This window comes from Staurois parvus, unplaced genomic scaffold (assembly GCF_062004578.1).
Source record: "Staurois parvus isolate SC_StPar_1 unplaced genomic scaffold, SC_StPar_1.0 ptg000272l, whole genome shotgun sequence".
Taxonomy (NCBI): domain Eukaryota; kingdom Metazoa; phylum Chordata; class Amphibia; order Anura; family Ranidae; genus Staurois; species Staurois parvus.
In genome coordinates, this window is record NW_028318068.1 from 1,083,250 (window position 1) to 1,155,338 (window position 72,089).

General features: G+C 45.8%; 2 protein-coding genes and 1 pseudogene across 4 annotated transcripts in view; all 3 read left to right on the forward strand.

Annotated features, from left to right (window-relative positions):
* Positions 1 to 13,879, forward strand: part of SKOR2 (SKI family transcriptional corepressor 2) — an 80,827-nt gene extending 66,948 nt beyond the window's left edge. For all 3 annotated transcript variants that reach the window (XM_089681589.1, XM_089681591.1, XM_089681590.1), the window contains exons 8-9: positions 7,629 to 7,694; positions 13,248 to 13,879. In XM_089681589.1, the coding sequence (XP_089537715.1) occupies positions 7,629 to 7,691 (63 nt within the window). In that variant the 3' untranslated portion in view covers positions 7,692 to 7,694; positions 13,248 to 13,879. The remainder of the gene's footprint in view (positions 1 to 7,628; positions 7,695 to 13,247) is intronic.
* Positions 13,880 to 20,766: 6,887 nt separating this feature from the next.
* Positions 20,767 to 20,928, forward strand: LOC149459120 (U2 spliceosomal RNA; annotated as a pseudogene).
* A 4,005-nt stretch (positions 20,929 to 24,933) lies between these two features.
* LOC149459121 (uncharacterized) lies at positions 24,934 to 54,467 on the forward strand. Its single transcript, XM_089681581.1, has 4 exons — positions 24,934 to 25,039; positions 33,312 to 33,355; positions 46,899 to 46,995; positions 53,386 to 54,467. The coding sequence occupies exons 2-4, from the start codon at positions 33,313 to 33,315 to the stop codon at positions 53,651 to 53,653; spliced, it is 408 nt and encodes a 135-aa protein (XP_089537707.1). The 5' UTR covers positions 24,934 to 25,039; position 33,312; the 3' UTR covers positions 53,654 to 54,467.
* The last annotated feature ends 17,622 nt before the right edge of the window (positions 54,468 to 72,089 follow it).

Genomic DNA, 72,089 nt, shown 5'->3' on the forward strand with positions numbered 1-72,089 from the left:
TGACAACTGTAAGATTTTGGATTTCCTATCACTTTTTGTTGTTTGAAATGCTCACAAGGTATATCTCCCCGGTGGGGACACGGACAGTAAGAGTCTCTATAAAGGCCACTCCTCTTGAGGCCTCCATTGGAGGCACAGCAAAATAGTATTTGGGTAAAATGTTGGAGCATGTGACCTGCTCCCATGATTTCTGAGCCTATTGCCAGGCCAGACCACTCTTATGTATGGGATGGGAGCAGGGGCGGACTGACAACTCATGGGGCCCCCGGGCAATAGGGGATCATGGGGCCCCTGTGTCCTTGCCCAAACTCAAAAAAGCCTATGAAAAAGGTACCAGGGGCATCTCATGGGGCCCCCTACTGACCCCGGGCCCTTGGGCAGTGCCAGAGTTTCCAAATGGTCAGTCCACCCCTGGATGGGAGGATGTCATAACCCTGTGTAAGCTCCATATTGCAGCTTACCAATTCCTAGACGTGATGGCTGCATTCGTTTTTCTTTTTTTTTAGGCTCTCTTTCTTCTATTTTCATCTGGTGATCCAGCCAATAAGTCTGTTGTTTTTCCAAAGCACACAAGCAGGGCTGCTTACGATGATCAGTTGTATTTATTTATGGAAACCTTTATCCCTAAAGGAAACAAAAACTGCTTGCTGTAAAAACGTGTAAAGTATTGACTGGAGTATGGCAAAGATTTGTTAGTGTGTTTAAATCTGCTAGTACTTCTAGCACTTCCCTCTGACAGACTGACAGTGCTGCTGCCCAAAGGAGCCCCCTATGCTGCTTCATCCAGAGTGGGGGCACTCTAACCCCAGATTCACACCTAAGCGTTTTCTGCAGCATTTTGCAGAAACGCAGTACAGTCCATTTAACATGATTTCCTACGGGACACGTTCACATCTCCGCATTTTCACTCAGCGCGTTTTTTGGAAAGGGTCAGGGACTTTTTTGAAAACTCAAAAAGTTGTGTTTTTGGTTCTATAGACTTCAATGGAAACACTGGAGAAAAGCATGACGTTTTTCAGTGTTTTTGATACGTTTTGTATTTTAAATTCTTCCTAGCAACAAAAAAAATGAAAAAAAATGGGAAACCCCCGCAAAATGCATCAAAAACATGGCAAAAACGCACCAAAAATGCAGGTGCAAAAATGCAAAACGCAGTGCAGAAACGGGTCAAACACCTATGGGACAGGTTCACATGTCTGCGTTTTCACCCAGTGCATTTTTTGGAAAGGGTCAGGGACTTTTTTGAACGCAAAAGGTTGCGTTTTTGGTTCTATAGACTTCAATGGAAATGCTGGAGAAAAGCATGTAGTTTTTCCGTGTTTCTTACGTGTTTTGCATTTTAAATCTGCCTAGCAACAAGAAAAATGGAGAAAAAAAAAAAACACCTCGCAAAATGCATCAAAAACACGGCAAAAAACATGTAAAAAATGCAGGTGCAAAAAATGCAAAACGTAATGCAGAAACGGGTCAAACGCCTATGAGACAGGTTCACAACTCTGCGTTTTCACCCGGTAAATTTTTTGGAAAGGGTCAGGGACTTATTTGAACACAAAAGGTTGCGTTTTTGGTTCTATAGGCTTCAATGGAAACGCTGCAGGAAAGCATGAATTGCGTTTTGCTGCATTTTGTTATGCATTTTTGCCACATTGGTGATGCGTTTTGCATTTTAAATCTGCCTAGCAACAAGAAAAATTTTAAAAATGAAAAAAAAAAATGCAAAACGCATCAAAAATGCAAGTGCAAAAATGCAAAACACAATGCAGAAACGGCTCAAATGCAACCTGCATAGGTGTGAACCTAGGGCAATACAGGAGGTCAGATCACCAGGTGAAAACAGAGGGGAAGGACCTAAGAAAAGCCGTTTTTTTTTTAAAAAAGACCAAAAATCGGTCGTTCAATAGGCCGACGTTACCACCAACGGTAAAGAAAATCGGCTGATTTTCGTCCCGTCTACAGCCGGCATTTAATTACTTCTGTCCCTGCAGAGAGCCCCGCTATTATATTTGACATGCAAAAGTATTGCGGTTGCAACAATGTATCCATTTGTATCCATTTTGGATTGTATCGGATTATTCGGATACAAATAGATACATTGTTGCGACCGCAAGACTTTTCATATAAAATATAATAGCGGACTGGAATTCTTTTTCTTCTTCTTTTTCTTCTTCGTTTTCTGCTTTATCTTCTTTTCTTTTTCTCCTTCTTTTTCTGCTTCTTTTTCTTCTTTTTTTCTTCCTCTTCTTTTTCTTTTTCTTGCAGGTCACGGCTCATGCGCAGATTTTTTATTGGTAAAACAATCGGCCGATTTGCCCATCATTGCCGGGAAAATCGGCCAATTTTGCCGATTGGCCGATTTTCCCGGCAATGATGGGCAAATCGGCTGATCGTTTTTCCAACTTTACCGATAAAACAAATGTGGCAAAACCTCGAAAAACGGCCGACCAATTAACCCACTAACGGTGTGAAAATTGGCCGATTTTTTTTTTGGCCGAATAATCGGCTGATTTTTGACCCGTCTATGGCCTGCATAAGTCTGGCTGATGACATTGGATAAATAGTGAATATTTCATGCTGAGAACACTTTGATACATAACAGATACATGCCTATAGACACGATTGTAAGCCTGCAGCGCCCTCTAGTGTCATGTGATTTCTGCAAGTAGCTATGAAGACAGCTGGGAGGATTTGGCACCTGAGTAGCACCTAGTAGTGAATGTTAGTAAATAAGGAGAATCTGTGTTCACTTTAACCTCTTCCCCCTCCAGAGGATTTCCCCCCTTCCTGACCAGGCCATTTTTTGCGATATGGCGTTGCCTTACTTTAACTGACAATTGCGCGGTCATGCAACGCTGCACCCAAATTAAATTTATGTCCTTTTTTTCCCACAAATTGAGCTTTCTTTCGGTGGTATTAAATCGCCTGTGCTTTATTTTTTTTGCGCTATAAACAGAAAAAGACTGAAAATTTTGAAAAAAAAATCAAAACAATATTTTGTACATTTTGCTATTAAACATGTCCAGTAAAAAACATTTAAAAATCAAATTTTGTCATTTTTGCTAAAAAAAAAAATCCCAATACATGGAAATTTATTGGTTTACGTGAAAGTTATAACGTTACAAATGGCGGTAGATACTGGGATTTTTTTTTACTACTAATGGCGGCAATCAGCGACTTATATTGCATTCTGACACTGGAGGGGAACTGACTTGGTGTCACTGATATCCCCAGTGACACCAATACAGCGATCAGTGCTAATAAAAAGCACTCACACTGTACTAATGGCACTGGGCAGGAAGGGGTTAACATCTGGGGCAATCAAAGGGTTAACTGTGTGCTATTTTACTATGTCTGCTGTGTGTGTTGTACTGTGTAAGCACACTGTTTTGTATTGATCTGCTATGCTGAGCCATACAAAGCAGTGTGCAGGAGCTGAGGGGGGAGAGATCTGTATTGTCCCATCAGTGTTCCTCGATGATCACTGGGTGCCGGCGGGGAATCTCCAGCCGGGACCCAGTGATCAAAAGCTGTAGCCACCAATGGTGGCACTGGCAGAGAGGCTCGCGCACCCCCTACTCGGAAATACAAAATCACATCACTTCTGCTATAGGGCAGTCGGGAACTAAATCCTCAGTCATGTGCTAGAAAACAGGTATTTTTCTCTGCATGCGATTGGGTATTCAAAGAAGTGGCTTGAGTGACACTGCCAAGATCGATTTGAAGAAATCGAAAAAAAACAAATGATTTTATTTTTTTCTTTTGATGGATTTTTAAGTGTTACTAAACCCCGGACCCTGCATTCACTATATCTGGTCTCCCCGGACCCTGCATTCACTATATTTGGTCTCCCCGGACCCTGCATTCACTATATCCGCTCTCCGTGGACCCTGCATTCACTATATCTGGTCTCCCCGGACCCTGCATTCACTATATCCGGTCTCCCCGGACCCTGCATTCACTATATCCACTCTCCCCGGACCCTGCATTCACTATATCCGGTCTCCCCGGACCCTGCATTCACTATATCCGCTCTCCCCGGACCCTGCATTCACTATATCCGGTCTCCCTGGACCCTGCATTCACTATATCCGCTCTCCCCGGACCCTGCATTCACTATATCCGCTCTCCCCGGACCCTCAATTCACTATATCTGGTCTCCCCGGACCCTGCATTCACTATATCTGCTCTCCCCGGACCCTGCATTCATTATATCTGCTCTCCCCGGACCCTGCATTCACTATATCTGGTCTCCCCGGACCCTGCATTCACTATATCTGGTCTCCCCGGACCCTGCATTCACTATATCTGGTCTCCCTGGACCCTGCACTCACTATATCCGGTCTCCCCGGACCCTGCATTCACTATATCTGGTCTCCCCGGACCCTGCATTCACTATATCTGGTCTCCCCGGACCCTGCATTCACTATATCTGGTCTCCCCGGAACCTGCATTCACTATATCCGCTCTCCCCGGACCCTGCATTCACTATATCTGGTCTCCCCGGACCCTGCATTCACTATATCTGGTCTCCCCGGACCCTGCATTCACTATATCTGGTCTCCCCGGACCCTGCATTCACTATATCCGGTCTCCCCGGACCCTGCATTCACTATATCCACTCTCCCCGGACCCTGCATTCACTATATCCGGTCTCCCCGGACCCTGCATTCACTATATCCGCTCTCCTCGGACCCTGCATTCACTATATCCGGTCTCCCCGGACCCTCAATTCACTATATCCGCTCTCCCTGGACCCTGCATTCACTATATCCGGTCTCCCTGGACCCTGAATTCACTATATCTGGTCTCCCTGGACCCTGCATTCACTATATCTGGTCTCCCCGGACCCTGCATTCACTATATCTGCTCTCCCCGGACCCTGCATTCACTGTATTCGGTCTCCCTGGACCCTGAATTCACTATATCTGGTCTCCCCGGACCCTGCATTCACTATATCTGGTCTCACTGGACCCTGCATTCACTATATCCGGTCTCCCCGGACCCTGCATTCACTATATCTGGTCTCCCCGGACCCTGCATTCACTATATCCGGTCTCCCCGGACCCTGCATTCACTATATCCGCTCTCCCCGGACCCTGCATTCACTTTATCCGCTCTCCCCGGACCCTGCATTCACTATATCCGGTCTCCCCGGACCCTGCATTCACTATATCTGGTCTCCCCAGACCCTGCATTCACTATATCTGATCTCCCCGGACCCTGCATTCACTATATCTGGTCTCCCCGGACCCTGCATTCACTATATCTGGTCTCCCCGGACTCTGCATTCACTGTATCCGATCTCCCTGGACCCTGCATTCACTATATCCGCTCTCCCTGGACCCTGCATTCACTATATCTGGTCTCCCCGGACCCTGCATTTACTATATCCGGTCTCCCCGGACCCTGCATTCACTATATCTGGTCTCCCAGGACCCTGCATTCACTATATCTGGTCTCCCAGGACCCTGCATTCACTATATCTGGTCTCCCTGGACCCTGCATTCACTATATCTGGTCTCCCCGGACCCTGCATTCACTATATCTGCTCTCCCCGGACCCTGCATTCACTATATCTGCTCTCCCCGGACCCTGTATTCACTGTATCCGGTCTCCCTGGACCCTGCATTCACTATATCTGGTCTCCCCGGACCCTGCATTCACTATATCTGGTCTCCCTGGACCCTGCATTCACTATATCTGGTCTCCCTGGACCCTGCATTCACTATATCCGCTCTCCCCGGACCCTGCATTCACTATATCTGGTCTCCCAGGACCCTGCATTCCCTATATCTGCTCTCCCCGGACCCTGCATTCACTATATCCGCTCTCCCCGGACCCTGCATTCACTATATCTGGTCTCCCCGGACCCTGCATTCACTATATCCGCTCTCCCCGGACCCTGCATTCACTATATCTGCTCTCCCCGGACCCTGCATTCACTATATCTGGTCTCCCCGGACCCTGCATTCACTATATCTGGTCTCCCCGGAACCTGCATTCACTATATCCGCTCTCCCCGGACCCTGCATTCACTATATCTGGTCTCCCCGGACCCTGCATTCACTATATCTGCTCTCCCCGGACCCTGCATTCACTATATCTGCTCTCCCCGGACCCTGTATTCACTGTATCCGGTCTCCCCGGACCCTGCATTCACTATATCTGATCTCCCCGGACCCTGCATTCACTATATCCGCTCTCCCCGGACCCTGCATTCACTTTATCCGCTCTCCCCGGACCCTGCATTCACTATATCCGGTCTCCCCGGACCCTGCATTCACTATATCTGGTCTCCCCAGACCCTGCATTCACTATATCTGATCTCCCCGGACCCTGCATTCACTATATCTGGTCTCCCCGGACCCTGCATTCACTATATCTGGTCTCCCCGGACTCTGCATTCACTGTATCCGATCTCCCTGGACCCTGCATTCACTATATCCGCTCTCCCTGGACCCTGCATTTACTATATCTGCTCTCCCTGGACCCTGCATTCACTATATCTGGTCTCCCCGGACCCTGCATTTACTATATCCGGTCTCCCCGGACCCTGCATTCACTATATCTGGTCTCCCAGGACCCTGCATTCACTATATCTGGTCTCCCAGGACCCTGCATTCACTATATCTGGTCTCCCTGGACCCTGCATTCACTATATCTGGTCTCCCCGGACCCTGCATTCACTATATCTGCTCTCCCCGGACCCTGCATTCACTATATCTGGTCTCCCAGGACCCTGCATTCACTATATCTGGTCTCCCCGGACCCTGTATTCACTGTATCCGGTCTCCCCGGACCCTGCATTCACTATATCTGGTCTCCCCGGACCCTGCATTCACTATATCTGGTCTCCCTGGACCCTGCATTCACTATATCTGGTCTCCCTGGACCCTGCATTCACTATATCCGCTCTCCCCGGACCCTGCATTCACTATATCCGCTCTCCCCGGACCCTGCATTCACTATATCCGGTCTCCCCAGACCCTGCATTCACTATATCTGGTCTCCCCGGACCCTGCATTCACTATATCCGCTCTCCCCGGACCCCGCATTCACTACATCTGGTCTCCCACAGAACATGGAAATGCAATTATTTTAGTAAATATAAACTGCTAAATACCTTTTCTCATCAGCAGTATATAGCAGTCTTGTGACTTCTATCAGTGTCCAGCAGAGCACTCGTTAAAGCTTGTAGGAGGACTTTTCTTTCTGCTCTAGGAGGATGCAGAACCCCTGACCTCTGTCTGAACAGTGCTGATTGGCCCTGTGCTGATCACATGCACTCTCCCAAGAAAAAAAAAACCTCTCTAGCAATACACATCAAACTGAGCATGTGCAGACTGACTTCACATGATCAGGAGATAAGAGGGGGACACTGGAAGAAGGGGAGGATCAGAGAAGACAGGATCAAACATCCATTTTACAAAATGCAGAGGATTAACCCCTTAGGTTCCACAGTGAGTATAACAAGCATGCTTTACTGCATCTACAGACTGATTGTACTGCTGTGGGTTTAGTAACACTTTAATGAGTTCTTGGATTTTCTATTGCCCAGACTACTGATGTCAGTGATGTTGAGCATTGCTATTAGGATCAATCATAGTAAGTGTTTGTCTTCCTCCCCACAGATCCCTTATGCAGCCAGCTTAATAAGGAAAGAAAAACTCGGCAGTCACCTGAGCAAAAGTTAAAAGGTACGTACACAGAGCCTGCAGCTCGGGTCTTGTTTACTAGAGGATATCTACAGACAAAACGGTGTTCTTTTCTAGTTGTAGCCGGGAGAGACTGGAAATCCTGTAAGGTTGTACAGCCATCCATGGCTCCGTTAGACAAACTTCCCCTCACTTCCTGTCCCGGTGACACCCTTTTTTACCAGACAGGAAGTACGGGGGAATCAGGAAACCCTGTCAGGTTTTGCTGATATTCAAAGCTCTGATCCTTCCCCATACCATCCAAAACTTGAAATACAAACATTGGCAATAAATTCATTTAAGGGAGGGACCTACAAATGTCCTAAACAAATGGCTGGTTTCCTTCAGACTTTAGAGGGGCTGGACTGCGGCCAGTGGGCGTAAACAATTCCCCATCATTGGTGTCAGTGGGAGAAATAGTGTCCCATTGTTGGTGTCAGTGGGAGAAATAGTGCCCCATTGTTGGTGTCAGTGGGAAGAATAGTGCCCAATCATTGGTATCAGTGGGAGGAATAGTGCTCCATTGTTGGTGTCAGTGGGAGGAATAGTGCCCCATTGTTGGTGTCAGTGGGAGAAATAGTGCCCCATTGTTGGTGTCAGTGGAAGGAATAGTGGCCCATTGTTGTTGTCAGTGGGAGAAATAGTGCCCCATTGTTGGTGTCAGTGGGAGGAATAGTGCCCCATTGTTGGTGTCAGTGGAAGGAATAGTGGCCCATTGTTGTTGTCAGTGGGAGGAATAGTGCCACATTGTTGGTGTCAGTGGGAGGAATAGTGCCCCATTGTTGGTGTCAGTGGGAGGAATAGTGCCCCGTTGTTGGTGTCAGTGGGAGGAATAGTGCCCCATTGTTGGTGTCAGTGGGAGGAATAATGCTCTATTGTTGGTGGCAGTGGGAGAAATAGTGTTTTGTATTTGTGGGAGGAATAGTGCCCCATTGTTGGCATCAGTGGGAGGAATAGTGCCCCATTGTTGGTGTCAGTGGGAGAAATAGTGCCCCATTGTTGGTGTCAGTGGGAGAAATAGTGCCCCATTGTTGGCGTCAGTGGGAGGAATAGTGCCCCATTGTTGGCGTCAGTGGAAGGAATAGTGCCCCATTGTTGGTGTCAGTGGGAAGAATAGTGCCCAATCATTGGTATCAGTGGGAGGAATAGTGCTCCATTGTTGGTGTCAGTGGGAGGAATAGTGCCCCATTGTTGGTGTCAGTGGGAGAAATAGTGCCCCATTGTTGGTGTCAGTGGGAGGAATAGTGCCCCATTGTTGGTGTCAGTGGGAGGAATAGTGCCCCATTGTTGGTGTCAGTGGGAGGAATAGTGCCCCGTTGTTGGTGTCAGTGGGAGGAATAGTGCCCCATTGTTGGTGTCAGTGGGAGGAATAATGCCCCATTGTTGGTGTCAGTGGGAAGAATAGTGTTTTGTATTTGTGGGAGGAATAGTGCCCCATTGTTGGCATCAGTGGGAGGAATAGTGCCCCATTGTTGGTGTCAGTGGGAGAAATAGTGCCCCATTGTTGGTGTCAGTGGGAGAAATAGTGCCCCATTGTTGGCGTCAGTGGGAGGAATAGTGCCCCATTGTTGGCGTCAGTGGAAGGAATAGTGCCCCATTGTTGGTGTCAGTGGGAAGAATAGTGCCCCATCGTTGGTGTCAGTGGGAGGAATAATGCCCCATTGTAGCGTCAGTGGGAGGAATAGTGCCCCATTGTTGGTGTCAGTGGGAGGAATAATGCCCCATTGTTGGCGTCAGTGGGAGGAATAGTGCCCCATTGTTGGTGTCAGTGGGAGGAATAATGCCCCATCATTGGTATCAGTGGGAGGAATAGTGCCCCATTGTTGGTGTCAGTGGGAGGAATAATGCCCCATCATTGGTATCAGTGGGAGGAATAGTGCCCCATTGTTGGCGTCAGTGGGAGGAATAGTGCCCCATCATTGGTGTCAGTGGGAGGAATAGTGCCCCATTGTTGGTGTCAGTGGGAGAAATAGAGCCCCATCATTGGTATCAGTGGGAGGAATAATGCCCCATCATTGGTATTAGTGGGAGGAATAGTGCCCCATTGTTGGCGTCAGTGGGAGGAATAGTGCTCCATTGTTAGTGTCAGTGGGAGGAAAAGTGCCCCATCATTGGTGTCAGTGGCAGGAATAGTGTCTTGTATCAGTGAGAGGAATAGTGCCCCCAGAGCCGGATAAAGGGAAGCAAAGGGCAGCATTCCTTAATCTCCCCTAACACCTCTACTCTACACATAAATCCCAACTCCAGCCAAGACATTTGTTCTGGACAGAATAGGAAAGATATAGATCCTCTCAGATTTGTATTATAGTCTGAATCCCCATTGGACAGATTTCCCCCTATTTCCTGTCTTCATAGTAGTAATGTAAATTTCCTCTAGAGGGCGACACACATTGACACAAAAGCTGAGGTTGGGCTTTACAAGCACAGTGTATTGCAGATTTCTCCAGCTGAATGGTCACTCTGTAATCGGCCATAAATGACTGAGAAATGCGCCGTCTATTTCATGGTGTTAATCTATTCCATCCTTGTACATACTGAACAGTAAAAGCAAACAAATCTTTATTTTAAAACTTAGCCAGTCAACCAGCCAAATTAATCCACTTTAAAGAGAAGCTCCACCCACAAGGGGAAGTTCAGCTTTGATGCAATGTCCCCCACTCCCTGGTAAGGATTGGCACCTTTTGGTACCCGAATTTGAAAGGAACCCGCTCCCACTTTCGGTGTGGTCGCCTAAAGCCTCCCTCCTCCCTCCCCATAGTCCTCTGGGACACGTGACAGGTCCCAGAAGACCTTCTCGCACATGTGCAGTGGGCACCCTGCTATGAAGCTGTCACATCCGGGTGCCCACACTAAAGATGCCGGCGCCGGGGAGAGAAGATGGCCAGAAAAGCCAGCCGTGGTGAGGACACCGCGGGACCGAGGGACAGGTGAGTGTCTGTATTTTAAAAGTCAGCAGCTACAGTTTTTGTAGCTGCTGACTTTTATTTTTTTTTTAAATCAACTGGAACTCCGCTTTAAATGTCAGGGGAGTGCCGTGTATTAAATGCTTCTGCTGTTGGCCGTCTTCAGAAAATGCTAGCTGACTGTTTAAAGCCGAGGTCCAGTTGATTTAAAAAAAAAATAATAGTCAGCAGCTACAAAAAACTTTTAAAATATAGCCACTTACCTGTCCTATGATCCAGCGGTGTCCTCACCAGGGGCGGACTGACAACTCATGGGGCCCCCGGGCAATAGGGGATCATGGGGCCCCTGTGTCCTTGCCCAAACTCAAAAATGCCTATGAAAAAGGTACCAGGGGCATCTCACGGGGCCCCCTACTGACCCCGGGCCCTCGGGCAGTGCCCGAGTTTCCAAATGGTCAGTCCGCCCCTGGTCCTCACCACCACTGGTTTCACCCGCCGTCTTCTCTCCCCGGCATCTTTATTGTGGGCACCCGGCTGTGACAGCTTGTGGATTCATTCGACTGATATATTTTCCCTTCTCATCTTTTCTGACGGTTTTGTATTTGGCTAGGGTCAGTGTCACTACTGGTAGTATGAGGCCATACCTGGACCCTACAGAGGTTGCACAGGCAGTCCAACTCCTCCAGGAAGGCACATCAATACGTGCCATTGCCAGAAGGTTTGCTGTGTCTCCCAGCACAGTCTCAAGAGCATGGAGGAGATTCCAAGAGACAGGCAGTTACTCTAGTAGAGCTGGACAGGGCCGTAGAAGGTCCTTAACCCATCAGTAGGACCGGTATCTGCTCCTTTGTACAAGGAGGAACAGGATGAGCACTGCCAGAGCCCTACAAAATGACCTCCAGCAGGCCACTGGTGTGAATGTCTCTGACCAAACAATCAGAAACAGACTTCATGAAGGTGTCCTGAGGGCCTGACATCCTCTAGTAGGCCCTGTGCTCACTGCCTGGCACCATAGACTATATCTGGTCTCCCCAGACCCTGCATTCACTATATCTGATCTCACACAGTACACAGAACGTAAAAATGCAATTATTTTAGTAAATATAAACTGCTAAATACCTTTTCTCATCAGCAGTTAGAGCAGTCTTGTAACTTCTATCAGTGTCCAGCCTAGCACACGTTAAAGCTTGTAGGAGGTGTTTTCATTCTGCTCTAGGAGGATGCAGAACCCCTGACCTCTGTCTGGACAGTGCTGATTGGCCCTGTGCTGATCACACGCACTCTCCCAAGAAAAAAAAACTCTCTAGCAATACACACCAAACTGAGCATGTGCAGAGTGACTCCACATGATATGTCTTATCAGGAGATAAGAAGGAGACACTGGAAGAAGGGGAGGATCAGAGAAGTCAGGATCAAACAGCGTTTTTACACAATGCAGAGGATTAAAGTGGTTGTAAAGGCTGAAGGGTTTTTACCTTCATGCATTCTATGTATGACGGTAAAAACCCTTCTGTGTGCAGCAGCTCCCCCAGCCCCCTCAATACGTACTTGAGCCTCATCACGATCCAGCGATGCCAATGAGAGCCTCAGCTGTCCCGGGTCTTTCCACATTATTGGCTGAGACAGCAAGCGGGAGCCATTGGCTCCCGCTGCTGTCAATCACAGGCAGTCAGCCAATGAGGAGAGAGAGATGGGGCATAGCCAAGCCACGGCTTCGTGTGTGACTGGACACACGGAGCAGCAGGTGCCCCCATAGCAAGCTGCTTGCAGTGGGGGCACCTGACAGGTCGGAGGGACCAGGAAAGCCTGTGGGGGACCCAAGAAGAGGAGGATCCAGACTGCTCTGTGCAAAACCACTACACAGAGCAGGTAAGTATAGACATGTTTATAAAAAAAAAACAGAACCTTTAGAATCACTTTAACCCCTTAGGTTCCACAGTGAGTATAACAAGCATGCTGTACTCCATATACAGACTGATTGTACTGTTGTAGATTTAGTAACACTTAGTAAGTTGTCCTGTGAGTCCGGTTTAGTAGATGAATCCATTTATGCTTAGGCAGCCCTTCCATTTTAGAAGAAGATTCAACATTTTTCAGAATATATTTATTCTTTCTTTTGGATAGAGTAAGGGAGGGCTGTGTCCCAAAGGGGGGAGTGGGGGTTCCATTCGCTTCCTGTCACATAGCCAAAACAGAAAGTGAGAGAAAATCCCTGCAAAGTTAGGAACTCCCAGCTTATTATCAGAACTAGTGTCCCCATGGGAAGATTTCCCCTCTATTCCTGTTCTGGTGATAACCCAGAGGGCCCAGGATCAGTAGGGGGCCCCATGAGATACCCCGGTACCTTTTTCATAGGCTTTTTTGAGTTTGGGCAAGGACACGGGGGACCCTATTGCCCAGGGGCCCCATGAGTTGTCAGTCCGCCCCTGGATGTCCCTTTACTGATGATGGTAAACAGGATAAATAAAGACGGCGAATCTCCATAATGGGGCACAGACAGCAATCAAAAGCTGAGGGGTGTTCTAATCCCTCGCCACTCCAACCAAAACTAAACAAAAAAAAGTTTTGGCTTTGGTTACATTTTAATGGTTTAAGTAGCCCAGCCATTGTAAGCTGTGGAAGAGTCTAAAATGATACTTTCTTTCCTCAACAGGTATGCCTTCTTCAAGGTCAGCGTCAACAACTTCGTTTTTGTAATATTTCCCAATCCTCCATGCTATATATAGACTGAACACCGGATGTTCCGGTGGAACAACTGGCTTATCAAGAACCTCGGACCTCAAACAATCTTACGATGTATAGCAGCTAACTATGATTTGACGTCAGAAAACTACGTTGGTGTGGAACTACCAAAGTACAAGAGACCACAGAACATGCACTAAACCTTTGAAGGACATGGACATTGACCATGACTATAAGGTACAGCTCATGTGGCACTACAAGGGACAATGGACACAGGTTTCTAAATACGAGACTCAGAGCTTGGACAAGAACTCAACAAAACAAACCCTGAAATGGATTCAGCATTCAATGCCAGACAAGCTGCAGTAGGACAAAGCCAAGGATGAGCTCCTCCAACACTGGACATTTTCCGACATTGGTCTCCTCTGTTTGTTTTCTTCTGCCTGCTGTATGGGTTAGACTGTACCCTTCTGGACATATTTTACAGTTTAATATTAAGTGTAATTAAGAATATAATCTCTGTTCTCAAAGTATTTATCTCCGTTCTTGTAGTTTCTTTAATATTATGTGGATAAGAATCTATAATAAAAGCTATCAAGTGCTTTTTGAGTTTCCACCAGTTTGTGTTTGTCACCACATAGTTGTTTGAATCCAGCCATAGGTGTAAATACTACAAGAGTGGTCTGATATGGGGGACTGGGTCACAGGTGGACTAATACCACCTGACCCCTCCATCCAGAAACAAATCAAGGGCAAAAAAGTGGAGCAGTGTGCAATTAGTTAAGACAATTGGATACCCTATCATTTTTAAAAGTACCCTAGGCTAATAACAGCAGAGGTACTTATGTTTAAAACCAGAAGTCAAGGCTCCAGAATACAGACATAGTTCAGTAGAGACCTCCTTGATGAAAAGTCAGCACCACGGTGAAGATCCAAAAATCTTAATTTTTTGGAACATGTTGCTAAAATCCAGCCCAACAGAGACTAAGGGCTGAACGGCGGAAACGCGTCAGTGTTCTATGTTGAGACCATATATTCAAATACACAGATATTTTTGGATCTTTATTGTGGTGCCCACTTTTCATTATGGAGATTTGGAAGATTTGCAGAGGCTTAGGTTGTGTGCCGATGTCCCTCTTTCGTTAGATCTTCTAAAATCAGGTCAAATGCAGATAGAAGAACTTCTAACAGCCAACTCTGAGACTTGGGACAGATTTATTGCCCAATGGCCAATTTGGTTTCATGCCTCTTCCTCTGAATTACTGGACAACAGGGTCCAGGGGCGGACTGACCAATTGGAAACTCAGGCACTGCCCGAGGGCCGGGGGTCAGTAGGGGGCCCCATGAGATGCCCCTGGTACCTTTTTCATAGGTTTTTGTGAGTTTGGGCAAGGACACAGGGGCCCCATGATCCCCTATTGCCCAGGGGCCCCATGAGTTGTCAGTCCGCCCCTGACAGGGTCTATTCTCTTCCGTCTTAATCCCCCTCCCCTTTATAATTGTAATAAACAGCATAATTAATAAAATCCATACCGCTACCTCAGACAACCTAGTTGCCCCCCCCCCCGGAGACATTTTTACAATTGGAAACAAGTAGAAAGGTGCTGCAACCTCTGGTGCAATCTTGAGATGGCTCTACAACCAAGCCATGATTAAGACCTGAATACCCGAAACACATTGGAATCTTTTATAGCTGTATTTCACCATGCTCTATAAAGGATAACCACTTTGCTGATACTTGCCATTGTACTTGCCTCTCTTCTTGGAAATTTACAATTGCACCCCAGATCAGGACCTTTTCCTATCCCCTGGCTCTATAAACCCACTCTTTCTTTCAATGATCTCCCTGTCTTTCTACCCCCCCCCCCCCCGCCATACTCCCCAAATATTATGAACAGGGCTTTTTTTCTTGGAGATTGGTTACAGGTATTCCCTCCCCCTCCTCTAAATCACCCTTTGCCCCCTACCCACCTCCAAGCACCATCCCTTGTCTCTGCCCCCTACCTACCTCTCAATCCTGCCCCTTTTAGAGAATGAAAATACAAGTATCGATTTGTGGTGCTCACAAACAAAAAAGTAAGATAAATAGATCCCCTGCAACTAGCAACAATAGACCCCCCTAGAAATAATAGATCCTCCCCAGCAAAATTAGAGATCCGCCCCAGAAACAATAGTTTCCCCCCAGCAACAATAGTCCCCAAGGAAAAAAAACATCCTCTTCCCCCAGAAAAACATATCCCCTACCAGCAACAATAGATCCACCGCAGCAACAATAGACAACGTTCAGCATCAATAGACCAAGAGCAGCCAGCAACAGTAGACCCCCCAACAGTTAGTCCCCCAGCAACAATAGATCCTCCCCAGCAACTATAGAACCTTCCCATCAAGACAATTATACCCTTAGCAATAATAGATTCCCTCCCTGATAATGATAGTCCCCCCAGCAAGAATAGTTCCCCCCAGGAACAAAATACCCCCTTCCCCTAGCAACAATAGATCTCCTACCAGCAACAATAGATCCCCCAGCAACAATAGACCCCCAGAAACACTACACCCCCAGCCTCAAAAGATCTTCTAGTAGCCAGCATATGTAGACCCTCCAAAACACTCCAGCATCCATTGCAAGTGCATACATTCAGTCCCTAATCCAGGAGGTGCAAGAACTGCATACAACTGCGTTCCAATCAAAAAAAGCCCTGTTTATGAGTAGTATAGTCTCTCTTACATCCAAAATTTCCGGAACTATTGTGACACCAGTTTATGTTACCATGCGATTGTCGAGATCTCAGTAATATATTATGATGCTTACAGTACCACCCATCCCCGATTCAAAATACCTGGATGGAAAACATTCTGTATATTCTTTACTTGAAAATGATAAATATACTGTATACACTATAACTCTAAAATCAGGCCAGATAATCCAACTAGTCTATCTGCTATTACAAAATACGTAACTAAGAAGGAGTGGGGGCTGCAGAGGTCCATGTTGGTAATACAATGTAGTCACATGACACTTAAAGAAGATCTGCTCTTTGATACACTTAATATACAATGGCATTAGGGGGTAATATACTGCCAATCAGCTGCCATGGGTGCTGATGTTACTGGAGGTTTCTGCTACCTTTGCACACTATGTGCTGTGGTGTCACCAGAAGTGGAAGCATCCCAGCCATTGTACAAGGTGTCCCTAAAGTCTGGACACAGCAAATGTAGCACCCAGTCGTGTGCTACTAGAATAGTATAGGCAAATCTATTGTGTATTACTCATGGTAACTGTATGAGTCTGTGATTAAGGTAGGGTTACTGCAGGTCAAGCTGGGTGGCTTAACAGGTTGGGATCCTATGGCCTCCACCTGGTTCTGGAGGACCATTGGAACCTTTCAGAAGCCAGCGGGCAGAAGAGGTGGAGACCTAATCTGCATGTTTGTGGGAGTCTAACCAATCCCAGGTTTGGAGGCCCTGGTAGAGTTGTGAACCAGCCCATAAATATGGGAGAGTCACGCTGGCAGGGGAGACAGGTAGAAAATGAAGTGCTGAGGAACCTGAAAGGGGTCCCCTGGGTCTAGGGGCGTGGCCTCCAGGCTGGGCTCGGGCTGGCTCAGGAAGGTCTGCTACAGAAATATTGCTAACTACATGTTTTTTTCTCAATATGCATTTTGCTTATCTGTCCAGACTTTAGTGACACCCTGTATTGTGGTGCCACCACTTTAGTCCATAGAAACTATCATCAAGATCAGGGCTGAGATTTAGTATTTGATGTGTCAACAATGCTGGCTACAGACAAATAATATATTAATGATAGCTACAAATAAAAATGTATTTGCTATAAGTTAAGGGGCATGTATGCTCTAACAGTAAACTCTTTTTCTGCTCCGTTCTGAGAATTTTTACATCTCATCTCATCAGGTATTTTTATCCATTGTTATAGTTACAAATTCTAAGCCCATTTGTGTGCTGCCCTTCTGCAACAGTGTTCTGTCACAGCATGGGTCAATGATATCACCAGCTTCTTGAATGACACCATTGGAAATTCCCTCTCAAAGGGAATATATTGCTATGCTTCAGACTTGGATGGACTTTTGGTCTCCTGGACATAGCAGGAAGCGGATCTGGTATTCATTAAAACGTAGGAGTATTTATTTTCTGCTATATATTTGTATCATTAATTGTACCTTTGAATTGCTTAAAGTGTCTGTAGTGCTCTAGGTCAGTGGTGGGCAACCTTTTTTTTCAACTGAGCCAAATCTCGCCAAAACCATGATTGAAATTTATTTTGAGAGCCACATTTTTAAAACTGAAAATACATCTCCCATATAGTAATTCATCCCCCATAGTAATTCATCCCCCATATAGTAATTCATCCCCCATATAGTAATTCATCCCCCATAGTAACTCATCCCCCATATAGTAATTCATCCCCCATAGTAATTCATCCCCCATATAGTAATTCATCCCCCATAGTAATTCATCCCCCGTATAGTATTTCATCCCTCGTATAGTATTTCATCCCCCATATAGTAATTCATCCCTCATATAGTATTTCATCCCCCCATATAGTATTTCATCCCTCATATAGTATTTCATCCCCCCATATAGTATTTCATCCCTCATATAGTATTTCATCCCTCATATAGTATTTCATCCCCCACAGTACTATTCCCCCCCCCCCTTCTAGTAAGCCAAGTCCCCTGTGTCAATTCACTTACCTTTGCTCCGCGCGTTCCTCTCGCTGTGTTCCCGCGCCGTTCGGGTCTTCAGGGCGGACTGTGAGAGGAGCCTAGCTCCCCTCCCCTCACGTTCGGCACGCTGCCCCGCCTACACACATCCTGACAGCCACATCCGCGGGCCGGATTAAAAGGTCCGCGCGGACTTTTGGGGCGGCCAACCGAGAGGAGGCAGGGGAGCGGCCGACCGAGAGGAGGGAGGGGAGCAGGCGCCCGGGACACAGAAGAGCCGCATTAGAGTGGGTAAAGAGCCGCATGTGGCTCGCGAGCCGCGGCTTGCCGACCACTGCTCTAGGGTTTTATCCACTCTTTAAATTATTGTATAATTGCTACCATGAGGCAAATAGTTATGAAAGAGGTTCCTGTGTTTTCAAAAATTTGATTTTGTAGGTTTTTATTATGTAGAGTATTGCATGTATCTGTTAATGCAAAACAATGTGTTTTTGCCGCATGAACTGATGGTCTGCATTACTGTGGTGCCTTTTGCTTCAAAGGGCGTCCTTCTTTAGCATCTCATGAGTTGCAACCAGGGCTGCTGTTAGAAACCACGGGGCCCCATACAGCCAACCTGAAAAGGCCCCCCTCCAAAAAAAACAAGAAAACAAAACAGTTTACTATGCTTAAGTTATGAATGAACACAGTGAGTGGTCAGTACTGATCACTCATTATGTTCAGTCAGGAAAGAAAGGAGCTGGTTAATGTGACATATTTACTGGACTCTCCCCCCACTCTCCATCCTGAGGAATCCTTTTGTGTACTTGCCGGTGGGAAGGAGAGGAGGGAACACGGCAGCACTGCAGGGGAGGGAGGTTGGGGGGGGCACACAGAAGTGCTTGAGCAGCAGGGAGAAATGTATGGTGCACAAGGAGTGTGATGGGTGCAGTGTGGGGGCAATTCTTGGAACTGATTCCCTGTATGGCTTTCTCTGCAACAGCTGAAAGCTGGTGGGAGGGAGAGGAGAAGCAGCCAACATCTGATTCACCCAGCTGCCTGGGCCCCCCCGCTGGCCAGAGCCCCGTACAGGAGGACTGGTGGTACCCCCTTATCCACTTCCCTGGTTGCAACTGTTGAACCTTGTTGAATTCCTGCATAGGTTTGACTTTCCGAAAGCTTGGCCAGCTATGGTAGGTCATGCATATGCCAACACCCACAAGTTTCATGTTTTTTATGTAGTATTATATAGAAGTGAGAAGTGCTGTAAAGGTAAGAACAGGTAGGTACTTTATGGCACCTGCTACCGCCTAAAAACAGTGGCCAAAAAACAAGGAATAACCAGGCAACTTGCTTCATTGCCATCATGCAGCATTTGCCTGGCTAACATGGAGGCATTTAGGGGTGTCAGTGAAGTATGTGTATTGGGGCTTGAGTAAGATGCTTTAGGTGACCCTAACATTCATCTAGAGCAGTGTTTCTCAACCAGGGTGCCAGAACACCCTGGGGTGCCGTTTGTTTCCCCACCCCCAGGGTGCCACAAGCACAGGACACAGATTGACCCCAATCCATTGGCATGGTCGAAGGCCAGGACACATGCTGTCATTTGTTGCTTTAGTAATGGCCAGCTGACTTGCCCCATGGCAATTCATGACTCTAAACCAGGGCAGGCAGCTTGCATGGTCACCTCCAGAATTCAGGAGAAGATGGAACTTGGCCTCCTTCAGACCTCCTCCTCCTTCCACCCTCTACCACTCTGCTGGAGCCAAAAGGTAGGGCTTTGATGTGAAGAAAGGACTGTGTGATTGGGGGCAATGTGATGGGGAGGCCTGTGTAAACAGAAGTCTCCATGATGGGGGGCTTTTTGATTGGGGGGGCTCTGTAATGGAGGACCCTGATGTGATGAGGGGACTCTGTGGTGGCTGAGGAACTTTGATGATGGGAGGGGGGTGATGGGGAGGCTCTGCTTTGATGGGAGACTCTGATGTGAAGGGGGGACTAATTTATAGGGAGACGATGTATAGAGGGGGCTCTGTTGTGATAGAGGGGCCTCTGACATGAAGGGGTGATTCTTACATGAATGGGGGACTCCGATGTGATGGGGAATTCTGATGTGATGAGGGCCAATGATGTGAAGAGGGACTCTGATGTGATGGGAGGACCTCTGATGTGATGGGGGCTTCTGAATAAATGGCTCCCATTTTAGACTGTATCACTACAATATACATAAGTGGTTCTTGAAGTTCATTTGGATATTGGGGCAAAAAGGAATGATTTATATGGCGTTGCCCAATATCCTAATATGAGGAATAATTCCATCAGTTTTGGATTTGTGATGGAATGTAATATGTGAATACCTTCTGTCATACAAAGACTCTACTATGCTATGCACTGGTTCAGTGGGGGACTTTTTGGTGGCTTTTATCTCTTCTCACCATAACCTTTGAGGTTATACCTTCACAGCAATCTTATTTATTTAGTCTCAAGTCTATATGTAAGGCAATCTAGGAGTATCTAACCTGCCTTGCCTCTCACCGAATTATGGAAATCTCTAGGAGACCCAGGGTGCACCTCTCATCCCAAAAGCTCAATGCCTGTTTATCTACAGGTACTAAATGTCTCTCCCTTCAGATCCCAGTCACAATGCTACAGATAACCATCTTAGGTCTCTACTCAGATTATCAATATTCCATACCCAATGTCTGCACACTGACTTCTCCCCAGCAGCCAAACCCAATCCACCAAGAATGGTTCAATGCACCTAGGCATACACCTCTAGTACCCACAGGACACGTTCTTATAAAGTGGACCGGTCAACTCTTCAGAAGTGGTATCGCTTTTCGGCCTTTTGGCTAAGATCAAGTGTAGTATCTGTTCTTATCAGTGTCCAGTGAGGGTGCTCCACGGCCATTCTAGCTTTGTGGGGATGGCTGGTTGTATAGTACCCCTGCTGGTATGATGGGGGTCCTGATGGCTATAATGGGGGGAACAGAAACCGTGGTGCCCACGAATAGAAGCTGGGGCCCGGGAGTAATTCCCCTTTGGAACGTCAGAGGGACTCAGTACCTCCTGATTTGGACGGATCTACCTTGTCTGGCCAGGGGTCGGGAAGGCAGAGAGTCCGCAAACCAGTGCCCCCTGAGTAGTCGCCTCAGGGGTGCCACCAGTAGCACCTGGGTGTGGGACCCCACAGTGTGAAGATGGCACATGGTCACTGATTACCACTTTTTCTGCACAGCGCCCTTAGGACCAGGCCTTATGGCTAGGATCAGGGCAATTTTTGCTACAGGCCTCAGGGCCTGGTCTGTGCACTATTTGGCACAACCACTTTTTTATTTTTTATTTATTTAATTTATTGCACCTCCCACATTTTGTCACTTTTTCTTTACTTATGTGTGTGTTTTCTCACAGGATGGAGGGTGTGGGTCCTCGGGCCTACCCTGAAGTCTAGGGGGAGGATGTGTGGCCTTTTGGTTCCTTCCTCCCCTGTCCCTAGAGGGTTTTCTCTTCGGGAGAGCCCCCTGACCAAGTACTGGGTGGCTGGCTTTGGCTGGACACAAGGAACGATGGTCCACCAGGCCTTTTGGCCAGGAGGACCAAATGGGAACCTTGTCCCTGTCAGGAGCTTCGTGCCCCGGGGGATCAGGGTAGTGGTCCAACTCCTTCGGGGGTAGGACAAAGCACACCCCTAAGTGCACTTTTTCGTGTGGTGTTTTGCACTTGCACATTTTTTGTGAACACTTACAGGTTTTTTCGTTATCTGCACGTTTGCGGACTTAAAAAAAAAAAAAACTCTTGAGAAGTGTTTGTGGAAGGTGCGCCTGACATTGTATAGTGTATGTGGTCTTCAGACCACCTGTAATAGTTGTCATGCGCTACATGAATGACCAATATTTGGGGAACACTTCATAACTAACATAATGCTGTAGAACTATTATTAGCCAGGCAAACATAATTTGAAGGAATATGGCTCGGCTACCCCTTGGCTACATTACAAATGTCCGGGTACCAATCATTTTCCAATAAATGTCCTGGACACATTTGTCTCAGGGAGTAGTTCTTTTCTCTGGATTTGCAGAATGATGAGCATCAGTCACTTTGATTAAGATTGTGTGTATATGCATAGAGAAATAGGAAGGAGGGTGGAGGAAGCGTGGGATACTTGTAGATTCTACTCAAACACAGTCCTTAGTCTTCTGCACGTCTTTCTAACCTTCTGGCTCTATTACTCATTGGTCTCTACTGGCTAAACTTGTAAACTTGACAACTAAGGCTCTAGTGGTATCTCAGTCTTAGAATTCAAGGCAGTTAAGCAAGGTTCCTCTGTTACTTTCCTACTTGTGTCTCTCCACTTCCATGTGGAGGACAACCATAGTCTGCTTCCTCTAGGGCAGAGTTTCTCAACCAGGGTTCCTCCAGAGGTTACCAAGGGTTCCATCAGCGATAAGCAATTTCTGCCTCTCAGATAAGTACCACTGACACCAATGATCTTTTTAGGTATCTGTAAAAGGGAGATTCTTCCCAATGACCACAAATGTAAGGATCAAGCTTCTCAGTGACCATCACACTAAAATACTGTGAGCTGTAAATATAATAATTATTAGCAGGGGTGTTAAAAAGATTGAAAAAAGCTGCTCCAGGCCCTACATAGTAATCCATAGCAGCCAGTATCTTCAAGAGTTTCTTCAAGGAAGGTAGATCCCTGCAGTTTCACAGTGCAGGCCCTACAGACTAGAATCAGACATCATGTTACAGCAACATTTTCTCAGCACAAAAGTCCAGAAGATACATTTTATGCTTCCCTTTAGATCCACGTCACATGACTGCACCAATCTATTTTGAGCCTGTCGGTAGGGCAGAGGGTAGCTGATGACAGGGCTTTCTCCATGTTTTCCATTGACTCGCTGGGCGCCAAGTGTGGGTTACATGCAAGGACTACCCTTGGCACAAGTGTATTTACCACAAGGCAAACAAGGCATTTGCCTAGGGCGGCATTTTTCAGGAGGCAGCACTGCCCCTTCGGAAGAAGGGACGGAAGAAGGGATACATGCGGCATGGGGACCTGGTGGGTTCCGAGAGAGACTGCGGGTTTCATGATGGTGTATGCACAGCCCGACTCTCGTTCCCGGGGATGTCCGGAGCTGCGAAGGTGAGTGACTTTCTCTCTCTTGCCGTGGGCGATGGTGGCTGGTGTATGGGGGGCAGTGGTAGTAGAAGGCTCTTTCAAGTGGGGGGCAGGGGTGTTGTTGGTCAATGTCAGGCTCTCTCTGCGGGGGAGGGGCGCTGATTTTTGTGTTGCCTAAGACAGCACAAAACCTAAATACACCACTGACCCCTGGGGTGGGTTCTTCTGGGATACACTTGGCAACTGTAACAGGATCACTCTACTTCACACATATTGGGCACCTTTACTCTTGCGCCATTTCACCAATGCCCTGGGACAAGGCTGATGCTGTCATGAGGGAATACTCAACCTTAAGGCAAGCCTCTACTTTTAGAGATGATTGTACACCATACACATTTGCACCATAACTGTTCTCCAGTTAAGTTTCGGTTCCCTGTGTAAATGGACATCTTCCCACTGATATATGCAATTTGGAGGGGCACGTTGAGCCTCTTCCGCAACCACCTGTCCAGCATTTTCCACTACCGTTCTTCAGGGCAAACCCCAAGTTCTAGTAGCCTCCTACATCATGCCAGTTTTCCAGATGGTGTTAGCAGTGAAGCGGGGAGCTACGGTACTCCAGGACCAAAGGTTCTCTCACTCCGGACCACTACCCCGTTTTTTTAGGCACAGCAGCAGTGGGGTTGAACCCAAGGAAGTCCGCACAGTAAAAGACCCAGGAAAAACATTAACCCCCAGATCTCAGGTCTGGGGCAGCACTTATCTAGCTAATTTACAACAAGCTTACAAGGCAAACAGTCCAGGCGGTGGGCCGGACCCGTCTGCCCTGCTGTGCAAGGAGCTGCTACCAATCACTCTTATTGTCCTAATAGGCTCCTAGCTGCCTATGTCACCGATAGCACTCACCTGGGAGCAGGGGCGGACTGACCATTTTGGAGGGCCCGGGGTCAGTAGGGGGCCCCATGAGATGCCCCTGGTACCTTTTGCATAGGCTTTTTTGAGTTTTGGCAAGGACACAGGGGCCCCATGATCCCCTATTGCCCGGGGGCCCCATGAGTTGTCAGTCCGCCCCTGCCTGGGAGTGAGTAAGAGCGTTTGATTGACAGTAACTCCTGCTATCATTGCTTTTCAGGGCAGAATGGTCACGCCTGCCGCCTCAGCTGCTCAGATCTGAATAGAACTAGGCAGAGTAAGCCAGCTTTTGGAGATTGCAAGCAAGCAAGTAGAGGGCACTGGCAGGATCAACAGGGATTTTTATCCAAAATCATTGTATTAAAAAAAAAAAAAAGCACAAAATGATATAGAAATGTATTGCAGAGACAATAATGACTTTTTTTTTTAGGTATACTGACACTTTAATAACACCCCCCGGCATGCAAAATCAGCCCCCAACTATACATCCATAACACACAATGTTATCTCTAGCACACCCTGCTGGAGAAAGCTCAACACAGCACGTGACTGAGATAATCCACTCCATGCTTACAGAACACTCATGCTCACCACACACTTTACAATCTGATTCACAATCTGCTTTAGAGCTACCATTAACCATGTAGTAAAAAAAAGAAAACCCTGTCTGAATAGATCCAAATGGATTGGATAAATTAGATAGGTCCATCTAAGGTAAATCTAAAGTTAATTGGACAAAGAATGTGGTGTCAGATCATAACATGCAATGTGACCCTATGAGACACGCAGCTACGCTTTCTACAAGATCACAAAAAAATGAATCTTGGAAAGTCCTACATGCCTACTCTACCATGAAATTGAGAGCCTGATTTTTGCAGTGCCACATGTAGGGGGAGCTCTAACACCCTACACATTGTAACATAAATCCTCATTGGCTCAGTGAGGTGCAGATTAAAATGCAACTTTACTGCCCCATAAATGTTCTAGATAAGGAGGCTTGCTGAGAGCTCAAGCGGCAGAACGCTCATGTCTGAATAGGTGAAGCATCTCTCCGTGTTTTGTTCTCAGGTAAGACAGACTTATTTACTTTCAGAATTATCATCTTAATATTGCAATATTTGTCCTGTGATGGCGTAGCTGCGACACATTGTTGCAGCATTTAGTAGTAATTACAGCTTTTAATTCTGTCCCCAAAATGATTTTGGCCATATGCATAGACACGGACTGTCCCTGAATTCCAAATGTGCCGTGAGTTTGCCACTGAACCACTGTATGTCCCCATATAAGGACCATAAATTATGTAATATGTCTCTGGTCTATGACTGTCTCTGGAAACACACCCCAGTCTCCGACTCCTATAGCATGTTCACAGTCTCTGACAGTCCTCTGTATCATGTCTGCAGTCTGTGACCACCTGTTGTATCATTTCTGCCATCTTTGACCTTCTCCTTTATTATGTCCACAGTCTCTGACCATCTCCTGTATCATGTCCACAATATAGGATCATCTCTTGTATCATGTCCGCAGTCTCTGACCATCTCTTGTATCACCTCTGCAGTCTCTGACCATCTCTTTTATCACCTCTGCAGTCTCTGACCATCTCTTTTATCATGTCCACAGTCTCTAACCATCTCTTATATCATGTCTGCAGTCTCTGACCATCTCTTGTATCACATCTGCAGTCTCTGACCATCTCTTGTATCATGTCTGCAGTCTCTGACCATCTCTTGTATCATGTCCGCAGTCTCTGACCATGTCTTGTATTATGTCCGCATTCTCTGACCATCTCTTGTATCATGTCCGCAATCTCTGACAATCTCTTGTATCATGTCTGCAGTCTCTGACCACCTGTTGTATCATGTCTGCAATCTTTGACCTTCTCCTTTATTATGTCCACAGTCTTTGACCATCTCTTGTATCATGTTCACAATATAGGATCATCTCTTGTATTATGTCCACAGTCTCTGACCATCTCTTGTATCACGTCCACAATATTTGATCATCTCTTGAATCATGTCTGCAGTCTTTGGCCTTCTCCTTTATTATGTCTGCAGGCTCTGACCATCTCTTGTATCATGTCTTCAGTTTCTGAACATCTCTTGTATCATGTTTGCAGTCTCTGACTATCTCTTGTATCATGTCTGCAATCTCTGACCATCTCTTGTATCATGTCTGCAACCTCTGTCCATCTCCTATAATATGTCCACAGTCTCTGACCATCTCTTGTATTATGTCTGCAGTCTCTGACCATCTCTTGTATAATGTTTGCACTCTCTGACTATCACTTGTATCATGGCTGCAGTCTCTGACCTTCTCTTGTATCAGGTCTGCAGTCTTTGACCTTCTCTTGTATCATGTCCACAATATCTAACCATCTTTTGTATCATGGCTGCAGTCTCTGACTATCTCTTGTATCATGTCTGCAACCTCTGTCCATCTCCTATAATATGTCCACAGTCTCTGACTATCTCTTGTATCATGACTGCAACCTCTGACCATCTCCTATAATATGTCTACAATATCTGACCATCTCTTGTATCAGGTCTGCAGTCTCTGACCATCTCTTGTATCATGTCTGTAGTTTTTGACCATCTCTTGTATCATGTCTGCAGTCTCTGACCATCTCTTGTATCATGTCTGTAGTCTCTGACCATCTCTTGTATCATGTCTGTAGTCTCTGACCATCTCTTATATCAAGTCTTCAGTATCTGGCCTACTCTTGTATCATGTCCACAATATCTGACCATCTCTTGTATCATGTCAGCAACCTCTGACCATCTCCTATAATATGTCCACAGTCTCTGACCATTTCTTGTATCACAGATATACCCCTAGCATTCTCTATTACCTGCTACAAGTCGCAGTGTTATCTATTACCTGCTACCAGTCGCAGTATTCTCTATTACCAACTACCAGTTGCAGCATTCTCTATATATTGCCAGCTCTCAATCTCAGCATTCTCTATTACCAGCTCTCAGTCTCAGCATTCTCTATTACCTGCTACCAGTCGCAGTATTCTCTATATATTACCAGCTACTAGTCTTAGCATTGTCTATAGGTTACCAGCTACATGTCCCAGCTTTTTCTGTATATCACCAACTCTCAGTCTCAGCATGCTCTATATATTACCAGCTACCTGTCCCTGCATTCTCTAAATATTACCAGTTCTCAGTCTCAGCATTCTCTATGTATTTCCCGGCTACCGTTCTAAGCATGCTCTATATTTTACCAGCTCTCAGTCTCAGCATGCTCTATATATTACCAGCTACTGGTGTGAGATGGGGAAACAGCTCTCATTGTTTGAATACTGCTTGTGTGGAGTAAATTAAATGTTTTGACTGACATTCTGCAGTTAAGCAACAAGATGTCACTGTTTTTCTAACACAGCCTCAGACTGCATAGCTATTTCTATATTCATGAAGAGGTGGGGTTTTCACACAGAGTTGAGAACAGGAAGAAGAGAGAGCAGCCATGTTTTGGAGAATGGTGAATGAGGGGGGCCGTGTGAGCTGAGAATCTGATGACATCCAGGTGTGAGAGCATCCCTCTGTAACCAGAGCTGCAGCTAAGTGAAGCTGATGAAATGCTGCCAGGAAGCTGATGAGATTGCTGCCAGGAATGCTGATGAGATTACTGTCAGGAATGCTGATGAGATTACTGTCAGGAATGCTGATGAGATTGCTGCCAGGAATGCTGATTAGAGCAGAGGAACTAAGCAACATGTACGGCGAGACCGCATGCTTGTTGGAGAGACATTCAGAGTCACCAGTGGATGCAAAGCAGACCCAGGTCGGTAAGATCGTGCACGCACCTCATTTCAGTGTTGGCACCTTGAGACTGAGTCCAGGCCTTTAGTTAGTTAGTTAGGGTCTCTGTGTCAGGCCACAAGTGTTGTTACTGATTATTGGAAGGACTCCATAACTTAAAGTGACATTTCACATTGGAGGGCTGATAAAATCCTACAAACTCAAGCCAGACTGGCGTTTTGCTCAGAAGGAATACTCAGACATGTGCTACAGGACCAGTTATGGGAGGAGGAATACTGTAGATTTGTGTAAGATTGTAAGCTGTTGTGCTGCACCGCAGGCTAATCCATACCGTACACCCATACGCTGATTCCTGCTCTTTTAGGGTAATAACAGGTAAGGTGTGGCAGCTTAGTTGTGCCCCCAGTAGGTAAATTACTTCACTTTCTACCTTCATCCATCAGGTGGCGCCGTGCTGTGCAGCACAAGGGTCTCAGCCTTTGGGCTGGGTGTATGTAAATTTATTGTATGTTTCCAGCATTTATGGTTGTGTTTATTTGCCACATCTAAGTAAAATTCTGTTGTGGCAAAAGCTGGTGTTGGGGTTGCTTTCCTCGTTCGTGACTTCACTGTATCCTGGGGAGCCCACCCCGGTACACGGCTTACACTGGTCTCAGCATTCTCTATATATTACCATCTCCCAGTCTCAGCATTCTCTACATATTAACAGCTCTCGGTCTCAACATTCTCTATATATTACCATCTACCAGTATCATTATATATTTCCATCTACCAGTATCATTATATATTTCCATCTACCAGTATCATTCTCTATATATTACCAGGTCTCGGTCTCAGCATTCTCTATATATTAACAGCTATCGGTCTCAGAATTTTCTATACAGTGTTAGACACCAGTTTCAGCTTTCTCTGTATATGTTACCAGCTCCCAGTCTCAGCATTCTGTATATGTTACCAGCTCCCAGTCTCAGCATTCTGTATATGTTACCAGCTCCCAGTCTCAGCATTCTGTATATGTTACCAGCTCCCAGTCTCAGCATTCTGTATATGTTACCAGCTCCCAGTCTCAGCATTCTGTATATGTTACCAGCTCCCGGTCTCAACATTCTGTATATGTTACCATCTCCCAGTCTCAGCATTCTGTATATGTTACCAGCTCCCGGTCTCAGCATTCTGTATATGTTACCAGCTCCCGGTCTCAGCATTCTGTATATGATACCAGCTCCCGGTCTCAGCATTCTGTATATGTTACCAGCTCCCGGTCTCAGCATTCTGTATATGTTACCAGCTCCCAGTCTCAGCATTCTGTATATGTTACCAGCTCCCAGTCTCAGCATTCTGTATATGTTACCAGCTCCCGGTCTCAGCATTCTGTATATGTTACCAGCTCCCGGTCTCAGCATTCTGTATATGTTACCAGCTCCCGGTCTCAGCATTCTGTATATGTTACCAGCTCCCAGTCTCAGCATTCTGTATATGTTACCAGCTCCCAGTCTCAACATTCTGTATATGTTACCAGCTCCCGGTCTCAGCATTCTGTATATGTTACCATCTCCCAGTCTCAGCATTCTGTATATGTTACCAGCTCCCAGTCTCAGCATTCTGTATATGTTACCAGCTCCCGGTCTCAGCATTCTGTATATATTACTAGCTACTGGTCTCTGCATTCTCTTAATACCTGCTTCAATCTCAACATTTTCTATGTATATGCCCATCCACCAGTCTGCCAATCTTTCTGCATCATTTTAGTCCCTCTCACCATTATACATTATAGTATTATCATTTTCTAAAGAAGTCTGTCTGCCTTGCTACCAGCACTAATTGAGAGGTTTCCACATGCACAATATAATCTTTAACCATATTTATTGGCTCTCTTTACTTCAGCCAATCTGATAATTAGCAGCCTTTATAGGAAATGCTTGAACCTAAGCCAAGCCGAAACTTGTATTGTCACACAACACAACTGAAACGAGATTTTTATTTGCTTTTTCTCTTCTTCTAAGCAGACTATCTTTTATTATCTATGAAAAATGATTGCAGAGATATCCTCCCAGCCAAACCACATGTACATTTGTTCTGTGTAAATTAACCAGAATTTGCTCATTAGTTTTAGGGATTTCTTGCACAATATATAAAGGTGTGGCTGTTGTGTGAATGGGGCAAAATTGAATGTCCTGAGAGTATCTTTTCTTAGGATCAAATGCTCTTGGGGTATTTTCTCTGCTGATCAAACGTTTTTAGAATATTATTTCTTAGGATCAAATGTTCCTGGAGTATTTTCTATTAAGATCAAATGTTCTTAGGTTATTTTCTCTTCGGATTGATAGTTCTTAGGGAATTCCCTCCTAAGACTTAATATCCTAAGGGTATCTTCCCTTAGGATCAAAGGTTCCCAGGGTACCTTCTCCTAAGATTAAATGTCCTCATTAGGATTGAATGTTCTTAGGATATTTTCTCCTATGATCAAATGTTCTTCCTTAATATAAGAAATTAATTGGTCTGGATCAGTCTTTCTCAACCTCTCAAGCTGTCACAGCTCAAGGAACCCCTGGCAACTTCTTTGAGAAAGCCTGGCTAGACATACACTATATTGCCAAAAGTATTGGTCGGCCGGCCTTTACACACACATGAACTGTAATGGCCCCCAGTCTTAGTCCGTAGGGTTCAATATTGAGTTGGCCCTGCCCTTTGCAGCTATAACAGCTTCAACTCTTCTGGGAAGGCCGTCCACAAGGTTTAGGAGGGTGTCTATGGGAAGGTTGGACCATTCTTCCAGAAGCACATTTGTCAGGTCAGGCACTGATGTCGGAGGAGAAGGCCTGGCTCGCAGTCTCCGCTCTAATTCATCCCAAAGGTGTTCTATGGGGTTGAGGTCAGGACTCTGTGCAGGCCAGTCAAGTTCCTCCACCCCAAAATCGCTCCTCCATGTCTTTATGGACCTTGCTTTGTGCACTGGTGCGCAGTCATGTTGGAACAGGAAGGGGCCATCCCCAAACTCTTCCCACAAAGTTGGGAGCATGAAATTGTCCAAAATGTCTTGGTATACTGACGCCTTAAGAGTTCCTTTCACTGGAACTAGGGGGCCAAGCCCAACCCCTGAAAAACAACCCCACACCATAATCCCCCTCCACCAAACTTTACACTTGCACAATGCAGTCAGCCAAGTACGGTTCTCCTGGAAACCGCAAAACCCAGGCACGTCCATCAGATTGCCAGAGAAGCGTGATTGGTCACTCCAGAGAACAAGTCTCCACTGCTCTAGAGTCCAGTGGCGGCGTGCTTTACACCACTGCATCTGATGCTTTGCATTGCACTTGGTGATGTAAGGCTTGGATGCAGATGCTCGGCCATGGAAACCCATTCCATGAAGATCTCTAAGCAATGTTGTGCTAATCTGAAGGCCACACCAAGTTTGGAGGTCTTTAGCTATTGACTCTACAGACAGTTGGCAACTTCTGTGCACTGTGCGCTTCAGCATGCACTGCCCCCGCTCTGTCATGTGACGTGGCCTACCACTTGGTGGCTGAGTTGCTGGTGTTCCCAGTTGCTTCCACTTTGTTATAATCCCACTAACAATTGGCCATGAAATCTTTAGTAGCCAGGAAATGTCATAGATGGACTTATTGCACAGGTCGCAACCTATCACGGTACCACGCTTGAATTCCTGAGAGCGACCCATTCTTTCACAAATGTTTGTAGAAGCAGTCTGCATGCCTAGGGGCTTGATTGTATACACCTGTGGCCATGGAGGTGATTGGAACACCTGAATGATCTAGATCAGGGGTGTCAAACTCCATTTTATCGTGGGCCGTATTAGCATTATGATTGCCCTCAAAGGGCCAGTTGTATCTGTAAGATTAGATGTCCAGAGCACCTCATCATCAGATGTCAAGAATCCTACACCCTCCATAACATCACTGTGCACCGCCTTTGGGGGGCAGAGCTGGAAAGCAGAAAGTGCAGGGCCTGGAGGAGGACCAGAGGAGGAGTGGAGTCAGTTACCAGAGTCTGCTGAATGCTGAGACCAGGGGAGGCAGAGGTGAGGGGGTGCTGCAGCTGCACTGAGAGGTGCAGAATTTGGCAGAGGAGTTCTATTCTACTCTCTGCTGCTGAGACAAGGTGGGGGCCGAGACAAGGAGGTACCTGCAGGAGAGGTGCAAGGGCCACATGAAATGGCCTGGAGGGCGGGATTCAGCCCTCAGGCCTTTTGTTTGACACCTGTGATTTGGAGGGCTGGCCCAATACTTTTGGCAATATAGTGTATAAGGGCCTGTATTGAAAGGCTTTGGGTTTGAGCTGATGGGTAAATGCAGCATTATTCTGTCATCAGTTTTTGTCTTCTGACCGAGCATGATCAAATGTTCCTATGGCATTTTCTTTTCATGAATGAAATTAATGTGGTAAGGGTATTTTTTCTTAGGATCAAAGTTCTTAGGGTATGTTCAAAAGCTGAGGCTACACTGTGGTAATGCACATGTCAGTGCATTGAGTGAAAACGCATGCTGTGCTGCGGTGCCATTCATTCCTAATGAAAATGTGAACTGGCCCTAAAGTTGGGCCTGCTGTGTGTTTACATTAGTTGATGCGCAGTCTGCCAAGATTCTGCATCCAGAGAAAGCAATATGAAGAGAGAGAAAATCTGAGTACTTCTTTGTGAACTTTGAAGATGAATTCCTCCACAATAGCTACAGCTACAGAGGTCTGTGATGGCTTGTTTTAAACTGATTTTACTGGTCATTCAGAATATGTAAATAGATTAATGTGCATAGTTTGAGCACAGGTTCACTTCAAAGAAAACTGAAAGAGTTTAGTTTTTGCTATACAAGTACCCCAAACAAGTTAAAATAAGCACACATTTAGCTTGTAAAAATTTTTGATCCAGAATGCGAACCCTGTATTTACCAATACCCCCCCCCCCCAAAGGCCCCCCAAGATTATGAAAAACAATAATTTTGCTAAATAACATGGGAAGGCACAGATACAGAAGATACAGTATAGACCTTCCCATTGAGCACTCGGGCACTGCTCGAGGGCCCGGAATCAGTAGGGGGTCCTATGAGAAGCCCCTGGTACCTTTCATTGGCTTTTTCATAGGCTTTTTCGGGAGTGGGTGAGGACACAGGGGCCCCATGATCCCCTATTGCCCGGGGGCCCATGAGTTGTCAGTCCGCCCCTGGACCTTCCACCTATTGTCTACTTACCAGCATGACAGTTGAGGCAATTCAGGACAGTTATGGTAGCGACTTTCTTCTCTGCCAAGTTGTGCCAAAAGCAGCAACCAACAATCTTTTAATTCAGTGTTCTGTGAACATAAACTGTAGATACCGAGAGGCATTTTTGACATGGCTTGCATTCAGGGGCGGACTGACAACTCATGGGGGCCCCGGGCAATAGGGGATCATGGGGCCCGTGTCCTTGCCCAAACTAAAAAAAGCCTATGAAAAAGGTACCAGGGGCATCTCATGGGGCCCACTACTGACCCCTGGCCCTCGGGCAGTGCCCGAGTTTCCAAATGGTCAGTCCGCCCCTGCTTGCATTACTTATGTTTATAATTCTCCTTTATTCCTTTGCAGGATGTCTCTGGCTATGAATAAAAATGCAGCAGACTCCGAAAATGGTATGTAAAGACTCCAATGGTCTTCTCCTTTATATTTGTTATGTCGATTAGTGTGGAGTTTCTGGGAAAAGAAAATATCAAAAACCCAACTGTAATATTAGAACCTTAAAACCCAACTGCATCTAAAACTTTCTTGGTTGGATAGAGAAGAGTAGAGAGGGTGTTATGATCCGCCAGGTGGTGCCTCAGGCTGCCAACTGACAGACCTACTCAGAGCGTGGGGTCTAAGCCCGGGCTGTGCTTTCACCAGAGCCCCTGATGGTGGGGATGGACTTGAAACAGTCCCGGGCCAGGTCACGACCTCCGAGCAGGCCCGCCAGTGGCTGAGGAGACCCTTGGGGACAGGTACCGGGAGAGCCAGATATGAAGAGGATGGCGGCCCCAGCAGGGTAGTAACGGATTGTGGGCCCGTGGGGGTAAGCGGGGTACAGAATCGGTAGGCGAGAGTAGTCGGGTCACACGCAGGGTCAGCAGGGAAGTCAATCCGTAGAATGGTCAGGGCAATCCGGGTCAAACGCAGGAGCAGGCAGAATAGTCAGGACAATCCGGGTCAAAACGCAGGAGCAGGCAGAGTAGTCAGGACAATCCGGGTCAAATGCAGGAGCAGGCAGAATAATCAGGGTCAATCAGGGTCACAGGATAGGTGCAGGAACTCAGGATCACAGAAGACCTTGCGGCAATCTGTGACAGTGCAGGGCATCTTTAAATAGTGCGCCCTGCACTGTCATTGGCCGGCTAGGACGCGCCCCCGGCTGTCATTGGACGCCTGAGGCGCGCCCGCGGCTCCTACTGCGCATGCGCGGCGTCCTGTCATCTGCGGCTCGCCGGGACCTAGTGCCCGTGTCCCGGCGCGAGCCGCCGCCACCGCGCATGCGCGAGGGACGGAGCCGCGATCGCGGACCCTGGAGCCGTGGTCCCTGACATTGCCCCCCCCCAATGGGCACCCTCCGGGAGCCCCACTGATCTCTCCACCGCGGGTGAGCACGAAAAAACTCCCGGATGAGCCTGGGTGCGTGGACGTTCCGGGCGGGTTCCCATGAGTTCTCCTCAGGGCCATACCCCTTCCATTTTATCAGGAACTGTGTCTGGCCCCCCCTCCTTCGGCAACTGAGGATAGTCTCCACTTCAAATTCCTCCTGGTCACCTATAGTGACTGCCTCGGGAGGTCTGGATTCACGGTCCGGGAAGGGATCTGGTCTGGAAGGTTTCAGGAGAGATACATGGAAGACAGGATGTATTTTGAAGGTCTGCGGAAGCTCGAGCTCGTAGGCCACCTCGTTAACCACTCGTTTTACCGAAAAGAGGCCGATGAACTTGGGTCCCAGCTTCCTTGAAGGACATAGCATCTTCAAGTTGGTCGTTGCCAGCCAAACCTGATCCCCTGGTTGAAGCAGTAATTCTCCTCTTCTCTTTCTGTCGAATGCCCTCTTACTGTCCTCTTGGGCTTTAGCGATGGCTTCCTGAATTGTCTTGTTATTGACAGAAAAGAAGTTCAAGATGTCTTGAGAAGCTGGTACCGGATTCTCAGGCATCAGATCAGGGAGGAATGTGGGATGATACCCATAATTGGAAAAGAACGGGGATTGACCCGTGGCTGAGTGACTCGAGTTGTTGTACGCGAATTCCGCGGAAGGCAGCAACGACAGCCAGTCGTCCTGAAGGTAGGATGTGTAGCACCGTAAGTACTGTTCCAGCGTCTGGTTTGTTCTTTCAGTTTGGCCGTTGGTCTGTGGGTGGTAGGCGGATGAAAGCGACAGCTTGATTCCCAGCGATTTACACAAGGCGTTCCAGAACCTGGAGGTGAATTCGACCCCCCGATCTGATACTATATCTTCGGGAACACCATGAAGCCTAACCACTTCCTTGATGAAGATCCGTGCCGTTTCCGGTGCTGATGGGTCTTCTCCAGGGGCACGAAATGTGCCATCTTTGAGAAGCGGTCAACGATCACCATTATTGCAGTGTAGCCCTGGGATGGTGGAAGTTCGACCACGAAATCCATGGCTATCATTTGCCAAGCCCGCTTGGGTATGGGTAAAGGACGTAACAATCCCCATGCCCTGCTCCTGGAGGGTTTGTTCCTTTGACAGGTGGAACACGTTCGGACGTACTGCTCACAGTCCTTGATCATGTCTGGCCACCAGAACGAGCGCCGTAGCAGATCCAGCGTCTTCGTTACCCCGAAGTGGCCCGCCATAGGATGGTCGTGGCAGTGCCCTAGGACCAGGGTTCGCACTTCTTCTGGGACCATGATCCGGTCTTCCTTCCAAATTAGCCCACCGTGGCTCTGGAGGGGTGATTCTGACGGAACTGGTAGTCCTACAGAAGCATCAAGAAGTCGAGAGCGAAGTTCCGTTTGTAGAGCGAGGAAACTCCCAGAAGGTAAGATGGTGTCGGGTGGCACAGCATCGTCGGGGTCCTCAAACATGCGGGACAGAGCGTCTGGCTTAGTGTTCTTAGTACCGGGTCGGTACGTTATATGGAATGAGAATCGAGAGAAGAAAAGCGCCCATCTCGCTTGGCGAGGTCTCAGTCGTTTTGCCGTTCTCAAATATTCAAGGTTTTTGTGATCTGTGAATATTAGGATTGGGTGTGTGGCTCCTTCCAGTAAATACCTCCATTCTTCTAGAGCAGTTTTAATGGCCAGGAGCTCCCGATCTCCAATGTCGTAGTTGCGTTCCGCTGGAGTCAACTTCCTGGAGAAGAACGCCACGGGGTGCAGAAGTTCCTTGGTACCATTCCTTTGGGACAAAACCGCCCCTACAGCATTTTTGGAGGCGTCCACTTCCAACACATATGGGAGAGAAGCATCTGGATGGCAGAGAATGGGAGCAGAGGTGAACAATTCTTTGAGCTTTTCGAAGGCTGCCTGCGCTTCGGGAGTCCACTTAAAGCGGACCCCTTGTTTCGTCAGTTGCGTGATCGGGGAGACCAGACCGGAGAAGTTCCTAATAAACTTCCTGTAAAAATTGGAAAAACCGATGAAACGCTGTACCCCCTTTTTGTCGGCGGGTATTGGCCAATCTAAGATCGCCGTGACTTTCTGGGGATCCATCGCGACCCCCGCGGAAGAGAGAACCAGTCCCAAGAATGTGGTTTCGTGCTGTTCGAAACAGCATTTCTCTGCCTTTGCGTATAGCCCGTGTTGACGCAACCGTTCTAATACCCGTATCACATGACCCCGATGAACCTCCAGTGAAGGGGAAAAAATTAAGATGTCATCCAAATAAACCACCACAAAAATATCTAGAAGGTCACGAAAAACATCATTGATAAAGTGCTGAAAGGTCGCCGGTGCATTACAGAGCCCGAACGGCATCACCAAGTACTCGTAGTGACCGAATCTCGTACGGAACGCCGTCTTCCACTCATCCCCCTCCCTGATACGGACAAGGTTATAGGCCCCCCGCAGGTCTAATTTAGTGAATATCGTTGCCGATCTCAATCTCTGGAGGAGCTCGGGGACTAGGGGTAAAGGATAACGATTCTTTACCGTTATTTTGTTCAGGTCACGGTAGTCTATGCAGGGCCGTAACGACTTGTCCTTCTTCTCTACGAAGAATAACCCGGCCCCGGCTGGGGATGTGGATGGACGAATAAATCCCTTCCGAAGGTTCTCATCAATGTATTCCCTCAGTACTCCTGATTCTGCTTCGGACAAGGGAAAGATACGGCCGAAAGAGATTTCAGATCCGGGTAGGAGGTCTATGGGGCAGTCGTAGGAACGGTGCGGAGGGAGAACGTCAGCTCCTCGCTTACTAAAGACGTCTAAGAAGTCATGGTAGGCCGGGGGAATAACCTGGGAAAGATCGGTGTCACCATCCAAGCACAGAAGGAACCGGGGGACCACGGATCCTGTGACGTGGCAGTGGCTTAAACAGTAGGGTGAGCAAAATTGAACTGTTCCCTTTTCCCAGTCAATCTGGGGGTTATGGGCCCTAAGCCAAGGGAGGCCCAGAATGACTGGAAAAAGGGGGGATGCGATGGCATCCAAACGGAGGAACTCCTGGTGATGGTCTGCCATTGTGGTGAAAATGGGTGGTGTCTCCTGGTCCACCACCCCTGATTTTATACGAGACCCATCTGCCAAGAAGATGTTGAACCCCCTTTCTTTGGTCTGGAGAGGGATTTTTTGCCGGTGGGCAAAAGTCAGATCGATGAAGCAACTACAGGCTCCTGAGTCAACGATTGCGGTCACCGACAATGTTCCTCCGGGGAGCTGTAAAGACACAGGAATGGCCAGGTAACTCGACAGATCATCCCTTCCTGCGGGTAGAGAAAAAGAAACGGGCGTGGACTTACTCATTTTAGCAGGACAGGAGCGCACCTGATGACCAGCTTCCCCGCAGTACAGACATAGGTTCTGTGACAGTCTCCTTTGACGTTCCTCGACCGATAAGTGAGAACGGGCCAATCCCAGCTGCATGGGTTCCGGGTTGTCCCCTGTTTCCGTGCTTCGCGGATGGTTCCCTGGGGTTGGAGCTGTATCCCTGGAAGGAATCCATGCCACCCTTTGACCCTGACTGCTCCTTTCCAGCCGACGTTCCCTTAGTCTACGGTCGATTTGAATGGCCAACTCAATCAGTTTTTCCAGGGAGTCAGGTAGGCCTACTCGCGCTAGTTCGTCCTTGAGAGGCTCAGACAGCCCGATGCGGAACTGGTGGCATAAGGCCGCATCGTTCCATCTGGTGTCGCCCATGCAACGCCTAAAATTGGACGCGTATTCTTCGGCTGTCCGGCGGCCCTGCCGCAGGGAGTATAGAGTCGCTTCAGCAGAAGCAGCTCGCTGAGGGTCGTCATACAAGACGGCCATGGCCCGAAAGAATTCGGTCACGGATTCAAGATGGGGGTCGTGCTTCTCCATCAGACGGTGAGCCCAATCCTGGGGCTCATCCTGAAGGAGGGAGACTATAAACCCCACCTTGACGGTCTCAGTGGTGAACGTGCGGGGTTGTAAGTCAAAGTATAGGGTGCAGGCGTTCCGGAAGGCCCGGAAGCGGCTCCGATCACCACGGAATCGTTCCGGCAGAGGAACGCGGGGTTCAGGAGCTGGGGATGTGGCAACCGCTCCGGATACCGGGTTAGCGGGAGGTCCTGCAGGTGGAGGACTCTGAGCAGGGGGAGTCAGGGGGGCTATTGACTCCATGCGGTCCTCCAGTCGGGCGCAGCGACTGTGGAAGTTCTGAAAAGCCTGGGTCAAGGTGGCCAGGTGCTGACAAATATCCTCTAGGGACGCCGGTCCACTTCCTGGCTCTGTCATGGCCGCAAGGTACTGTTATGATCCGCCAGGTGGTGCCTCAGGCTGCCAACTGACAGACCTACTCAGAGCGTGGGGTCTAAGCCCGGGCTGTGCTTTCACCAGAGCCCCTGATGGTGGGGATGGACTTGAAACAGTCCCGGGCCAGGTCACGACCTCCGAGCAGGCCCGCCAGTGGCTGAGGAGACCCTTGGGGACAGGTACCGGGAGAGCCAGATATGAAGAGGATGGCGGCCCCAGCAGGGTAGTAACGGATTGTGGGCCCGTGGGGGTAAGCGGGGTACAGAATCGGTAGGCGAGAGTAGTCGGGTCACACGCAGGGTCAGCAGGAAAGTCAATCCGTAGAATGGTCAGGGCAATCCGGGTCAAACGCAGGAGCAGGCAGAATAGTCAGGACAATCCGGGTCAAAACGCAGGAGCAGGCAGAGTAGTCAGGACAATCCGGGTCAAACGCAGGAGCAGGCAGAATAATCAGGGTCAATCAGGGTCACAGGATAGGTGCAGGAACTCAGGATCACAGAAGACCTTGCGGCAATCTGTGACAGTGCAGGGCATCTTTAAATAGTGCGCCCTGCACTGTCATTGGCCGGCTAGGACGCGCCCCCGGCTGTCATTGGACGCCTGAGGCGCGCCCGCGGCTCCTACTGCGCATGCGCGGCGTCCTGTCATCTGCGGCTCGCCGGGACCTAGTGCCCGTGTCCCGGCACGAGCCGCCGCCACCGCGCATGCGCGAGGGACGGAGCCGCGATCGCGGACCCTGGAGCCGTGGTCCCTGACAGAGGGTTAGTACAACTGTAGGAATTTTATTGCTCTATGCGAGTGTAGACAGATGCAGTTAGCGTCCTTGCCACTAGGTGGCTCTGTGCCAGAGTAGTGTCTGGTTACAGCAGGTAGTATCATCAGGTGTTAGGCCCCTCTTAGGTAGAGCCCTCCTGTAGTGATGTCAGGGAGTGAGCTGGCACCCACATAAAAATCAGGTAGGAAGAAGACTTGGGAGCTAACAAGCACATGTAGGCCCTGGACAGGGCAGGAGGCCAAGAGGAGTAAGTCTGTATCGGGTGGACTGACCATTCAAGCACTCGGGCACTACTCGAGGGCCGGGGGTCAGTAGGGGGCCCCATGAAATGGCCCTGGTACCTTTTTTATAGGCTTTTTTGGGTGTGCTTTGAGTGTGGGCAAGGACACAGGGTCCTCATGATCACCTATTGCCCGGGAGCCCCATGAGTTGTCAGTCTGCCCCTGGTCTGTATTCAAGAGGAGCAGACTGCAGTCTTTCTTGCCCATTATGGAGGTGGAGGCTAGGACGGATTGCAAAAGGCCTTTTGGGACAGGCTGAGAGATTCCTGGGTCAGGCTGGTTCCCTGGAGGGCTCCCAGGAGAGATGTACCTAGCAAGGAGGTGACACAGAGACCAAAGTCCTATGAGTACTAATAACTCTGGGCAGAGGGGAGACTGTAACGGAGATGCTTTCACTTATGACTGATGCAGACTGTCCACTAAATGTGTTTGACTGTGTAATGTCAAGCGACCCCGGAATGTATGCCCTTGTGATGTGACTGTTATGCCATTTCTTGAATACCACCATTAAAGTGGAGCGAAACTACTTTTACCTGTGGACATTCCTTACTCTGGGGATGTAAAGGTCAAAGGCCAGGAATGTCATGTTGTGGCTTCTGTCAAGGAGTTTGGTTGGCCTCAGCAGGAGGAACAGTGTTTTAGCAGGACAGGAGTGGGGGTAGTGAGTGGGGGTAGTGACTTGTGCTTTGATACCAAATTCAACCAACCAGGAAGCCCCTCTTACACACCCACATGTGGTAGACTGCTCCTCACTTCTTGTCCAGGTGATGGGTTTGAAATAGAGGAGGAGGAGATCAATCTCCTCTTTGGGGATACAGACGTCTTTTAAAACCTAACCCTTCAACACTATAAACAAAAATGTGGTTTGAGGTGGACCTTCAGATATAGACAAATATAATTCCTTAATATAAGAAATTTAAAGGGCTCCATCTGGAAGATAATGGATTAGACCACCCTTTCTCAACCTCTGAATCTGCCACTGCTCAATGAACACCTGGCAACTTCTTGAGGAACCCTGGATGAGAAAGCCTGGCTGGACATACTATAATGCCCCATGTACACGGGACACTTCTGAACGATGGAAACTGACTGCTGGAAAACGTAGGTTAAAAAACATCTGTTGCATAACACGTTTATGTGCGTTTGCATTTAGAAGCGTTTTTTAAAGATAAGGACAGGAGAACCTCCCAAATGCCCAGAATGCACTGAAAAGTGGTAAATTATTAACTATTTCAGACTGTTTCAGAGAAATACAGAGAGTAGAAGCAGAGACAGCAGTATGTGTTGAGATTAGCTTAGGTGTGAATTGCTCATTAACATTTCTTTTGTTTCCAAGGGTGGGAAAGGTGTCTGGTGGAGTCATTAAGGTCACCTGGTAGGGGGTCTTCATGAGGAATTTGAGGTGTGAATGGTCATTAATATATCTTTTGTTTCCAAGGGTGGCAGAGGTCTGAGGTGTGAATTGTTCATTACAATGTGTGACAAGCTTGGTAGGAACATCCTGTGTTCAGTGTTTTTTCCATCTGAGTACCTTAAAAACACTTTGCATGCATTTTTCATGATGAAAAAGGCTCTGGACAGCATCGGGAACTGGAAGAGTTAAAAAACATTTTCAAACGCTTATAAATGTGATTTGCCACTGCCCCAGTCTATAACTGGCCTTCACAGCAAGGAGCACATAGAAGGTGACGCATGTCAAACAAAAAATAAACAAAATTCCCAGTTCTAACTTGCCAACCAGTCTGCAAACAAACCAATAAATAGGGAAAAATATACAGCAGTGTTAGGAAGCAGACACCCTAAAGTGGTTGTAAACCTCAGATATGAAATATGAGTAAAGCATATCCCTCTATAGTGTGTAGTTGTCTTAATCCAGAGCATTAAGTGTCATTTCTGTCTGCTGCTTTGTTCCACTGCTATCAGCATGAATCACTTCTGACAAGTTCTGCTGCCAAGAAAAAAATGGTGACGGGAGGGATTTCCAGCAGATTGACAGCCTCAGTTCTGTTCCTTTGAGTTGTGTGAAGGGGGTGTGTCTTTTCCCTCCAATCAGCTCTCGGAGCTCTCCTCACTGAGCTCTGCAGAGTGTAATTTCAGCTCTCCGTCCCTCTGCTCTTGGAGCTTTCCTCACTGAGCTCTGCAGAGTGTCATTTCAGCTCTCCGCTCCTCCAATCAGCTCTCGGAGCTGTCCTCACTGAGCTCTGCAGAGTGTAATTTCAGCTCTCCGTCCCTCCAATCAGCTCTCGGAGCTCTCCTCACTGAGCTCTGCAGAGTGTAAGTTCAGCTCTCCGCCCCTCCAATCAGCTCTCGGAGCTCTCCTGACTGAGCTCTGCAGAGTGTAATTTCAGCTCTCCGCCCCTCCAATCAGCTCTCGGAGCTCTCCTCACTGAGCTCTGCAAAGTGTAATTTCAGCTCTCCGCCCCTCCAATCAGCTCTCGGAGCTCTCCTGACTGAGCTCTGCAGAGTGTAATTTCAGCTCTCCGCCCCTCCAATCAGCTCTCGGAGCTCTCCTCACTGAGCTCTGCAAAGTTTAATTTCAGCTCTCTGCCCCCTTTTTTTGAACACCCAGACAAGCTTACAAATTCACCACTTTAAGGATATAAGATGAAAACTGAGATCAGGCTTGCAATGGGAATGCCCTGCTATACAATAGTGGGTGGAAGGCGGGGGTGCTAAGGTGGCGTGGATGTGGAGTATAGTAGAGAGAGAGCTTAGACTTTGCTGACTTTTTCTGGTAAAAGGGCAATTGCTACCTGCACTTATCTATGGAGCTGCAGCAAGGATGGCTGGATTACAAGAATATATACATGACTTTACATAACTGTCAGGTCTTTTCGCTGTGAATTTCATGGCTTGACTTATTTAGACAATTCACCATACTACATTTATTATAGGCTGTAAAAGCCATAGGCACCTTCAGGGTGTGGTGGTTCTACGTGGATTTGGTTTGCAAAAGAAAAAAAACTAATCAACAGTTTGTATCAAGCAGCAAAGTAATTGCATGAGAAGTGCCCTGACTGCTGTACGCCTTACAAAGCTGTCTGTGCTTGATCAGTAGCAGCCTCAGCCGGCGAAACGCGTCAGTAGGTGTGGCTCAGAGAGAGATGGCTGAAGCTGCTACTAATCGAGTACGAGCGGCTATGTGTGGTGTGCAGCAGCCAGGACTCTTCTGTTGCCTGCATGATTCTACAGAGCCAGGATGGGTTTTCTCTTGGCTTGTAAGAAAGCACACAGGTGACGTCAACACCTAGCGTATTATCCAAGGTTTATTAAAAAGTATAAAAAGACAAAAAAACATTCTCACAAACTTAGCGCATATAGAAAGCCTTCCCATATGGAAGAAAAATATATTTGAAATATATTTAAAAAATATTCTTCCCAAATATGTTGCCATATATTTGAAATGCTACAATTTTGACCATATTCAATATATTTCAAAATATATTTAGATCGATGATAGATTGATGATAGATTGATGATAGATTGATGATAGATCAATGATAGATCGATGATAGGTCGATTGATAGATAGATAAACAGATAGAGGGATATATTGAAATATAATTAGGTGACTAGATGGATAAGTCAAGAGAAAGAGAGAAAGAAAGAAAGAAAAAGAAAGAAAGATAGATAGATAGATAGATAGATAGATAGATAGATAGATAGATAGATAGACTGCATGTTGAAATGCGTTTTTATTACAAAATATATGTAAAATATTTTTAAAAATCCATTTCAAATATACTGTATGTCTTTAAAAATACAAATCTACATTTTTGGAATGCATTTACAAATATATGTAAAAATATATGTGCAAATGACTTTTTTTTGTATGTTAAAAAAAATCTGAAGAATATATTTTTAAAAAATTAATTTTCAAAAATATCTATTTATTAACTACATGCCGCCCAGCCACTGTACATATACGGCGGCAGGGCGGCACTCGCAGGCAAAACCACGTTTTAAAACGCGTGTTCTGTAAACAAATAGGGGGCGCGCGCGAGGCACGCCGCCGCCCTATCTGTCCCGCCGATCACCGCCGCAGATGTGAGTCGCCGGGTCACAGCCGCTCCTTAGCGGCTGTTTCCCGGCGATTGGCGGCAAACAGTGACAGAGAGCACAGCTGCAGTAGCTGTGCTGTCTGTCACTTCCCTGTCAGCTCGAGGATGAGCTGATCGAGAAAGAACAGTTTCTCTCTCTCGATCAGCCTTGTCCCGCCCAGTACACACCCCCGCCCCCTAGTAAAACACTCCCCTCACTCCTATGACCCTTCCCTGCAAAATAAAGTTAACCCCTTCCTCCCCGGTGCCATTAGTACAGTGTCAGTGTTTTTTTTTTGCACTGATCACTGTATTAGTGTTTTTGGGGATGTCAGTGACCCCAAGTCAGTACCCCCCAATGTCAGAATGTCCGCCGCAGTCCCGCCATAAGTCGCCGGTCGCTGCCATAAGTCCCTGATCGCCGCCATAATTCGCTGATCGCCGCCATTATTAGTATAAAAAAAACCCTAAAAATCCCAGTATCTTTCCCGCCATTTGTAAACGCTATAACTTTCACATAAACCAATTAATTTACACGTATTGGGTTTTTTTTTTAGCAAAGACATGTCGCAGAATGCATTTTGGCAGAAATTTATGACTAAATTTGATTTTTGCATTTTTTTTTTACTGGACATGTTTTATAGCAAAAAGTCCAAAATATAGTTTTTTTCTCAAAACTGTCAGCCTTTTTTTTTATAGCGCAAAAAATAAAAACCGCACAGGCGATCAAATACCACCGAAAGAAAGCTCAATTTGTGGGGAAAAAAAGGATGTAAATTTCATTTATGTACCATATTGCATGACCGCGCAATTGTCCGTTAAACTAGCGCAGCGCTGTATAGCAGAAAAATGGCGTAAATTGCAGTATCTATACCATAGTTTGTAGACGCTATAACTTCCACACAAAGCAATCAATATACACTTATTGGGATTTTTTTTACCAAAAACATGGAGCAGAATACATTTTGGCCTAAATTTATAACCAACTTTGAGTTTACTATATATTTTTTATAGCTGAAAGTAAAAAATATTGTTTTTCTTCAACATTTTTGGCCTTTTTTTGTTTATAGCGTGAAAAATAAAAAGCGCACAGGTGATCAAATACCACCGAAAGAAAGCTCTATTTGTGTGAAAAAAGGACGTAAATTTCGTTTGGGTGCAGCATTGCATGACCGCGCAATTATCAGTTGAATTAGTGCAGCGCCGAGTAGCAAAAAGAGGCCTGGTCATTAAGGGGGGTAAATCCTCTGGAGCTCAAGTGGTTAAATATATTCTCCAGATTTTTTTAACATATAGAAAAGTAATTTTAACATATATTTTTACATATATTTGTAAATGCATTGCAAAAATGTAGATTTGTATTTTAAAGACATACAGTATGTTTGAAATATATTTTTAAAAATATTTTTCATATATTGTGTAATATAAACGCATTTCAACATGCAGTATATATATATATATATATATATATATATATATATTTTTTATTTTTTTTTTATATATATATTACATATATGTATATTTATTGAAATTAATTTTGAAATATATTGAATATGGCCAAAATTGTGGCATTTCAAATACATGGCAATATATTTGGGAAGATTATTTTTAAAATATATTTTTCTTCCACGTGGGCTGTCAGTTTGTTTAAAGGATCATTGCCCAGGGATGGAAAGTTTACATAAGTTCTTCCTTTATTTGGGAAGGGTAACCATCCAGGGAATTATTGTCATCTGATGGCTGCTAAAGTCACATGGGGCATCCAATTGGACCAAATTGTAGCATTTCAAATATATTTTTCTTCCATATGGGTTGTAAGACCACAGAGATGGCCGAGATGATGTCAGAGTGGCTGACTGGTGGTATGGTCGGCCTGCTGACGCGTTTCGCCTTTCCGCAGAGCTATGGGCTTTCTCTTGGCTTGCACCCTTAGCGGGACCCACCGGATACTACTGCAGCAGCCTGAGCGGAGATCTAAAGCTTTCTTTATGGTCACAGCAAAATAACTGATTACATACACAGGAATCGGAAGGAATTATAAATCCTGCTCGGCTGTTTTTTTTTTATCTAGACACACAAGCCAGACAGGTTGGGTGACCTCTGCTGCAGTCAAGCAATACAGTTTGGTCACCAACCTGCCCCCAGCCTGGGACTAGACAGTAAAGGAGAAGTAGTACGCTGATAAAGTCATCACTCTGCTCTCTTCTTGTTGACTGACATCAATGCGCAATGCCGTGCAGCCCCTCCTTCTCTTAGTCTCAGTGCTGCTGTGCAGGGAGTTACAGCAGATGTAGATCCAGGATGATCTTTATGCTAGTTTTATGGAAATATATGACTTTAATCGCCTCCTGCCCGCCATATAAGGAAATGACGGTTCTCTCGTTCTGGGAGGACGTCATATGACGTCCTCCCATTCTAACCACGCATGCGCGGCTCTGGGACACAGCGGATCACCGATCAACGGAAAGAGCCGAAGACGTCGGCTCGGTCATGTGATCAGCTGTGTCCAATCACAGCTGATCGCATGTAAATAGGGAAATGCCGCACCTATCAGTGCACATCAGTGCCGCCTATCAGTGCCTGTCAGTGCTGCCAATCAGTGCTGCCTAACAGTTTCAGTCAGTGCCACCTAACAGTGCCAGTCAGTGCCGCCTATCAGAGCCATATATGAGTGCTGCCTTTCAGTGCCCATCAGTGATGCCTGTCAATGCTCATCAGTGCCACCTACCAGTGCCTCCTCATCAGTGCCCATCAGTGCCGCCTATCAGTGCCCATCACAGCAGCCTCATTAGCGCACATCAGTGAAGGAAAAAAATCACTTATTTACAAAATTTTATAACAAAAACTAAGAAAAAACTTTTTTTTTTCAAAATTTTCAGTAGTTTTTGGTTTGTTTGGCAAAAAATAAAACCCCCCAGAGGTGATTAAATACCACCAAAATAAAGCTCTATCTGTCTCAAAAAATGATAAAAATGTCATATGGGTACAGTGTTGCATGACCGCGCAATTGTCATTCAAAGTGTGACAGCGCTGAAAGCAGAAAATTGGCCTGGGCAGGAAGGGGGTATAAGTGCCCGGTAGGCAAGAGGTTAATGGATACATAATTGAATTATACGGTGTTTTTATAACTGCCTTTAACTGTAATACATCTGAGTTTTGTTTTTTTTCAGGTTATACAAACAAGCTGTATGAGATTATCGTTGTGTCGATCGCTTCGGCCATTGTTCTGGTGTGTGGAGCTATTTTCCTAGTGAAGGTGGTAAGAAGGTAAGGATGTAGACTGAACTAAATGATTTGCAAATTTGCATGGCATTTTCCTAGTAGTGAGTGCGTTTTGCATCTCCCATAAGATCTAGCTCTCATCTCTGGGTATTCCCTGTGGTGCAGTTGCAGCGCATCCAGGGGTGGACTGACAACTCATGGGGCCCCCGGGCAATAGGGGATCATGGGGCCCCTATGTCCTTGCACACACTCAAACCACACCCAAAAAAGCCTATGAAAGGTACCAGGGGCATCTCATGGGGCCCCCTACTGACACCGAGCCCTTGGGCAGTGCCCGAATGCCGGAATGGTCAGTCCGCCCATGAGCGCATCTATTACATGGGTCACCATTCATTGATGTAGAAGGCATGTTCTTCTGTAAACTGCACCAAAGATTCAGCAAGTGGCATTTTTTCTAATGCAACTATAGTGAACATGGCCCTAAGCTCACCACCCATGTTACAATCTGACCCAGAGGCATCCCTAGGGTTGGTGTCACCCGGTGTGGTAACATATGGTGTCACCCCTCCAGAAAGGAAGGAGCGGTGCCGGTGTAAAATGAGTATCCCGGACTCATGAAGATATGTATCCCCTGAAGCAACTGCGCATGTGTCAGTTTCAGGCCGAAGAAGCCAATCTCCTGTGGATCACTATGGGTTGCAAGAGCAGTTAACTCCAGGGGTGGACTGACCATTTGGAAACTCAGGCACTGCCTGAGGGTCCGGGGTCAGTAGGGGGCCCCATGAGATGCCCCTGGTCCCTTTTTCATAGGCTTTTTTGAGTTTGGGTAAGGACACAGGGGCCCCATGATCCCCTATTGCCCAGGGGTCCCATGAGTTGTCAGTCCGCCCCTGGTTAACCCCGCATAGGTATAGGGGTTAACTGTGGCAGCTCTGTGCTAAAGTCAGAGATCAGCGATTGGTTTCTTCGGCCTGAAACTGGCACATACACAGTTGCTTCAGGGGATACATATCTTCACGGGTCCGGGATATTCATTTTACCGCTACACCGGGGGCAGCTGTCACTGTGCTGGGAATCCGGGATCACCCCAATAACTGGCCAGGACCTTCACAGAGCCCAGAAGCTCTGCTGGCATCCTGCGCCCCCTGTGATGGTGTCACCCAGTGCGGCCCACACCCCCCTAGGGACACCACTGATCTGACCATACAATCTCCTTATCTCCAGTAACTGTTGTGATATTTGGAGGTCCGGATCACTAGCCACCCATCTTTGCAAAAGCAAGCATTAAATAAACAAAATGGTCCATACCTTTGGTGCACAAAACAAAACTTTGGCTCACTGTCAGCATATACTTTTCCCCAACAGGGTTTAACCCCTTCCTGTCCAGTGCCATTAGTACAGTGTTAGCGCTTTTTATTAGCACTGATCACTGTATTGGTGTCACTGGGGATGTCAGTGACACCAAGTCAGTTCCCCCCCAGCGTCAGAATGCCCATCGCAGTCCCGCTATAAGTTGCTGATTGCTAGTAAAAACAAACAATTAAGAAAAAAATCCTGGTATATACAGTTGCAAGAAAAAGTATGTGAACCCCTTGGGATTACGTGGAGTTTTGCATGAATTGGGCATAAAATGTGCTCTGAACGTCATCTAAGTCACAACAATAGAAGAACACAGTCTGCTGAACATAATACTACACAAACATTAGATGTTGCTATGGTTTAATTGCACATAACATGTAAACATTCACAGTGCAGGGAGGAAAAAGTATGTGAACCTTTGGACTTAATAACTGGTTGACCCTCCTTTGGCAGCAATAACCTCAACCAAACGTTTCCTGTAGTTGCAGATCAGACCTGCACAACGATCTGGAGTCATTTTGGACCACTCCTCTTCACAAAAGAGCCATCAGATAGTATCAGTTATTTTCCTTTTTAAAACAGTTGACCCGGTACAAGCAGATCTATGGATAATTAAGTTATGTATTACAGCCATATAAAATTCAAAATGCTAACACTGACGTACAAAGCTGTTCATAACACTGGCCCAAACTACATCACTGACCTGATATCCAAATACCACCCTAAACGCACTCTCTGCTCCCAACAAGACCTCCTACTCTCTAGTTCCCTGGTCTCCTCCTCCCATGCCCGTCTCCAGGACTTCTCCAGGGCTTCCCCCGTCCTCTGGAACTCTCTACCCCAATCCATCAGACTATCACCTACCCTCCTCTCCTTTAGACGCACCCTGAAGACCCATCTCTTCAGGGAAATCCACCCCGCCCTCCACTCCTCCTACCACTCCATCCCCCACAGCTATTTCCTCCTGTACCACTATCCCATCCCTCCTAGATTGTAAGCTCCAAGGAGCAGGGCTCTCGACCCCCTCGTGTATCGAATAGTATTATTTCTGTACTGTCTCGTGTATTGTCTCCCATTGTAATGTACAGCGCTGAGCAAACCGTTGGCGCTATATAAATACTGTATAATAAGAATAATAATTATATATATATATTATACAGCAGATTACATTCACATCAATCCCTGTCCCACGGAGCTTACAATCTAAAGACCCTATTTCACATATATAAATACTAGGGCCAATTAAAACAGCACCCAACTAATTTACCAGCATGTCTGTATGGGAGGAAACCCAGGAAAACTTTGGAAGAAAATTCAAACTCCATGCAGATTATTATTATTATACAGGATTTATATCGCGCCAACAGTTTGCTCAGCACTTTACAATATAACGGGAGACAATACAGCAACAATACAGTTCAATACAAGAGGGATAGGAGGGCCCTGATCCTGGGAGCTTACAATCTAGGAGGGAGGAGCTAGTGGTACAAAAGGTAATAACTGTGGGGGATGGACTGGTAGGAGGAATAGAAGATTCCATTATTAGCTGAGGGCAGGATAGGCTTCCCTGAAGAGATAGGTTTTCAGAGATCGCCTAAATGTGAGCAGAGTAGGCGATAGTCTGATAATTTGGGGTAGAGAGTTCCAGAGGATGGGGGAAGCTCTGGAGAAGTCCTGGAGATGAGCATGGGAGGAGGAGACAAGAGAGCTAGAGAGCAGGAGGTCCTGCCAGGGATTCACACCAAGGACTCTAGTGCTGCAAGGGCTAAACAGTAAGCCTCTCTGCTGTCCAAAATACAAGGCGATGAGTATATATACAAAAAATAGTACTAATGCTTTTAAGAAAAAAAAACAATTCTTAAAATATAATCTTTGTACCTAAAATCTTCCTATAGGGAATGGATTAGTCGATAACCCAAAAACATATTTTCTTATCCAAAAGTATCTAAAAAACGTTGTTTTTTCATTACAAAAGTGAAAAAATATACATTCGAGAAAGTTAAAGCAGAACTTCACCCAAAAAGGGAAGTTCCACTTGTCTGCCTCCCCCCCCCCCCCCCCCATCTCTTTTACATTTGGCATTTAATTTTTTTTTTTTTGGGGGGGAAGGGAGCGGGTACCTGCCTGTTTTGATAGGTACCCACTCCCGCTTGGATCGCCAACTTTACACCATCGCCCGCAGTCTCCAGGGACGCATCACAGGTCCCCGTAGGAAGCTGGCTGTGAAGCCGCAAGGTTTCACAATGGGGTTTGTTTGGTTAAGATGCCGGCGTTAGGGACCTGACGCCCAGTGAAGAAACAGCTTGGATGGGGACAGCCCTGGATCGCTGGGCAGGTAAGTGTCCGTATATTAAAAGCCAGCAGCTACAGTATTTGTAGCTGCTAATTTTTTGGGAGAGACTGAAGCTCCTGCAAGAAGCTGAAAAAGCTGAACCCCAGCCAACAGTAAAATGTTGGTATCATGTGCCCACCACCCCCATATAGCAAGGTTTAATAGTTGATTTAGTCTTCTTTGATATCAACAATGGGGCTCTATTCCTCCCATTAAAACCAACAAGGCACTGATGCTGGGGAATTTTCTACTCCCACTGGCCACTATCCAACCCCCTTAACCTCCCTGGCGGTATGATTATGTCAGGAATTTTGTACCAAAAGCGGTACATTTTTGTTGCATGGAAATATGTAGTTTTTTATTGTAGGCCTGTAATTTAGGAATAACTCACTGAAATCTGTCCGAACAAGAGTCTAGTAAACATCCCGGGTATGATAAAACTTGAAACACGAAATCATAAATTATAATTTAATAAATACTCATAAAAAATAATAATATAATAATAATAAATTTAATTCAATAATATAATCAAACCAAAAACACTGAAATTTGAAATATAGCGCCAAGTTCGCACATCGCTGAGGAAAGTCGCAAAATCGTTTTCAGTGTCTGATGAGGAATTTCCCCCCACGAATCATTATCACTCAATTCTGCAAGTGGTTCTGATTTACTATCGCTGTTCTCTAGCCGGTCTAATACAGATTTTGACCTAAAGGGACGCTTTTTGGATGCCGTGGACTTTGCAGATTTCCTCCCGGCCCTAAGACCTGTCCCATGATTTGACTTCTCTTCGTTGGCTGTTCGGTCCCGGCCTCCCTAAAGTCACCATGTACAATGCAGGACCAGAGGTGCACGGCATAAAAAAAAATAGGTTCATTTTGTGCACTGGCAGATAATCCAACTGAATGGCCTTCCTTAACACAACACACCTTGACATTTATTTCAGGTAGTTATATAGCGCCGTCAATTTTCACAGCGCTTTACATATATATTGTACATTACACCAGTCCCTAACCCTCAAGGGGTGTACAATCTAAGGTCCCTAACTCACATTCATACATACACGGGACAATTTATAGAGGAACAAATTAACCTCCCAGCATGTCTTTGGAGTGTGGTGGGAAACTGGAGTAAACCCACGCAGGCACAGGGAGAACATGCAATCTCCAGGCAGGTGGTGCCTTGGTTGGGATTTGAACCAACAACCCAAGTACTGCCTGGTGGAAATACTAATCATTTAGCCACTGTGCTGCACAATATGTGACATAGCACTTGGTTTCTATACACAGGTGCACCAGATTTTGCACTCTTCTGTTTTAGTAAATAACCCTCTAAGGATTCTTGTATAGACACTTCCTGTTATGGATGAAAACCATCGTAGAGTTATGCAGCTGACCTGTGTTGTCACATTCATCCTTGTTTAACCGATTTACCACCGCCCTATAGCAGAAATACTAATATGGCGGCAGGAGTGAGCAAAATCACGCATATATACGTGATTTTGCATTTCCAGGTAGGGGGCACATGCAACCCACATGCGTGCCCTAACCACGCCGCCGTTCGCGTCAATCACCGGCACTCGGTGATCACCGAATAATACCAATGGAGAACTGTATGTAAACAACACAGATCTCTCCCCTGTCAGCTCCAGCACACTGTTTTGTATGGTCATGCATAGCAGAGCCATACAAAGCAGTGTGCTTACAGTGGAAAACACAGACACCGCCCCATAGTAAAACACACACAGCACACAGTTAATCCTTTGATCACCCCGGATGTTAACCCCTTCCTGCCCAGCGCCATTAGTACAGTGTCAGTGCTTTTTATTAGCACTGATCACTGTATTGGTGTCACTGGGGATGTCATGACCCAGTGTCAGAATGCCCACCGCAGTCCCGCTATAAGTCGCTGATCGCCACCATTACTAGTGGAAAAAAAAAACGTTAAATTCCAGTATATATACCGCCATTTGTAAACGCTATAACTTTCATGTAAACCAATTAATTTACACACATTGGGATTTTTTTTAGCAGACATGTAGAAGAATACATTTTTCCTAAATTTATGACGAAATTTGATTTTTAAATTTTTTTTTATTGGATATGTTTAATAGAATAAAGTAAAAAATATAGTTTGTTGGTCTTTTTTTGTTTATAGCGCAAAAAAATATAGAAACCGCACAGGGGATCAAATACCACCAAAAGACAGCTCATTTCGTGGGAAAAAAAGGACATAAATTTCATTTGGGTTCAGCGTTGCATGACCGCGCAATTGTCAGTTAAGGTAATGTAGTGCCGTAACACAAAAAAATAGCCTGGTCAGGAAAGGGGGTAAATCCTTTGGAGGACAAGTGGTTTAATACTACAAGCATCCATGTTGACACACATTGTCCAGGCATGCTCACTGTTGTCCCCGTCACCCAGTCAGTCCAGAGCAGTGATGTGCAGCCAAAGCCAAAGAGGAAATGCATGCTGAAAGGTAGTGGCTTAAAGGAATATGTAGGAGAGCTGCAGCACTGAGATGCAAAAAGAAGGATGAAGAAGGTTGAAAACAATATTTTATAAAAATAAATTCAAATTCAGCCAGTTATGGTTTAGATCTACTTTACTGTCTTGACTGATGGAAAATCATTTGTCCTCCGTATGCAAGTGATGTCCCCATGCCCTTGCAATACAGGATGAATGCATTAAATCTTTCTAATGACCTTTCGATATCATTGTATATGTTAATTACTCTTTATGTAGACGCTGGCAACTCTGCGGATTTTCCTATGACCATTACGCTGAAGAAAATACGGTGTCCAGTGTTGACGTCAGGCGGAATGCACAGGACAAGATCTCCACTATTGACCTCCAAGGCCCAGCACACATAAACTACATTAATGAGAAGTCTAGGCCACCATCAGCAATCCCCATCGGTGAAGTGAAGCTCTCCAGAGATGCCCTTCTCTACATCTCCTTGATGACATGTATAAACCTTCCGGATGATATGGACTCAGAGGAGAGCCTCTGAGGAGGTCCCGTACTCCATACCTCAACGTTCTTCAGATACCTTCAGTTGATCCACAGCCAAGCTGACCATTACTTAACACTGATGTCGGTCGCCCTACAAAGCCATGGATAATCAGACTATCCACTGTATGTCTACAACCAAGACTTAACAGACATCACAGAACATAACAGAGTGGGGTGAAAGAAATGTGGTTTAGTTAAAGGGCATTATAAAACATGTGCACAGAATGTATACCTCTCAAATGTTCTAGATACCCTAGGGGAGTCCCCAGTACCAAAAGCTCAATGGGCTTCTTCCAAAACTGAGGATCTAGGACATAGCCAGGCTTAGAGTAGATGTGCAGAAGAGCCATAATAATCCCATGGAATTCTTTTGGGAGTGTTGCCGACTCTGGTGTAATGGGAGTCGTTCTCCATGACACATAATGGGATTCCAGCTCTTATTTTTAGTGAAACTTCTAAACTAAAAGCAGTTCTTATAACAAGCAAAACCATCAGATTGAAACTTTTTGTTGGAATTACTCTCTTTAATGCTAATCTCTCCAGTATACCTAACAGAACGGACTCTCAGTAATGAACAACGTCTATTTTTGATACTAGATAAACAGAAATTAATATTTTCCATTGGGCCCCGTGGCACTTGCTGTCATGAAAGTGGCATCTCCTTGCTCACGGTTTATCAATGTCTTCTGTATGCTACATATAATAATTGTTTGATACCTGCCTATCTGACACAAATGCTGTCTTGTGTAGAAAGTGACATGGTTAGGAATGATCCATGTTCAGTATAGATAAATAAAGCAATTTTTTTTCTATTTGGTTTGTTGTTTATTTCAAAACTGACTTTTATCTCTATATAGAAAAACTTCCAGATTACATAGAATCAAGCACTATGACACATTGAATGTTGTGCAGGTGAGGTAAGCAATGCCTTACGAGGGGTCACATCTCGAGTCGGGAAGTTAAAGAACATTACATATATAATATGATATGATAACAGTTAAAATGGAGCTAAGGCCCCATGTGCACGGGACACTTCTGAACGATGGAAACTGATTGCTGGAAAACGTAGGTTAAAAAATGTCTGTTTAGCAGCGTTTGCATACTGTGTTTATGTGCGTTTCACGTTTAGAAGCGTTTTTTAAAAATAAGCACAAGAGAACCTCCCAAATGCCCAGAATGCACTGAAAAGTGGTAAATTATTAACTATTTCAGACTGTTTCAGAGAAATACAGAGAGTAGAAGCAGAGACAGCAGTATGTGTTGACATTAGCTTAGGTGTGAGTTGCTCATTAACATTTCTTTTGTTTCCAAGGGAGGGAAAGGTGTCTGGTGGAGGGAGTCATTAAGGTCACCTGGCAGGGGGTCTTCATGAGGAATTTGAGGTGTGAATGGTCATTAACATATATTTTGTTTCCAAGGGTGGGAGAGGTCTGAGGTGTGAATTGGTCATTACAATGTGTGACAAGCTTGGTAGGAACATCCTGTGTTCAGTGTTTTGTCCATTTGAGTACCTTGAAAATGTTTTGCATGCATTCTTCACGATAAAAAAAGGCTCTGGACAGCATCAGGAAGAGTTAAAAAAAATTAAAACGCTTATAAACGCGTTTAGCCACGTTTACAAGTGTTTTGCGTTTGAAACACTGATAAAATCGACTGCTGAACGCAAGTTTGTTGCGTTCAAAAAAACGACAGTAAACTCAAATGCCTGTAAACGACTGTAAACGAATATGTGTACACGGACACATAGGAAAACATTAGGGAGAGTTCGGGGGCTACTGAAAAAAACGCTGAACGGCTTCTAAACATGAGTTTATCAGCTGCAGTGTACATGAGACCTATGGTAGCATATGTTCGGGTAGCTGCTCATACCCCACAGGACCCCACTCCCGTAAATGTTTAGTCTCAGGCAGAGGCCGCGTTCCGTAACTAGCCTATAATTTTCAGCATCCCACCCTTGTTTTTTTGGATTAGTTAGTTTCCAAACGTAATGTTATAAAGAGAACCTTTATTGATACAAATTTAAAAACACTGACATCAATGGATAAAAAGCACCCTTAGGCCCCATGTACACTGCAGCTGATAAACTGACGTTCAGGAGCTGTTCAGCATTTTTTTCAGCAGCCCCTGAACTCTCCCTAATGTGTCCTATGTGTCCATGTACACATCATCGTTTACAGGCAGATGAGTTTACAGTCATTTTTTTAAACGCACCAAACTTGCGTTCAGGAGTAGATTTTACTGGCGTTTCAAACGCCAAAAGCTTGTAAACGATTGTATACTCGGTTAACCGCGTTTAGAAGCGTTTGTGTTTAGAAGCGATTTTTAACTGTTCCATATCCAGATGCTGTCCAGAGCCTTTTTTCATCATCAGAAATGCTTGCACAGCGTTTTCCATGTATTCAAATGGACCCGGCACACCAGCGCAGTCAGTTCCAGGTTTCACGTGAAGGAAAAAATGGTAGAACGTGCCGCATTATGCTCATGATGGGATCCATAGTGAATACAACCAGAAAAGACAGGTCATCCCAACACATACTGCTCTCTCTGCTTCTGCTCTCTCTATTCCTCTCAAAATGTCTGAAATAGTTAACTTTTTACTATTTCTCAGTGCATTCTGGGCATATGGGAAGATCTCCTGAGGTTATCTTTTAAAAACACTTCTAAAAGCAAACGCACATAAACGCAGTATGCAAACGCGACTAAACTGATGTTTTTTAACCTACGTTTTCCAGCAGTCAGTTTGCATCGTTCAGAAGAGTTTTCCAAATGCCCCGTGTACATGAGCCCTTTATTCCTCATGCACATGGGACTTTTTTTGTGGGTTTTTTTAACCCCAAAAAATATTTTTTTTGAGGGGGGTCACAAAAAGTCCAAAAACGCCAGTTTGCGACATTTTACCGCGTTTTGCAGAGTTCCTCAGCGTTTTTAAGCTTCTAGAAACCCACTAGTCCTGGGTTTTTTTCCAGCCAAAAAACATGGATTACAGTCTACGTGTGTATGGATACAGAGGATAACATGCTGGGGATGGACACATAGGAGAACATGCCGGGAATGGACACATAGGATAACATGCCGGGGATGGACACACAGGATAACATGCTGGGGATGGACACATAGGAGAACATGCCGGGAATGGACACATAGGATAACATGCCGGGGATGGACACATAGGATAACATGCCGGGAATGGACACATAGGAGAACATGCCGGGAATGGACACATAGGATAACATGCCGGGGATGGACACACAGGATAACATGCTGGGGATGGACACATAGGAGAACATGCCGGGAATGGACACATAGGAGAACATGCCGGGAATGGACACATAGGAGAACATGCCGGGAATGGACACATAGGATAAGATGCTGGGGAGCTTACTGGCTGTAAAAAAAAATGTCAAAAGCCAAAAACAGCCGCTGTAAAAACGTCCCGTGTGCGTGAGGACTAATAGATCATAGTATATACTATTACATGTTACTAAGCCAACTGGCATGAAATCGCATATGGTTTTTCCTGTTATGGATGGCTTGACATGTCTCGCAGGGTGCTGGATATCTAAAGCATACTATACATAACTGCAAAAATACCACATTAATATCCAGTGTATATGGTAACTACAATGTAACTACCTCGACATATTAACAATCATAGGCATGCGCACAGAGTGCGCCAGATGTGCCTGGGCACACCCTAATCACCCTGTGCAGCACAGATTCCCACTGCTGTGTGCCCCCCCTCCCCCCTCATAGTGCTGTCGGCTTCCCTCCTCTCTTCTCCTGGGAGCTGCTGCAGGAGGTTGTTTCAGGATGGAGAGTGGGGAAGGGGGAGCTAAATATGTAATTTACCGGCTGCTTTCTTTTCTGAATGAACACAGTGAATGAACTATGTTTAATATGCTTCAATTTGTGAATGAACAGGAAGCCACTCTGAACAGAGCACTTCCCATTCATTCACTGTCCAGTGCAGCTGAGGCTGCAGAGAAATGGGCTGGGAAATCTCTGTCCTCAGTCCCTTTCTCTGTCTCAAAAGTAAGACATCAGGAGTTTGTTTAGACCCCTGATATTTCACCAAAGCTCCCGAACGGGGCTCCTAAAAAAAATATTAAAAGATAAAATTGTAAAAAATGATAAAAAAGTCGTAAAAAAAAAATACAAATAGGAAAACTACTGACACCATCCACTGTTCTACTGACACCAATCTCTGCCTTACTGATACCATCCACTGCCCTACTGACACCGTCCATGTTTTTTTACATTTTAAAATGTTTGTTTACATTTATTTATAAGTGTGTGTATGTGTGCGTATGTATACATACACACACATACAGGCATGTGTAGGGGCGGACTGACAACTCATGGGGCCCCCGGGCAATAGGGGATCATGGGGCCCCTGTGTGCTTGCCCAAACTCAAAAAAGCCTATGAAAAAGGTACCAGGGGCATCTCATGGGGCCCCCTATTGACCCCCGGCCCTCGGGCAGTGCCCGAGTTTCCAAATGGTCAGTCCGCCCCTGGACATGTGTATTTGAGCTTTGGGGTGCACACCCTAATGCAACAGGCTGCGTGCACTTATGTTAACAATCAATTTGCACTTGCTAAGACATCAGATGCATCTGTGGTTTGGAAGAATATGGCAATATAAATTTTCAAAGGTGCTTTTTATCCATTGTTGTTGTCCACTAATGTCTGTGTTTTTAAATGTGTATCAATAAAGTCATTGGTGTATTTAGGTTTCGTGCTGCCCTAGGCAACACAAAAATCATCTGCCCCCATGAACACTGACCAACAACCCCCCCCTCCCTCCCGTGGAGAGAGCTTGACATTGACCAACACCCCTGCCCCCCACTACCCCCTCCCCGGCAATAGAGAGAAAGACACTCATCTTCAGCTCCGGAGACATCCCCGGGAACGAGAGTCGGACTCTACATACACCATCAAGCAGCCCGCAGCCTCTCTTGGATCCCACCTGGTTCCCATGGAGCACGTGTCCCTTCTTTCATCCCTTCCTCTGGTTGGAGGTGCTGCCCCCCTGAAAAATGTCGCCCTAGGCAAGTGCCTTGTTTGCCTTGTGGCAAATACGCCCCTAATTAAAGGTGAAGTTTAATTTTAAATACTTGTATATTTGTGCCTATGAAGTCCATGCATTTGGTTTAATTATTGTATAGTTCCCAAACATATGCTGCCATGGAGTCTGTCAGAAAAACAGAAAATTTCTTACCAAATACATACTGTAATTTTCCTTTCCTGATGGTCTCCATGGCAGCATGGGTACCCTCACAGTGTCATGAGTAGGATGTTTATGGAACGTGGCCTCTGGCTCAGATGGGTAAGAGCAACAGCAGCACTACCTGAACATATGCTGTGATGGAGTCCATCAGGAATGGAAAATTGCAGTAAGTATTTGATAGGAAATTTTCATTTTTTTAATTTTGGATAGAGTAATGGAGGGTTATAACCCCTGTCAGATTTTTGCCATCTGTGTGCCATTGGGGAGATTTCCCTTCACTTCCTGATCCATATCCAAAACAGGAAGTGAGAGGAAATACCTGCAAATTGAGGGAATATATCCCCCCCCCCTCCCAAGGTCACTAGAACTAGTGTCCCCATTAGAACATTTCCCCTCTATTACTGGTCTAGAGACAACCCAAAATTTGGGATTTTCTTTTACTTTCACTGTTGATGATAACAGTATGGGAATGATTTACTAAAATCGGAGAGTACAAAATCTGGTTCAGCTGTGCATGGGAGCCAATCATCTTCTAACTTCAGCTTGTTCAATTAAGCTTTGGCTAAAAATCTGGAAGCTGATTGTTTTTTATGTGAAGTTGCACCAGATTTTGCACTCTCCAGTTTTAGTAAATCAGTGTTGATAAATGTAAGGTTCTGCACTTGGGGGGCTAAGAATCTGCATGCATCATACATACTAGGAGGGTACAACTGGGGGAATCAATGGTGGAGAAGGATCTGGGGCTTCTTGTAGATCACAAGCATAATAAAGGCATGAAATCAGGGATGTATTTACCACAAGGCAAACAATGCATTTGCCTAGGGCGGCATTTTTCAGGGGGCAGCAGGGATGGAAGAAGGGACACATGCAGCATGAGGACCAGGTGAGATCAGAGAGAGGCTGCGGGCTGCTTGACTCTTGTTCCCGGGGATGTCCAGAGCTGTGAAGGTGAGTGTCTTTCTCTCTCTCGCCAGAAGGGGAGTGGCCGCTGTATGGGCGGCGATGGTAGTGGAAGGCTCTCTCACGTGGGGGGGGGGGCAGGGGTGTTGTTGGTCAATGTCAGGCGAGGGGGGGGGGTGTTGGTTGCTGTCAGGCTCTCTCCAGGGGAGGGGGGGAATTTTGTGTTGCATAGGGCAGCACATAACCTAAATACACCACTGCATGCAATGCCAGACTGCAGTTTCCACAGCGAGCCAAATCACCTCTTGTATTAAAAGAGGTATAGACTCCAGAGAGACAGATATCATTTCCCCCGGTACAAATCATTAGTAAGACCTCATCTAGAATATGCAGTTCAGTTTTGGGCACCAATTCACAAAAAGAACATTGGGGAACTGGAGAAAGTACAGAGAAGGGCAACCAAACTGATACGAGGCATGGAGGAGATCAGCTATGAGGAAAGATTAGAGGAACTGAATTTATTCTCTCTTGAGAAGAGGAGATTAAGGGGGATATGATCACCATGTATAATACATAAGGGGGGATATGATCTCCATGTATAATACATAAGGGGGGATATGATCTTCAGGTATAATACATAAGGGGGGATATGATCTCCATGTATAATACATAAGGGGGGATATGATCTTCAGGTATAATACAAAAGGGGGGATATGATCTCCATGTATAATACATAAGGGGGGATATGATCTCCAGGTATAATACATAAGGGGGGATATGATCTCCATGTATTACACATAAGGGGGATATGATCTCCATGTATAATACAAAAGGGGGATATGATCTCCAGGTATAATACATAAGGGGGGATATGATCTCCATGTATAATACATAAGAGGGATATGATCTCCATGTATAATACATAAGGGGGGGATATGATCTCCATGTATAATACATAAGGGGGGATATGATCTCCATGTATAATACATAAGGGGGAATATGATCTCCATGTATAATACATAAGGGGTGATATGATCTCCATATATAATACATAAGGGGGGATATGATCTCCATGTATAACACATAAGGGGGATATGATCTCCATGTATAACACATAAGGGGGGATATGATCTCCATGTATAACACATAAGGGGGGATGTGATCTCCATGTATAACACATAAGGGGGGATGTGATCTCCATGTATAATACATAAGGGGGGATGTGATCTCCATGTATAATACATAAGGGGGGATATGATCTCCATGTATAATACATAAGGGGGAATATGATCTCCATGTATAATACATAAGGGGGGATATGATCTCCATATATAATACATAAGGGGGGATATGATCTCCATGTATAATACATAAGGGGGGATATGATCTCCATGTATAATACATAAGGGGGGATATGATCTCCATGTATAATACATAAGGGGGAGGATGTGATCACCATGTATAATACATAAGGGGGGATGTGATCTCCATGTATAATACATAAGGGGGGATATGATCACCATGTATAATACATAAGGGGGGATATGATCTCCATGTATAACACATAAGGGGGGATATGATCTCCATGTATAATACATAAGGGGGGATATGATCTTCATGTATAATACATAAGGGGGGGATATGATCACCATGTGTAATACATAAGGGGGGATATGATCTCCATGTATAATACATAAGGGGGATATGATCTCCATGTATAATACATAAGGGGGATATGATCTCCATGTATAATACATAAGGGGGGATATGATCTCCATGTATAATACATAAGGGGGGATATGATCTCCATGTATAAATACATCAGTGGTAAATATAGTGAACTCAGTGTAGAGTCATTCACCCTGAGATCATCACAGAGGACAAGGGGGCGCTCCTTACGTCTGGAGGAAAAGAAATTTAATCTCCAAACACGGAAAGGTTTCTTCACAGTGAGAGCTGTGAAAATGTGGAATAGACTCCCTCAAGAGTTGGTGCTGGCCAGCTCAGTGGATTACTTTAAAAAAGTCCTGGATTGTTTCTTGGATACACAGAATATAACTGGATATAACATTTATAGGTAAAGTTGATCCAGGGAATATCCAATTGCCTCTCGGGGGATCAGGAAGGAATTTTTTTCCCTGCAGGAGCAAATTGGACCATATTTTGCTGGATTTTTCGCCTTCCTCTGGATCAACTGGGGGTGTAGGATTATAACTTTTTTTTTTTAATGGTTGAACTGGATGGACTTTTGTCTTTTTTCAGCCAGATTAACTATGTAACTATGTAACTCCTATACATGCAAAACAGCATAAAAACAGTTTTGCTTTATATTTTAAGGAAAAATATTGGTGTTGATTGTAATTTTTATGTTAAAGAATGTAAATGGTCAGCATTTAAGTCAAACTCAGAAGATTAGGGATGCTGCTCCAGGCTCCAATACGTCCTATGTCCTCACACTGAGGATGCAGGCTGAGGAGGAGCCCGTCCTGGCTCGTAATACACAATGTAGAGAAAGAAAGTAACCTCAAATGCCACACACCATTAGAGCCCGATAATCACTGTAGTAAAAGCAGCCTCAGCCCAATCTCATCCAGGTCATGCCCCCAGACACGTTTGACGTAACTAAGCACCGTGGGCATGGCGAAACGCGTCGGAGGCATGGCCTGGATGGAATTACTTTTTTCTCTACAGAATTTATGGACACATCCCTTTCTTTGCAAGTTAACAGATAATAAAAATATCTCATCAAAGGCACTGGGTGTGAGTCTAGTGGGGTTATTTTTAGTGCCTCATGGCTAATCATGCTACTTGCACAGATGTCTAAGAAGTGCACCTGCATGTTGGCGTTAGTGTCTGAATGCTTGAAAAGGTAGCTAGTAAGAGTAGAAGGAGATAAATGGGAGAAGCAGAAATCCAGGTGGGCTAGGGAAAGAGTGTATAAGGACTTCAGGAGGCCAATCTCGTAGCTCCTTATAATAGATCAAAGAGGGTAAAATGACTGTAACGTACCTGGTGGTAGAACTTGCATAGTGTATGGCCAGCCTTAGGATCAACTCCAGACCTTTTACCTGCTTAATTGGTGAAGAAATAATGAATGAGTAGCCCACACCTGGCCATCAAACAGCTTTTGATTCAACTGTCCAATTACCTTTGGTCCCTTGAAAAAGGGGGGATGGCTACTCTTAAGAGCTGTAATTCCTAAACCCTTCCTCCAATTCGGATGTACATACCCTCAAATTAAACCTGAGAGTGTGCACTTTCAGCCCATATTTTATAACTATAGCTTGAATATGTTTTGGTAAATACCTGAAAAAAACGAAAATTGTGCCTGTGTCCAAATTTATATGGACCTAACTGTATGTCCCTGGGATGTAAGTGAGAAAGAAATGTGTGTTTTATTTTGAGTTGTCATCGAAACAGTAATAGGATTTTCCCATAGATATGGATTCTAGTAAGCAGGAGAAACCCCATCATGCTGCAAAAATGACAAACCTGCCCAGCCCATCTGTATAACTAATGCATCAGATTAGTTGCCTTCTTATATCATGAAGGTCCTGTTCACACATGAACATTTTGTAGCTTGCAGCTTGAAGCTCAAAAACGCTCAATAAGCAAAAACCTATTGTTTTCACACCTGAGCATCTTGTTGCTTGTAGCAAAACGCCTGTTCATGAGCTTTTTCAGGCAGAATTGAAAGTTTTTGTCCCCCATAGACTTCAATAGAAATGCCTTGAAAAGCGCAACATGAGCACATTTTCTGCTCAAACAGCAGCCTGAAAAAACATCTGACAAAGCTGCAAAAACGTGCAATTCTGCTCCAAAATACATAAAAAAAATGCTTGAAAAATACACTTGAAACCGTGAAGCTTAGGTGTGAATATAGCCAGGGGCGGACTGACCATTTGGAAACTCAGGCACTGCCCGAGGGCCCGGGGTCAGTAGGGGGCCCCATGAGATGCCCCTGGTACCTTTTTCATAGGCTTTTTTGAGTTTGGGCAAGGACACAAGGGCCCCATGATCCCCTATTGGCCAGGGGCCCCATGAGTTGTCAGTTCGCCCCTGGGTGTAGCCTTTATGGAATCAGCAGAATGACTTCTATATCTGAGAAGCCACTTCTGTTCACCGGTCATGGGCACTCCAAGGTGTTCCCACCCTCATAAAGTAGGTTCCCCATGTAATTTTACATTCTTGATAATATAGGTTGAGTGACACTTAGGCAGCCCATACATTGATCATTTTTTTTCCTTAAACCAGGGGGTTCAACTAAAAAAAAAAAAAAAAAAAAAAGAAAAGATCCAGTTCCCCATGGTGGATGGAAGAATCCTACCTGCTGAGCTATTGTACTCTACCAGTGGGGAGCCTTCCCTGCCATCAGAATATAATGATCAGTGTTGCCAGCTATAGCCGGCGGCACTGATCATTTGTGAAAAACCTGACAGGCTTTCTCAAGTTGATTGATGGATCAGCTTGTATACAACCAGCCTACCCATAAATGGATCTAAATTTGGCTGATCCCTTGGGAACCAGCTACATTTCAATCCACTTATGGCTGGCTGTACACTCTTGGCATTGTAAAATCTACGGCAGCTTTGAAAACTGTAGCAATGCCATTTCCAATAACTAAATGATCCCAGCAAGTTGTTCCACCTGCAAGCCTCAAGCTAAAACTAGAATATCAATTTTCAGTGGGCTCTGTTTCATAAATGAATATATCTTTAACTCAATAATCATTAATCAGGATAAATGTATTACAACTGCCATTGTTGATTCGTTTTTAAAGGGACCCTGTCCTGAAAATTGAGTTTCCTCTGTTGAAGTTAACTTACTTCAGTAGAGGAAAATGAGATCTTCTGTCCTGCCACATAGGACGGTGCTATGTGGCAGAGCTGTGCAAATTTCAGAGCTGGATGGGCAGAAATACAAATCCAGGGAATATCTGATTGCCTCTCGGGGGATCAGGAAGGATTTTTTTCCCCTGCAGGAGCAAATTGGATCATACTTTGCTGGGTTTTTTGCCTTCCTCTGGATCAACTGTGGGTGTAGGATTATAACTTTTGTTTTTTTTAATGGTTGAACTGGATGGACTTTTGTCTTTTTTCAGCCAGACTAACTATGTAACTACAGTGAATGGATGGGACAATGTACCATCAAATCTTGGGTGAGAACCTTCTTCCCTCAGCCAGAGCATTGAAAATGGGTCGTGGATGGGTGTTCCAGCATGAAAATGAGCCAAAACACACGGCCAAGGAAACAAAGGAGTGGCTCAAGAAGAAGCACATTAAGGTCCTGGAGTGGCCTAGCCAGTCTCCAAACCTTAATCCGATTGAAAATCTGTGGAGGGAGCTGAAAGTTCGAGTTGCCAAACATCAGCCACCAAACCTTAATGATTTGGAGAGGATCTGCCAAGAGGAGTGGGCCAAAATCCCTCCTGAGATGTGTGCAAACCTGGGGGCCAACTACAGGAAACTTCTGACCTCTGTGATTGCCAACAAGGGATTTGCCACCAAATACCAAGTCATGTTTCGTGAAGGGGATCAAATACTTATTTCCCTCATGAACATGCAAATCAGTGCATCATTTGTTAGGCATGCATTTCTTTTGAATTTGTTGTTGCTATTCTGTCTCTCAGTGTTACAATACACCGAACATTCGATTTTTAGACTGATCATTTCTTTGTGAGTGGGCAAACATTCAAAATCAGCAGGGGATCAAATACTTATTTCCTTCACTGTACAGTGGGGCAAAAAAGTATTTAGTCAGCCACCAATTGTGCAAGTTCTCCCACTTAAAAAGACGAGAGAGGCCTGTAATTGGCATCATAGGTAGACCTCAACTATGAGAGACAAAATGAGAAACAAAAATCCAGACAATCACATTGGCTTATTTGGAAAGAAATGATTTGCAAATTATGGTGGAAAATAAGTATTTGCTCACCTACAAACAAGCAAGATTTCTGGCTCTCACAGACCTGTACCTTCTTCTTTAAGAGGCTTCTCTGTCCTGCACTCATTACCTGTATCAATGGCACCTGTTTGAACTTGTTATCAGTATAAAAGACACCTGTCCACAACCTCAAACAGTCACACTCCAAACTCCACTATGGTGAAGACCAAAGAGCTGTCGAAGGACACCAGAAACAAAATTGTAGACCTGCACCAGGCTGGGCAGACTGAATCTGCAATAGGCAAGCAGCTTGGTGTGAACAAATCAACTGTGGGAGCAATAATTAGAAAATGGAAGACATACAAGACCACTGATAATCTCCCTCGATCTGGGGCTCCACGCAAGATCTTACCCCGTGGGGTCAAAATGATCACAAGAACAGTGAGCAAAAATCCCAGGACCACACGGGGGGACCTAGTGAATGACCTGCAGAGAGCTGGGACCAACGTAACAAAGGCTACCATCAGTAACACATTACGCCGCCAGGGACTCAGATCCTGCAGTGCCAGACGTGTCCCCCTGCTTAAGCCATTACATGTCCGGGCCCGTCTGAAGTTTGCTAGAGAGCATTTGGATGATCCAGAAGAGGATTGGGAGAACGTCATATGGTCAGATGAAACCAAATAAGAACTGTTTGGTAGAAACACAACTCGTCTTGTTTGGAGGAGAGAGAATGCTGAGTTGCATCCAAAGAACACCATACCTACTGTGAAGCATGGGGGTGGCAACATCATGCTTTGGGGCTGTTACTCCGCAAAGGGACCAGGACGACTGATCCATGTACAGGACAGAATGAATGGGGCCATGTATCGTGAGATTTTGAGTGCAAACCTCCTTCCATCAGCAAGGGCATTGATGATGAAACGTGGCTGGGTCTTCCAACATGACAATGATCCCAAACATACCTCCCGGGCAACGAAGGAGTGGCTTCGTATGAAGCATTTCAAGGTCCTGGAGTGGCCTAGCCAGTCTCCAGATTACAACCCCATAGAAAACCTTTGGAGGGAGTTGAAAGTCCATGTTGCCTAGCGACAGCCCCAAAACATCACTGCTCTAGAGGAGATCTGCATGGAGGATGGGCCAACATACCAGCAACAGTGTGTGCCAACCTTGTGAAGACTTACAGGAAACGTTTGACCTCTGTCATTGCCAACAAAGGATATATAACAAAGTTTTGAGATGAACTTTTCATATTGACCAAATACTTATTTTTCACCATCATTTTCAAATAAATTCTTTCCAAATCAGCCAATGTGATTGTCAGGATTTTTTTTTCCCATTTTGTCTCTCATAGTTGAGGTCTACCTATGATGCCAATTACAGGCCTCTCTCATCTTTTTAAGTGGGAGAACTTGCACAATTGGTGGCTGACTAAATACTTTTTTGCCCCACTGTATGTAACTATGTAACAAATCCTTTGGCAGGTAAAACAGCTCTCATCTGCATCTACTCAATAAAACACCAAGCCCAAAATACCAAGAAAAACTCGCCCTTCAAATTCTCTCTAGAGACCCATGTAACTGGGACAGAAAATAAGGGAAAATCTAAAAATCTGAGTTATGACACAGACAGAAATAGGAGGAAATCTTCCAATAGGGACAACTATCTAAGGCTGCCCACAGATCGGCCATTTTCTTTTTTTTTTTGATCCCATTGTGTGAAAATAAACTTTTTTTACAGTTGGGGCATGGAAGGTTTTGGAAGAACGTGCCAAGCTCTGGTCTCAATAAGGCTGCGAGCCCTTGGTCTGTAACACACACAAAGACTGCCCCTCTACCATGATACAACTGCAAGAATTTATAGAAGGAACATATAAAATGTTTTCTACCAAAGGTCTCCTGTTATCTGTATTGCTTATCATTATTATCAGCTCAATAAATCTACAAATACTGATCTCTTGTGATAAGCCACATGTTTAATTTTTCCACTCTCACTCACATTTTTTATGGAGTTTTATGGTCTTATTTTTGGCACACATGATGTTTCGTATACGTCAGCAGCTCGCACCCTCTGTCTCTACAGATGCTGAGAGGGTTGCGACTGATTGCCAAATACAGCCGTGGTTTGCCTCGGTTGTTAAGATTTAAAGGCATTTTCCACTTTGAGAAAATAAAACACCTGTCTTCAGGACCCTGCTGCTGGTTGGATTGGAGTCAACATGTGTTGGCTACCTTGACAATAAAAATATGACTAATTTGTATATTTATGTACCTGAAGATGACACACCTCGTTCACCTAGCACTTACTGACACACCTTGAGGTATTTCAAAGAATTTATTAGGCAGAGAATGGCCTAGAACAGTGTTCACTAAATGGCAGACCGCGGTCCGGAAATGGACCGAGTGACAGTCGCATCCGGACCGCAGTCACGCCACCATCGGGTGCCCTCCCCCCAGGCCCCCGCCCAGCCACCGATGCCATCCCCACAACGGGCAGGGTGCGAGGAGCTGCAGATCAGGACAAAAGGGCAGGAGCTGCCCAAGTCACCATGTCAACAAGTGGGCGACCGGCCCACCGACATGAAAAGATTCCTGCCCCTTGCCTGGAGCCACAGAGAGCAGAAGTCTCCATACACCAAGAAGCCAGGCAAATCACCAGCTCCTGCCCCCCAGTCCCGACCTGCAGCTCCCCACACCCCACCCACCGCGAGGATGACACAGGTGGCTGGGAAGAGGACATCCAGCAGCAGCAGGGCCCTTCGGTGGGCGGGGCGTGAGGAGCTGCAGATCAAGACTGAGGGGCAGGAGCCAGGTCCACCCAGCCAGTCTACATGCAAAGACCTCCGTTCTCCGAAGTTCAAGACAGAAAGCGGGAGCCCCCCCCCCCCCCCAGCAAGCCAGTCAATCGCTCACCTCCCAACACAACAGCCTTAACAGATTAACTTGTATGTTGTTAATTCTCTTACCAGACCCTCTGTGCCCTCATCTGGGTCTCCGGACACATGCTCTGATTTAGTTCAAGACCTCAGACAGAAATAGGAAGTTGCTTTGATTACTCTCTTCAAATCCTACTGAGACAGTCCCACTTCTCCTTCCTCGGTCAGCTCCAGTGACTTTCAGCCCACTACATAGCTGGGACCACGATGAGATGAGCAGTAGAAGCATGGCAACAGCTCTCCAGGCTGGGATCTCCTCCTCTAGGACAAGAACTCCTCTGTTCCAGGCCCCAGACTACTCCCTCTCAGCCACCATCTGGGCACCATCCCCCCAGGGATTGGCTGGGACTACATAAATATTCAGCTGCTGATTTAGCTCTCCCAGTCCTCTATCTTCCATAACCCTCCAGACAAGTGGGGGGAAGCAGCCAACCCTGCAGCCAGTGAAACATGAAACATAGAACAGACCAAAATAATCACATGCAGCTCAACTTATTACAGTGAGCTAGTAACTAAATTTACCTAACCTAGCACCTATCTAGGAGGATGCTACACAAATCACATCTCACACCTTCCCAGGGAGAAAGTTCCTGTTTCTGAAGCCTGGTCCTGTGTGATCAGTAGTCTCTCTGAATTCTTATCAGGTTGTGGTCAGCTATGACAGGGTTCCATTCAGCCAGCAGTCCAGTCTGTCCATTTAGCCAGATGTCCAGTATTTTTTTCTCATCCTGATCTCCTTTAAGACTGTCCTCTCTCTTCCTCCCAGGAGCCTACAACCCACCTCTCTTTGCTTTGTTGCTGTCACTGTTGACCCAGCCAAGATGGCTGCCCTCTGCACTGGAGACACTACATACAGGAGCATTAAAAAGTGGTCTCCTTAAAGATAGCTACTGGACTTCTGCATTAATATTCAGTTCAACCCTGTCCACATTGCAGAAGGGTAGTACAGAAGCAATAAAGACGTCCCACAACAGTTATCAGCTACAGTCCAGGACATATATATAATTCTAGCTGGGGGAGGCGCAAAGAGCCAAAAGAAATTGACAGAGGTCCTAACCTTTCACTACTTCATCAAAATAGAGGGGTTGATTTACTAAAACTAGAGAGTGCAAAATCTGGTGCAGTTATGCATGGTAGCCAATCATCTTGTAACGTCAGTTTGTTCAATTAATGTTTGGCAATAAAACCTGGAAGCTGATTGGTTTCTTTGCAGAGCTGCACCAGATTTTGCGTTCTCCAGTTTTCGTAAATCTTCCCCAATGTGTCTTTTTATCTGCCTGGAGTTCAGCTTTAAAATGTGTCTATAGTTCAGGTCATTGCATCTCGAAACGAAACGGCCCATCTGTAGGTAGAGTAAACACACAGCAACAAATGTCAAAGAGATAACTAAAAGGAAACAAAAATGTCATCAGCCGCCTGTATCGAGATGTGATAACACAGGTGATTGCTTAAAGCAAAGTGTGTATAGTTGCAGGCTGTGAACCCATTGTGACATGTTTTATCTGAGTCATCTCCTGCTTATTGAGGACAATAAAGAGATGGCATTTCTGATAAGCTTCTTCTATCTTTATCCATCAAGGATATATAAATGCCTGTCCAGCCAAGCCCCTTTTGTAGAGCATTTAGGAGTGTCTTCAAAGCTTATATGAGCTCTTAAAAGTATATTCCAGACAAAATTAAAGCTGAACTCCAAGCAGAGAGCTAAATACACAGATGAACTCTGCTGCATTACTTACTACTGACCCCTGCACTCTGCTGTGTTACTACTGACCCCTACATTCTGTGCATTACTTACTACTGACCCCTGCACTCTGCTGTGTTACTACTGACCCCTACATTCTGTGCATTACTTACTACTGACCCCTGCACTCTGCTGTGTTACTACTGACCCCTACATTCTGTGCATTACTTACTACTGACCCCTGCACTCTGCTGTGTTACTACTGACCCCTACATTCTGTGCATTACTTACTACTGACCCCTGCACTCTGCTGTGTTACTACTGACCCCTACATTCTGTGCATTACTTACTACTGACCCCTGCACTCTGCTGTGTTACTACTGACCCCTACATTCTGTGCATTACTTACTACTGACCCCTGCACTCTGCTGTGTTACTACTGACCCCTGCACTCTGCTGTGTTACTTACTACTGACCCCTGTACTCTGCTGTGTTACTTACCACTGACCCCTATACTCTGCTGCATTACTTATTACTGACACCTGCACTCTGCTGTGTTACTTACTACTTACCCCTGCACTCTCCTGCACTCTGCTGACCCCTGCACTCTGCTGCTTTACTTACTACTGACCACTGCACTCTGTTGTGCTACATACTACTGACCCCTATACTCTGCTGCATTACTTACTACTGACCCCTACACTCTGTGTGTTACTTACTACTGATCACTGCACTCTGCTGCATTACTTATGACTGACCCCTGCACTCTGCTGTGTTACTTACTACTGACCTTTATACTCTGCTGCATTACTTATTACTGACCCTTGCACTCTGCTGTGTTACTTACTACAGACCCCTACACTCTGTGTGTTACTTACTACTGATCACTGCACTCTGCTGCATTACTTATGACTAACCCCTGCACTCTGCTGTGTTACTTACTACTGACCCCTGTACTCTGTTGCATTACTTACTACTGACCCCTGCACTCTGCTGTGTTACTTACCACTGACCCCTATACTCTGCTGAATTACTTATTACTGACCCCTGCAATCTGCTGTGTTACTTACCACTGACCCCTATAATCTGCTGCATTACTTATTACTGACCCCTGTACTCTGCTCTGTTACTTACTACTACTGACTGCTGCCCTGTGTGGAATGTCCACACAAACAGATTCACTGCACTCTACTGGTGTGGTTCAGGGAATGGCAAGACAGTCACATCACAAGGATATACAGTATGTACATTCTGGAGTCACTTTACATACACAGTCAATTATTATTATCATACAGGATTTATATCGCGCCAACAGTTTGCTCAGCACTTTACAATATAAGGGAGACAGTACAATTACAATACATTTCAGTACAGAAGGAATAGGAGGGCCCGGATTGTGGAGCTTACAATCTAAAGGTAGGGGGAGGTGGTACAAAAGGTGATAGCTGTAGGCGATGTTCTGATGGAGGTGATTCAAGTACAGTTCTTAGGTGGAGGTGGGGTAGGCTTCCCTGAATAAATTCATTTAAAGGATCACCTAAAGGCAGACAGGGTGGAGGCTGACCGGACATACTTGGGCAGGGAGTTCCAGAGGATGGGAGAGGCTCTGGAGAAGTCCTGGAGGAGAACATGGGAGGAGATAACAAGGGAACTGGAGAGTAGGAGGTCTTGGGAGGAGCAGACAGGACGGTTTGGGAGATATCTGCAGATGAGGTTGGTGATGTAGCTGGGGGCGATGTTGTGAATTGCTTTGCATATTGTAGTTAGTATTTTTAATTTTATATGATGGGGTAGGGGAAGCCAGTG

Bases quoted from the DNA above. Each gene is read 5' to 3' on its own strand.
- LOC149459121 (XM_089681581.1), top strand. From the start codon at position 33,313: ATGTCTCTGGCTATGAATAAAAATGCAGCAGACTCCGAAAATG. The intron at 33,356-46,898 runs GTATGTAAAGAC...GTTTTTTTTCAG, and splicing joins TGCAGCAGACTCCGAAAATG to GTTATACAAACAAGCTGTAT. The intron at 46,996-53,385 runs GTAAGGATGTAG...CTCTTTATGTAG, and splicing joins CTAGTGAAGGTGGTAAGAAG to ACGCTGGCAACTCTGCGGAT.